This window comes from Delphinapterus leucas, chromosome 14, assembly GCF_059928025.1.
Source record: "Delphinapterus leucas isolate spDelLeu-1000000601 "Yukka" chromosome 14, BTC_Dleu_Yukka2, whole genome shotgun sequence".
Taxonomy (NCBI): Eukaryota; Metazoa; Chordata; class Mammalia; order Artiodactyla; family Monodontidae; genus Delphinapterus; species Delphinapterus leucas.
In genome coordinates this window covers 75,097,224-75,169,312 of record NC_143142.1, presented here as the reverse complement: position 1 = coordinate 75,169,312, position 72,089 = coordinate 75,097,224, and the positions used below count along the sequence as shown (strand labels likewise).

General features: G+C 36.5%; 1 pseudogene; it reads right to left on the bottom strand.

The window, feature by feature from the left end:
• Positions 1-28,833: 28,833 nt before the first annotated feature.
• Positions 28,834-51,502, bottom strand: LOC111180160 (glutamate decarboxylase 1-like; annotated as a pseudogene).
• Between the last annotated feature and the right edge of the window lie 20,587 nt (positions 51,503-72,089).

Genomic DNA, 72,089 nt, shown 5'->3' with positions numbered 1-72,089 from the left:
AAAGAAGGACACTACATAATGATCAAGGGATCAATCCAAGAAGAAGATATAACAATTGTAAATGTTTATGCACCCAACATAGGAGCACCTCAATACATAAGGCAAATACTAACAGCCATAAAAGGGGAAATCGACAGTAACACAATAATAGTAGGGGACTTTAACACCCCACTGTCACCAGTGGACAGACCATCCAAAATGAAAAAAAATAAGGAAACACAAGCTTTAAATGATACATTAAACAAGATGGACTTAATTGACATTTATAGGACATTCCATCCAAAAACAACAGTGTACACATTCTTCTCAAGTGCTCATGGAACATTCTCCAGGATAGATCATATCTTGGGTCACAAATCAAGCCTTGGTAAATTTTTAAAAATTGAAATCGTATCAAGTATCTTTTCCGACCACAACGCTATGAGACTAGATATCAATTACAGGAAAAAATCTGTAAGAAATACAAACACGTGGAGGCTAAACAATACACTGCTTAATACCCAAGAGAACACTGAAGAAATCAAAGAGGAAATCAAGAAATACCTAGAAACAAATGACAACGAAAACACAACAACCCATAACCTATGGGATGTAGCAAAAGCAGTTATAAGAGGGAAGTTTATGGCTATACAAACCTACCTTAAGAAACAAGAAACATCTCAAACAACCTAACCTTATACCTAAAGCAATTAGAGAAAGAAGAACAAAAAATCCCAAAGTTAGCAGAAGGAAAGAAATCATAAAGATCAGATCAGAAATAAATGAAAAAGAAATAAAGGAAACGATAGCAAAGATCAATAAAACTAAAAGCTGGTTCTTTGAGAAGATAAACAAAATTGATAAACCATTAGCCAGACATATCAAGAAAAAAGGGAGAAGACTCAAATCAATAGAATTACAAATGAAAAAGGAGAAGTAACAACTGACACTGCAGAAATACAAAGGATCATGAGAGATTACTACAAGCAACTGTATGCCAATAAAATAGACAATCTGGAAAAAACGGACAAATTCTTAGAAATGCACAACCTTCTGAGACTGAACCAGGAAGAAATAGAAACTATGAACAGACCAATCACAAGCACTGAAATTGATACTCTGATTAAAAATCTTCCAACAAACAAAAGCTCAGGACCAGATGGCTTCACAGGCGACTTCTATCAAACATTTAGAGAAGAGCTAACACCTGTCCTTCTCAAATTCTTCCAAAATATAGCAGAAAGAGGAAAACTCCCAAACTCATTCTACGAGGCCACCATCACTCTGATACCAGCCCAGACAAAGATGTCACAAAGAAAGAAAACTACAGGCCAATATCACTGGTGAGCATAGGTGCAAAAATCCTCAACAAAATACTAGCAAACAGAATCCAACAGCACATTAAGAGGATCATACACTATGATCAAGTAGAGTTTATCCCAGCAATGCATGGATTCTTCAGTATATCAAATCAATCAACATGATACACCATATTAACAAAGTGAAGGAGAAAAACTATATGATCATCTCAGTAGATGCAGAGAAAGCTTTTGACAAAATTCAACACCCATTTATGATAAAAACCCTGTAGAAAGTAGGCATAGAGGGAACTTTGCTCAACATAATAAAGGCCATATATGACAAACCCACAGCCAACATCATCCTCAATGGTGAAAAACTGAAACCATTTCCACTAAGATCAGGAACAAGACAAGGTTGCCCACTCTCACCGCTCTTATTCAACATAGTTTTGGAAGTTTTAGCCAGAGCAATCAGAGAAGAAAAAGAAACAAAAGAAATCCAAATTGGAAAAGAGGAAGTAAAGCTGCCACTGTCTGCAGATGACATGATACTATACATAGAGAATCTACCAGAAAACTGCTAGAGCTAATCAATGAATTTGGTAAAGTAGCAGGATACAAAATTAATGCACAGAAATCTCTTGCATTCCTATACACTAACGATGAAAAATCTGAAAGTGAAATTAATAAAACACTCCCATTTACCACTGCAACAGAAAGAATAAAATATCTAGGAATAAACCTACCTAAGGAGACAAAAGACCTGTATGCAGAAAATCATAAGACACTGATGAAAGAAATTAAAGATGATACAAATAGATGGAGAGATATACCATGTTCTTGGATTGGAAGAATCAACATTGTGAAAATGACTATACTACCCAAAGCAATCTCCAGATTCAATACAATCCCTATCAAACTACCACGGGCAGTTTTCACAGAACTAGGACAAAAAATTTCACAATTTGTATGGAAACACAAAAGACCCCGAATAGCCAAAGCAATCTTGTGAACGAAAAATGGAGCTGGAGGAATCAGGCTCCCTGACTTCAGACTATACTACAAAGCTACAGTAATCAAGACAGTATAGTACTGGCACAGAAACAGAAATATAGATCATGGAACAGGATAGAAAGGCCAGAGATAAACCCACACACATATGGTCACCTTATCTTTGATAAAGGAGGCAAGAATATACAGTGGAGAAAAGATAGCTTCTTCAATAAATGGTGCTGGGAAAACTGGACAGCTACACGTAAAAGAATGAAATTAGAACACTCCCTAACACCATACACAAAAATAAACTCAAAATGGATTAAAGACGTAAATGTAAGGCCAGACACTATCAATCTCTTAGAGGAAAATATAGGCAGAACACTCTATGACATAAATCACAGCAAGATCCTTTTTGACCCACCTCCTAGAGAAATGGTAATAAAAATAAACAAATGGGGCCTAATGAAACTTAAAAACTTTTGCACAGCAAAGGAAACCATAAACAAGATGAAAAGACAACCCTCAGAATGGGAGAAAATATTTGCAAATGAAGCAACTGACAAAGGATTAATCTCCAAAATTTACAAGCAGCTCATGCTGCTCAACATTAAGATAAGAAACAACCCAATCCAAAAATGGGCAGAAAACCTAAATAGACATTTGTCCAAAGAAGACATACAGATTGCCAACAAACACATGAAAGAATGCTCAACGTCATTAATCATTAGAGAAATGCAAATCAAGACTACAATGAGATATCATCTCACACTGGTCAGAATGGCCATCATCAAAAAATCTACAAACAATAAATGCTGGAGAGGGTGTGGAGAAATGGGAACCCTCTTGCACTGTTGGTGGGAATGTAAATTGATACAGCCACTATGGAGAACAGTATGGTTGTTCCTTAAAAAACTAAAAATAGAACTACCATATGACCCAGCAATCCCACTACTGGGCATATACCCTGAGAAAACCATAATTCAAAAAGAGTCATGTACCAAATTGTTCATTGCAGCTCTATTTACAATAGCCAGGACATGGAAGCAACCTAAGTGTCCATCAATAGATGAATGGATAAAGAAGACGTGGCACATGTATACAATGGAATATTACTCAGCCATAAAAAGGAATGAAACTGAGTTATTTGTAGCGAGGTTGATGGACCTAGAGAGTGTCATACAGAGTGAAGTAAGTCAGAAGGAGACTGTATGCTAACACATATATATGGAATCTTAAAAAAAAAAGAAAAGAAAAGAAAATTGTCAGAAGAACCTAGGGGCAAGACAGGAATAAAGATGCAGACCTACTGGAGAATGGACTTGAGGATACGGGGAGGGGGAAGGGTAAGCTGGGACAAAGTGAGAGAGTGGCATGGACATATATACACTACCAAATGTAAAATAGATAGCTAGTGGGAAGCAGCCGCATAGCACAGGGAGATCAGCTCGGTGCTTTGTGACCACCTAGAGGGGTGGGATAGGGAGGGTGGGAGGGAGGGAATGCAAGAGGGAAGAGATATGGGAACATATGTATATGTATAACTGATTCACTTTGTTATAAAGCAGAAACTAACACATTGTTGTAAAGCAATTATACTCCAGTAAAGATGTTAAAAAAAAAAGAACCTGCTGTATTAAAAATTAAATTAAATTAAAAAAAGTTAACCAGAGTGCTAACATTTTCTGCATAATTAAGAAAATTTTATAAAAGGCAAAATAAATTATAACATAATAAGCACTTTTGTTGGAAAAGAGTACCAAATTACATCCCTGATCACAAGAATTATTTATTGTAACCCAGGACGCCAAAACTATAAGTTAGGTTGTTCTCTTCTTTGTGTTACTATTACCTATTAATTATAAATGGTATGTGTGTGTGTGTATTTAAAACACACAGCTCAAAATGTGAAAGATTATTTGGTGCTTTTTGTCCTTGGATAATGTATAGGTAGAAAAGGAACTTAAAGCAATAGAATGCATTCTTTAATGTCAGTACAGCTTTCAGTGTGACTCAAACTTAATGATTTTTGAGGGGAGAAATAAATGGGTTGAGCTCCGTCAGATGTCTACTCAATTTCACACTGTAGATAGTATTTTAAGAGAAAATTTACTATGGAAGTTAGAAAAGTAATTACTCTGCAACTACAGAACGATTGTCTTTTTAAAGATGCATGTATAATTTGGCCTTGGCCTCAGAGAAAAGCTGTCACAATGTTGGGGGAAGATCCACTAGCACATAAATGCCCAAATTTAGAAGAAATGGGAAAAACAAACACTGAAGATGTAAACTTAATGAAGTATAAAATATTGTCATAGGGGATTTTTAAAACCCAAGGAATTTATGACATAAATTAGAAATCCAATCAATCCATCCTAGTCTTTCTTAGGTATCCCCAATTGATCAATACCCTTGATGGACTTTTTATTATTTTAAAAATATGTTCATTAATCAACCTTTTACTCCCTTTCATTACTGGCCTCATTCTCTCGCTACTTTGCCACGAGAGTTCCAAACTGTGAACCCAATTATTTGTTTTTAGAATAGTGTTTTCTGTCTCTCCTTAGTATAAGCTTTAGAAAGGAAAGGCCGTCTGTTTGCCTCTCAAACATCCATCCTTAATCTTCTTGGAGTCACTTACCTGTTACTATACATGTAGCACATGCTCTGCACTGGTCCAGGCACTGGGGAAACAAAAAGGAACCAAAGGGTCAGGTGCCTTTTCTAAAGGAACTTATGTTCAATTCTTTTAGTAAAACTATCCTTACCAAATTCTATACCAGTTCAGTTACCTTTATTTCTTTTTAAAACAAAACCAGGGTGTTTTTTGTTTTGTTTGGGTTTGTTTTTTTGTGGCCGCGCTGCGCGGCTTGCGGGATTTTAGTTCCCTGACCTGGGATTGAACCCAGGCCCCCGCGGTGAAAGTGTCAAGTCCTAAACACTGGACGCCACGGAATTCCCACAGTTATCTTTATTGTTTATTAGAGTTGACTGAGAATCATTCTTCTTTTACACTGCAGCTTCCAAAGACTGTAGCTTTCACCCTCTGAACACTATTTTTGTATATAATTTGAAGCTGCATGCATACATTTTCCTCTTGAGAATTTCCTGTGACTCAACCTTGATTTTTTTTTCCTTCCTTCAAAACAGCAAATTTTAGACAAATGAAATTGTTTATAATGCATTCGACAAAGTAAATGTATTGAAGATCTAATAGTACCATGCTCAATTCTCAGCAGCAAAGATAAGAAATGAACAAAATAGACAAATATCCTTGCCTTCAAAAACGTTAGATATAGTTTTATATATATATATATATATATATATATATATATATATATATATATATATACAATTTCAATTGCCATTTGGGTGACTATAGCTGGAGTAGGATGGTGTGTCTGTGTCTAGAAAATCTACCCTACTCATTAAGAAAGCATTGTCAATGTAGACTTGACCATGTCTGGAAAATACATTATATGTGATTTCAAATCACAAGACAGCAAAATAGAAAAGGCAAAATAAAAATCCTAACCAGAACCAAAATCTGCAATCACAGTGAACTGTTTAAAATGACTTTAAAATTTCTATATTTAACTGCAAATTGTGGGACATAATTGAAAAGTGAATGTGTGAAAATCCTAGAAGGTAGAAATCTACACTTTAGATTAATTGTATATCTCCCACTGCAATACTATCTCCAAAATATTTTGTCTATTCCTTCTTTACAACTCATATTGAATTGGCCAATCAGTCTGCCTGATTGCTATGCCTCAGGGCAAATCCATGACCGGTATTCCTGAGAGCTGTGGAAGAAAGGGCTTCTTTGGTCATAATCACTGAGAGATCCTGTGTGGCCTGAGTCACAGGTGGCTGTAAACTCGAATGCTCCCTCTCATCACTTCTTTACCATGACAGTGGTGGCTAGAGTGGAGAGCCTTCCGAAAGGGTCCTCTTGCCAGGTGATTATTTACTTTTGCTTGGAGGTAGGGGCCTTTTCTGATCTGGGGAGTGATGAAGAAGGGTTGGGGGTATTGAGACAGACTTGGGCTACTGCTTCTGGGCTTTCAGTTTTTAATATATGTGCCACCTTTTGCCTGAATGTATCCTTTCCATTTGAATTTTACCCCCCTCACCTTTTGCAAATAATTTTATTATCTGGATCCACAACTCTTGCTTTCTGTTATATAATACATAATCATTTAATTGATTTTCAATAACCAGGACTTGTATAATTTCCCCACATTCTTTCTGACTCTTCTTTAAAGCTCTGTGCACCAAATATCCTGACTTAGAGAAAGAAGAAATCTTTGTTACCTAGTTCAACCTTTTAATTTTATACACAAAGAAAAAAAGACACAGAGGTAAATACCTGCACAAAATGGGAACAAAGGCCACCCCAAGGAAGGGAAACTCCCAGGCTTATTCCTCCCGTCCCCACTGTACTGCCAGGCAGAGGAGCCTACGCAGTGGCTGCCAGAATTCCTTCATGAATGTTATTTTAGGGGTGAATGAAAAGAGCTTCAATTGTCAACAGGATAGAGAGGACTTTCATCTGCGTGAAGTATAAAGAGACTTGCCACAAAATTTAAAGGATACGTATATACTGTAGTTGTGTGTGTGTGTGTGTGTGTGTGTGTGTGTGTGTGTGTGTGGTCTTGACCCAGTTTTGAGATCAGTTCTCCTTCCTGAGCAGCAGATTAAGTCCACATCCCAAAGGACTTCCCTCATTGCCCCAGGGCTGGGTACCAGAAAACCAGGGAGAGCCCCTGCCCCCCAGAGCCTGCTGAAATTATTCAAATTAGCCCATCCTGCTTTCCTGCCCCTTTTTTCCCCCCCACAGAATCTACAGTGTAAGTGCCTATCCAGAGCTCACTTCCCTCCCTCTGCCTGGCAGTCCATCCCACTGTTTCCCTGAGTGGCCCTGGGCTCACCCACGGTAATGTGGTCAAACAACGTACATGTTGGTTTTTCAGTACTGCTTCATTTGAGAATGGTAAAAAGGAATATGAATATAAATGCGAACAAATGCGGCCAAACATATGTTTATTTAACTCTGTACAAAGGCTGTCAAAGTTTTACAAGAACTTTTTCTAGACTATTTGACAACCTGTGGGCTAATCATGCCATCTGGTGGACAAATTAAATAAATGCAAGGAAGGTTTCTTGGTACGTGTGAGTATGTGTGTTCTATTAGGAAAGGAGTAAAGGAATTGTAGTAAATTCTAGTACAATAAACTGACATATTCAATTGAACCTATAAAAAGATCAGTTTCTAGGAGTCATGGCATCCAAACTCATCCCAAATATATCTAACAAGTTCTACTAATTAGTACCAGACCCCTCACCTGTCATTTATACAGGGTAAATGTAAGCAAGTTGCCTAATTTCTCTGAGTCTCAGTTAATTTACATTCATAATATCAGTTAATTCTCAGAAGATAACATTACAAGGAGTATATTAGTATTCTCATATTTTTAAAAAGAGAAATCAAATTCTATGGCTTGAAAAAATTAGGCTAGTATAGCAGTTAATTCTTCCAGCTTATTAAGCCTTTGAATATTATTTCATTTATTAGAATTTTGGTTAAATGGCACACAAAAACCCATGGTCTTCGGTTTTCTTTGAAATTCTTATAAATAGAAAACGGTCTCTATTTCATTCTATTTTAAATACACGGAACTTCTATAAACAGAGACATCACCCAATGTGATAGGACCTCCATTTGGACATAAACTACAATAAGAAGCCAGTATGAAGGTCTCTAGGGAAAAGATGACATCTTGTGAAAAAGGAAGATAAAAGGAAGAATGGGGAGCTGCTATTTGCTTTGGCCTGAGCAAGGCTTTTGAGACCACTGGAGTAGGAGGAACCTGTATTGTGGACTCTTTCCTCTCTATCCCTCAGGGTGTGGATCTTGGTATATTTTGGCTAACAGTCTTCTATCAGATATGTCTTTTCCAAATATATTTTTCACAGTCTGTGGCTTGTCGTCTCATTCTTTTGAGCTGCAGAGTTTTTGTAAAAGTTCTTTATCAAGTTGAGGAAGTTCCCCTCTATTCGTAGTTTGCCAAGTGTTTCTTTCGTGAGTAAATGTTGATTTTTGTCAAATGCCTTTTCTGCATCTATTGATATGGTCATATGATTTTTCTTCTTTAGCCTGGTGATATGATGGATTACATTAATTGGTTTCCCAATGTTAAATCAACCAAATGCTCTAGAGCTTCAAAAATAAATCTATTTTGTGCTTCTGTAGATGAAAGAGCAGACTTAATCAGTAAGATGGAAAGATTAAATTTAAGAACATTGTGGATATTGCTAGTTAGATTGTATGTAGTCAGAGTGTAATTAAATCCAAGGTTAAAAGAATTTAAGATGAAATACCATAAATACATAAATTTAAATATTGCTGAATTTTACGTTGACTTGGCATTCCCATTTTGCTAATTATTTATACTTGAAAGTTAAAATATAAATGATTTAATTAACATAAATTGCATTTCTAAAAAACCAAAGATCGATTTAATTCATACATTTCCTTTTATGTTTAAAGTGCTTTTTTTTGGTATTTTTTACATGCAGAAATATACTCTGTATTTTCAACATGAAAATACATGCCTTTTCCCAACCTGCTCTTCATAGATAAGAAATTTATATAAATTATCTCTTTCTTGAAAAAAAACATTTTGTTCATATTTAGGAATCAACCTAAGGAAAACTTTGATCGGAATTACAATAATTTGTTTCAAAACTTAGATAGACAAGGATGAGATAAATGATACTTTTAACCAATCCAAGCGTATCCTTTGTATTTCATATTTTTCCATATCTTTTTTTCCCCAAATTTCCAATTGTATTTGTTCAAGAATTTTTCCTGAATTTCTACAAAATACAATGGCTCACATAATTCATTCCCAAGTGGACTCCTTCCTCAGGTAGCCCTTGGGAGTGACTGCGTTAGCCACAGTAACAGAAACACCGTAATTCTGAAATTCCTTCATTCATACAATTTCATATCTACTCTGCCCTTCTTCCTTTTTGTCATCATTGAAAACTGTTCCACCTCCAAAATCACTAATTCAAGAAACTGAGAATCACTAATTCTTTCTATTCATCCAGTCCATAGATACCTCTACTTCATCCTGTATCCTTTAGATGCCTGCTTTGCACACAGCACCGTCTATTCAGCTGAGATCCAATATCCGTGCTTTAAAAAAATCTTGACAATAGCCCTCTTTGCCCTTTTGTCTTTCTTTTGCATTCATAGCACAACTTTAACAATGGATGAGAACAACTATCCATTTTTTCTTTGAATGTAACTAGTAGTCTGCATTTCAGCGAAATTTTTTAGTTCTTCCTATTTGGGCATTTTCAATTCTGTGCTCCTCTGTAGAGACACCAGATTTCCTGATCCTGAGTCATCTTTATCTCTTTTCCATATTCCATCATGGTGTTATTTCCATTTTTTAAATTAATTCATGGTGAATACCTCACTCCTTTCTTTTAAACTATAAATTCAATTTTCAGCTGTATGTTACGAGCAGTGACAACTGTGTTACTTAATCCAGTTACTATTCCTTAGCCTACATCTTATATGATCTCTTAGGAGCTTTGAACACTTTTACTGCTCCCTTGTTCTAGATACACTTTTCTCTCTTAGCTTCAATGACACAACACTCTTCTGCTTTCCGCTATACCTCTCTAGCTATTTCTCATCCTCTGCTGGATCAGACCTTATCTGATCTTTCATGTTGGAGGTCATCAAGAATTCAGTTCAAAACTCATTTTTTTCCCTGCTCATTTTTATTTTGAAAATTTTCAAACCTACAGTAAAGAAAAAAGTACAGTACTATGAACACATGATACCCTTACCTAGAATGACCAATTTTTATAATTTTGCCATATTTCCTTGACCTTTCTATGTTTATACAGGTATATATTTTCCGGTAAAATTTTTGAAAATAAATTAAAGCCATTATGACATTTACTTGTAAATATTTCTGTATGCACATCTCAGTGGTGAGAAAACAACTCTCTGGAGTTGCTGCTTAGGCGTTTTACCTGCCGACAATTCTGCTCACACCCAAAATCTATACATTTAAATAAGGACCTGAGTTAGGACACCTGCCCCAAGTTCCCACTTTGCTCCTCCAGAGGCACGTTTTATTTTTTATTTATTTATTTTGCAGTACGCGGGCCTCTCACTGCTGTGGCCTCTCCCGTTGCGGAGCACAGGCTCCGGATGCGCAGGTTCAGCGGCCATGGCTCACGGACCCAGCCGCTCCGCGGCCTGTGGGATCTTCCCGGACCGGGGCACGAACCCGTGGGGACTCCCAACCACTGCGCCACCAGGGAAGCCCCAGAGGCACCTTTTAAAATAACCACTTAGAGTTAATGACCTCTCCCCCAACCACCTTAAAAGTGATAGGTACTTGCTACCCTGGCCTCTATTTCCTGCTCACTCATGACCTCGGTCAGAGCATTGTCCTTTCACTGGCTCATCGCACACCACTCCCCACCCCAAAACCATTTCTAGGACCTGTAACTAGGGAATCTTGTGGCTTTTCTTCCTCTGCACCTTCGTTCAGAATGACCCCAAGGTTTTCAACTTGACTTCTCCAAAGTGGGAGCTCAGATCCTGAGGGGCCTCCCTGCTTGTTTTCACATTCAGCAAATCATATCTGAATATTCTTAGTATAATAAATACATCAGCTACTGCCCCCCTACAACCTCTTAGTAATACAACATTTTCTTGCATACTGTAATACTGTTATCACACCTAAGAAAATTGACGTTAGTTCAATGATATCATGTAATATACAGGTCATATTTATATTGCCCTGCTTGTCCTCAAAATGCCTATTTTAGTTGGTTTCTTTTATTTCTTTAAGGATCCAATTAAGATTTGCACATTGCATTCGTTATTATGTTTCTAAATCTAGGTTGGAGAGTTTACACACAGTTACTGATTTATTTAGTCTTTCATGCCATTGAAAGACTGGATGTTCCTGAATTATCTTGAATCCCTCTGATCAAACAGAATTTTACCTAGATACTTTGGGGAATTCTTTTTGGTCCTAAATTAATGCTGAGTTGCTAAGAAATAACCACTGATATCTTTCTCAGGGAACCGGCTTGGATCTTTTTTTATTGCTCATGTTAACCACATATCTTGTTTTGAAAATAAGCCAGAGAGCTTGGAAGTCTGCTCTGGGTCTTACATCTCAACATCTCAGCCACTTGCTATCACAGTAGCTCCATTCCCCCAAACCTTACAAAATCCTTTGCCTGCTTAATTGACTCAAAGCAACATTTTTGGAGGCTGTTTCCTTGCCATGCAGCAGTAATCAAGAGAAGTCTTTCTTTCCTTCTAATCTCCTTCTTCATGTTGTTTTTACTTTTTTTTTAAGAGTCTAGGCTGTTTTACAGAATACTCAACATTCTGTTATTAAGTGGTATTTTCTTAGGAGTCTGCAAAACCTTCCCAAAGTGGGATGTTCCTTCAGCAGAATTTCTTATTGGGAGGAAGTTGATTAGTCTCCTATCCCCTCCTGAGAGAATGCGCACCGGAGTTAGACACTGGTTCCTAAATGTCGATTGCTGTGCTGCTGCTGTCTTATAGAATACTGTGATTATTTTCTCTTCATGTCCCAAACTCCACTAGCCGAATCTTTTGTTTGTATCAGATTTATACAGAAAATATTTTGGGTCAGAGTGAATAATTACATCGCAGATTAGAACAATTTTATATTGTATGTCATATATCGCTATTCCTATAAATTCATTGGCCAGTCTCCACTGTAAGGATTCTCAGTGGATATATTCTTCATTAGGCTCTAGCTTTCTGTTTAAGTTCCAGTTACCCTAACCCTTTAGACCCTTCCTTCTCTCTCTTTATTTTTCTCTTCTCTCCCTCTCCTCCTTTCTCACCTTCTAGAGGCATGAATAGAACACAACTCCCAAATCTCCTTTTGCTTTATTTCAGAGGAATATTTACCCTTTGTCTATCTATACCTAGCTTATCTAAGTTAAACATAATGGGGCTCCACCTTCAATAGTCAAACAGGGGTGCTAAGTTGTCTACAGAAGCAAGGAAGAAGTTCTCTTTCACCATCCATGTAAGTTAATGGTTGAAATTGGTTAGCTTTTAATTTACGTTTCCCTCTGGTGTACTTGTAGGTTAAATATATTCAAGAAATAAATTGGATGCAACAACACCCAAAGCAAATTGTGCTCTACCAAATAACTCACAAAAACAAACACTGATGAGCTTAAGGGAGCAGGGCCTGTGGGTTCAGGTTCAGAGCCCAGCTTGGAGACTGTGCTGGTGAAGATCACCTCTGCCAGCTCTTAGAGCCTTACAAGACGTGCTCTCTGCAGAACTGCTCTGAAGGACCCCTCAGCACGTTGCTGCCCTAAACGCATAGCTTCCTAGTTGACCTGGGGCGTCCTTCCCAACGAGAAAGTTGTTTCCCAACTAAGCAAAAATATAATGAAGCTTTGGAGATGAGCTGCAAGTGGTGAAGCAACTTCAAGTCAAATGGAAAATACATCTTGGGCTTCTCTGGTGGCGCAGTGGTTGGGAGTCCGCCTGCCGATGCAGGGGACGCGGGTTTGTGCCCTGGTCCGGGAAGATCCCACATGCCGCGGAGCGGCTGGGCCCGTGAGCCGTGGCCGCTGGGCCTGCGCGTCCGGAGCCTGTGCTCCGCAACGGGAGAGGCCCCAACAGTGAGAGGCCTGCGTACCACCAAAGAAAAAATACATCTCTTTGCTGCTATGTGATCAGCTTTTTCAATAATTAAATTTACATGAACTTAAAAAAACATAAAATTAAAAGATTCCATTAAAAATTTTTTTAAATAAATAATAAAAATGATATGTTTGCTAAGCTCTGACTTTGATAATTTAATCTTTGACATCCTAATACAAAATTCATATATGATTGCCTTGCTTTTTGCTGACATCTGCTGATACTTGCATACTTATTTGGCTATTTTGTTAAAAACTCCCTGGAAAAAAGACAGGTGTCCACTCTCAGGCCTGACAGTGTAACTGGTACTGTGCTTGCCCTCCAGCCAGTGGTAACTATACAACTGGACAACAACATGTGAAGCAACAGTTCCCGGGCATCAAACAAAGGCAGTGCAAGGCCAGGATCCTTGAAAGAAGAGAACCAGGAACAACGTGGATCACCTCTCACCCCTTCTCCCTGGAGTACTTGCCTGCTGCCGTGCCAGGATGAGGCGCCCCGGTGGACGGGTCTTGTTGGGCTGAGAAGGCACAGCTGAAGTTCTCGAGTGCTGAAGCAGTGGGACTCATTCGTAGGGCAATGCCAGAGAAGAGGCTGCTGTTCAGAAGAAGGTTCAGGAAGCCTGAGCGTGGGTTCACCGTGGGTCTCCTGGGCTGGGTGATGCGTGAATAGCTGGAGATTCCGTGAAGCTTAGCTGAGAGCAAGTGCCCTAGGGCTAACTGGTGATGAGAGCTGTAGTCCAGGCAGAGTGAAGAGGCCTTGCTGAGTGCCCCGGGCATTCAGTGGAGACTCTAGAAAGACCAAGCCTTCAGACTAAGGACAAAGCTCCAAAAGAAAGAACCAGTGCCCTAGGACTAAGCTAAAAACTGAAATAGATTTGCCATGATAAAGAATTAAACAAGCCTGACAAGATCAAGTATAACACCAGTAACCTAAGTGCCTGTCCAAACAAAACTCGGCACTCTTTCAATGAAGACGACAGTATCTAGTCTCCTTATGCCTTCAAGGACTTGAGGAATCCAAATTCACCTATGAGGATTTCGGTTTGGAATGAAAAATATTTGAACCAGAGCTGAGTTCACTGTCTCAGTTAAAGTGATAGAATCTGAAAAACACTAAGAGCCCATGATCTGCTCACCCAATCATCCTACCCGTGGTGGGGAATCTTAGGTCTTAGGTAACCCTCCGAGTGAAGCAGCCAGGGAGTGGTACATGCAAAATGCTTTGGCTTTGCTAGGCATGAGAGACAGCGATGATGTTCTGAGAGGTTCAGTAATGAAACGGGGAGGGAGAGTATGGAGATTCTGTGTTGGAGAGGACACAAAGGTGTGAGTTGGGTTACAAAGTGGAAAATGTAACTGCAAAGATTATTCTGAATTCTCATTGCCTTTTTCCAAATACATGAATGGTGTGGGTATAATGAGTGAATGGTGGTGTCCTCCTCACCCTTTTTACTATTGTCTAGTTCTGCCCGGCACCCAGTTGTAACTGACCAGGCTAAAGGACAACTTTGAGAATTGCCTGGAGGGCAGCAAGAGATCACTACTCTTGTTAAGAAAATGATTGAAGCAGGAGTATTGTTTCTACTAAATCCCCTCCTAACAGGCCTGTCTGATCAGCATGGAAAGCAGACACTCTAAGGTTAAGAGTATAGAGAATTATGTAAGGTGATGTCTTTGATTGCTCTTGCTGTATGGAATGTGGAAAGACTGAACAGGAGAGAGAGACCAGCAGGGACTGTATGCCTTCACAGACATGGCTAAGGCCTTCTTTTCAAAGGAAAACTGGAGCCCAGCCAGTCTCACTTTGCATTCTTTTGGATGGAACCCAGTATACATTTACTGTTTTCCCACTGGGATATTTGAATTCGTGGGCATTTGTCATAATTAGATGAGGAAGGACTTGGAAATGATAAACATTAAGAGCCAGTTAATGCATTCATTGATGATATTATCATAATTGCCTCCTCGGAGGATTAAGCAGGAGGGGTTAGGAACTGTATCACCTACTTGACAAATACAGGCTGGCTGATAAATGCAGCTGAAATTCAAAACACATTGAAATTCCTGGGAATTACATGGGTTAGAGCAGCCAGGGACATTACCATCTGGTGATTAAAGGCACACATCTATTCTAGTGGCTTTATTTTACAAACGAGAACACTGATCCTTGGAAAGTTAAGTTATAGAGATGATTAAAGGCTAAAAGGGACTAAAATTCCAGTTTTCTGACTTTCAGTTTACGTTTCTCTACACTAAAAACGATTTTTTCATTTGTTTAAATATGAAATATTTCATTTGTTTAAATATGAAATATTTCAATCGTATAGAAGATCATTTAACGAATATCCATTCATTCGTATAGAAGATTATTTAACGAATATCCATTCATTCGTATAGAAGATTATTTAACGCATATCCATCATTCACACAAACAAACCTTAATTTTGTTTTTTCTATTTGCCTAAGATGAAAGAAATGTGACTTGCCATCTTTTCTATGTACTCTGCAGCAGTGTTAATTACAGTCACCCTGTCGTACATTACACCCCAGTGCTTATAACTGGAAGTTTGTACATTTTACCACCTTCCTCCGATAGTTAACACTGCTGCATGATATATAGGAAAGTTATTAAGAGCGTAAATCCTGAGTTCTCATCAAAAGGAGAAAATTTTTCTTCCTTTTCTTCGTTTTTTTTTTATCATATCTATATGAGATGATGGATGTTAGCTGAACCTTCTGTGGTAATCGGTTCACAGTGTATGTAAATCAAACCATCATGCTGTACACCTTAAAGAGGGATGTATGCCAATTATTTCTCAATATAACTGGGAAAAAAAGAAATGTAAATTTCCATGTTTTGTTGAAATGCTATTCTATTTCCTGTCTCAAGAAGGAAGTTATGCTTCCTGAAATTGGTGTGTATCTTGCTCACCCACATTGTTACTTTTCTATCACATGTATATGAATTCTCACTTTCAGTTCCAGTCATACAGTACGTTATTGATCTACTCCTCTGCCAGTACCCGTGTCTGAACTACTTGAGTTTTGCAGGAAGTTTTGATATTCTGTAAGGCAAGTTCTCCTTCCCAGTACTTATGCTTCAAAATGACTTGGCTATTTGTGGTTCCTTATTCTGTTATAAGAAGTTTGAGATCAGGTTGTGAATTCTTGAAATAAACACAAAACACCTGCTGAGAATTTGATCAAAATTGCTTTGAATGTAAAGATTAATTAAAAGAGTATTCTATTTTAAGATATTGAGTCTTCTTTTAGATGGGCATACACTGCTAAATATGATTTCTTTTTTAATGTTTTATTTATTTAGTTTTGGCTGTGTTGGGTCTTCATTGCTGCGCGCGGGCTTTCTCTAGTTGCGGTGAGGGGGGCTACTCTTCGTTGCGGTGCGCGGGCTTCTCATTGCAGTGGCTTCTCTTGTTGTTGAGCACAGTCTCTAGGCGCGTGGGCTTCAGTAGTTGTGGCACACGGGCTCAGTAGTTGTGGCTCTTGGGCTCTAGAGCGCAGGCTCAGTAGTTGTGGCACACAGGCTTAGTTGCTCCGTGGCATGTGGCCTCTTCCTGGACCAGGGATCGAACCCGTGTCCCCTGCCTTGGCAGGCGGATTCTTAACCACTGTGCCACCAGGGAAGTCCCTTCTATGATTTGATGGTGTTTTATTTAGAATATACACCTCAGTGTTCACAAGGGTTTTGGTATAAAATGTAACTTTATTATACTATTCTGTTTTGGTCTTATTAAAAGTTAGAATACATATATAAAATGGATTGAGGGGTCTCTCTCTTATTCTGTGATAAAGTTGGTATTATCTGTTCCTTGAGGGTGTATAAAACCCATCTATAAAATTACCAAGACCTGTTGTATGTCTTTATTATAGGGCAGCAAAGTTACTGAGTCAGTTCATTTAATGTTTTCATTTTCTTCTATTGTTCTACTTCTTCTTAAGAAAATTATGGTAGTATGTCCTTCAAAATTACTAGCATTAGTTTTTGCTTTGAATTTTATTATTTTAAAAATCTCTATAGAATCTGTATTTAAAGCCCTGTTTCCTCTTAAGTGTTAACTTGTACTTCTATCTTTTTATTGATCATTTTGCCAAAGGTTTGTTTTACTTATTTAGAATATCTTGAGGATACATCATTTGACGAGAGAATTTCTTTTTTTTTTTAATATTATGCTTATATCAGCAACATAGAAGTCAAGAATTTTTGGAGGTCAAAATTTTTATATAAACATTTCTTTTATCAAAGCCTGACATATTATTAGAGGTTTGACCTTTAGATACAGACAGATGACATACCTTCCAGACTTCTCCAATTTAGATTTATTCTTTATACCTTGAAAATAGAAGGATGTTTTCCAACAAGCTCCTCTAACTGTATTTAGTTGAAATCAAAGACTGGATTAACTCTTCTTTTGTTGCATGCCTTGTCTACCCAGAGGGAGAGAAAAACCAATCCTGAGACATCCTTACCTGGTGAATAAGTTATAGAGAAGAGGAAGAGTTGTTGCCACTTTCTTATTCTTTCCCTGCCCTTAAGAACATCAATCTCTTTTATTTTAAGTAGTTGGTTTTAAGTTGTCTCAGTTTAGTTGATACACATTAGATTATAAAGAAATAAAATAGGTCATCTATAATCCCTGTAACTGAACTAGAAGTCATTTACATCAGACCTTTAACTATCCTTAAAATAATTTTTTTACTTATATTCTGTAGTTTTACAAATTGCATGATTCTTTTTTATTTGGGGAGAGATGTGATTAAAATAAATTCAGCTACTTCCATTCCAGAATGAATAATTGCTTCTCTCAATATCAAAAGGCCTTGTTCAACAATCTCATATTTTTCTACTTAGAATATCTATCCAAATAACATATATCATACTATTAATATATTAAGTGCTCAGATAATGAGCTCTTTGGGTCAATTGTATACTTTATTTCGGCTCAAAGTAAATATATGATCTTTCATCAGATGTTGTGGTAGAGCAAAACATTGTGTACAATAAATGTGAACATTCATTCTTTCAAAAAACTAGCCAATTTATTGATGGCTGTTCAGGGGATAGAGCTCAGTGAGGTCAGACTTTTCTATTTTAACTTTACTGGCTGATAAGCCATTGATTCAACTGTAACTTTTTTCAGAATCACTGGGGATACTTTAAAAAGATATATTCCGATCACAATCTCAGAAATTCTGATTTAATTTGTCTGGGCGGGTCCATGCATTTGTATTTTTTTCAAAAGATCCTTTGGAGACCCACTGAAATGGGCCAACATATGGGGTCATGACCCAGAGTTTAAGAACTACTAGACAAAACAAGCTTCAAACACCCAAAGCACTGAGTTCCAGCCAAGTGATCTTTCTCTAGTAGAACACTGTAGAAGACTGCTTAATGACTGAGAAGAATGCCATTAAGACCTTGGCAAGATAATGTGTGAATAGTAATTGAATAATGTCACTGTGTTTTTAAAATTCTGCTTTTGCTTCCTCATGATACGCCCACCTAAAATCTTGGGATTCAGGATACTATGACCTGCTTAGGGACATATATAATAACGAAAGAATTAACTTTTGTTTTATATAATTGCTCCTGATTTTATGTCATTTTTATATGTGTGTGGTTTATGTGGTATATGCTCTTTGTATTAAATTATTCAGTACCATTTCCCTCTCAGTACCATTTCTCTACTGTAAACAGGGAATGAGAAATGACACCTGTTATAGAGTACAACAGTTCTAAATTCCCTCATCCTATAGCTATCAAAACCTTGAAGCATTACATTTGTAGAGCTAAGTGCATGATACTCATTGATATACTAGGCATCACTGCACACCCATTATTTGCCAGGAATAGAATCATCCCTGGCCCAGAAGAGGTTACTGTCCAGCAAGAGAGCCAGTTTGCCAAGCATGTCATTGCAACTAATGTACTATCCAAGTCAGTAAACACACGTTAATTGTATTGTTGACACTCATGTCACTGGCCCTGGTTACAAAATGGTAGTCCCATAAGTAGTCCCTATCCTTGTAGAGATAATTGTCTAACTGAATATAAGTATCTATTATTGAAGGAGGCATTATTAGTTCAGAAAGAATTTCTTATGAGTGAGGATATATATGTAAAGACAGAGTTAAGATTTATAACTCAGTTGATTGTGTCCACAGGCCAGTTGGGCAAGAACTTTCTCTTCTGCTGTAGATGAACAAGCAACAGGAAAACCAGCAAACTGGTAATAAGTGTATATTGGGCACAACAGTAGAGTTGTCAGTGGACAATATTGTGGAAATATATGTAGGTGGAAGAAGCAATAGCCTATGAGGACCACTGGATCAAGAGAAAACAGTTTACCAGGGTTTGATATAAAAATTGATGGGATGGTTCAGAAGACAGCTTGTACAAAAAGAAAACTCAGATTGAATCTATGGAGCAATGTGCTGCGCTGTCATTTTTTATCAGCCACATCATCCTATCAAACATATAATTGAGTTTCTAAAGAGCCATAGTTAATAGTTTCTCTATCTCCACATCTCTGTTGCCATGGCAACAAATGTGGAAGACCCACTGAGTGATCAGTCACCTGAAATGAAGGAAAGTCTGATATGAACTTCTGTTTTCCTTTGCTTGAGAAGAACCAGACAGAAGCCCATTAAATGGGATCCTATTAAATACTGATTTCTCCCAAATTTCTGTGACTCACTCTTATTTTCAGACTTCAGATCATCTGTCAAAGTAGATGTTCAGATTTTCTGCCAAAGTAGAATTTTTTCATGTGGCTCTAGTTGTAAAATATAGGCTCTTTTAATTATATTTGTAAAATCTTTCTCTCCTTGATTTATGTCTAATGAACGTATTCAAGTCAATTATTTGTCTCCATATATCTTATCATTAGTGATTCTACTATGAAGGAATACCTATCAATAGATCATTGCAAATTTCATTTTTTAGCAATAGACGCAATTATAGACATCTTTGCCCCAAACACAATGGAAACGGCACCTAAAATCGATATTACTTCCTGGATGAATCCATCATGAACCTTTGGATTCTAACATTTTTTTGCATTATGAAATTTCTGCCAATGGAACGAAGTAAAAATAAAGTCCATCCACGTTATAAGCTACAATAATTAACACATCTGGTAAAACGATTATAACAAACATGGTGAATCCCCAAATTTTAGTAGTATAGTAACAGGATAATATTTTGAAATATTTTGAAAATATTTTGAAATATTTACTGGTGCATGGTATTTTGTAACTCCTACTTGTCTCAAATCAACTCTCTAACCATTGAATCAAATCATTGTATTACTTCAGAGGAAGTGCAACTGAGAACAAAGTAATCATTACTTTGCTTTAATTTTCCAAATTGTTGTTTTTTATTTTAGAAATTACAAACAGTAAAACTTACTTTTTGTGGTGTACAGTTCTGTGGGTTTTCACAAAGGCATAGAGTAACATATCCACCACTACAGTCATGACACAAAATAGTTTCATCACCTCCCAAATCCCTTGCCCTTTTATAGACAATCCCTCCCCCTGACTTGCAGCCCCTGGGAATCACTCATCTGATCTGTCTCCAATAATTTTGCCTTTTCCTACAATCCGTGCATAATTTCTTTCACTTATCAGAATGCATTTGAGAGTCATCTCTGTTGTTACGGGAGTCAAAATTTTATCCTTCTTACTGAGAGTATACGATGGAATATATGCCACAGTTGGTTTATCTATTTACTGGCTGAAGGACATTTAGGTTGTATCTTGCTTTCGGTGATAAGAAATAAAGCTACTATAAACAAACATTTGCATGCAGGATTTATACAAACATGAGTTTCTATTCCTCTTAGACAAATAACTAGAAGTGGAATTTGCTGAGATTTATAGGAAGTCTATCTCTAACTTTATAAGAAAAGGTCAAATTGTTTTCTGCTATGGCTGCACTGTTTTGCATTCCCACCACCAAGGTAGGAGAGTTCGAGCTGGTCTACATTCTTGCCAGCAATTGGTATTGCCAATTTTTTTTCTTCATTCTAATAAGTATGCAGTGATATCTCATTGTGGTTTTAACGGGCATTTTACTAATGAATAATTACGTTGAGCATATTTTCATGCACTTATTTGCCATCCATATATCTTCTTTGATGAAGTGCCTGTTCAGTTCTTTTGCTTATTCTTTAATATCAGGTTGTTTCTTTTCTTATGGCTGAGTTTTGAAAGTTCTTATGTAATCTGCAAACAAGCCTTTTGTCAGAAACATGATTTTCTCCCAGTTTATAGCTTGTCTTCTCTTTCTTTTAACTGTTTTCATGGACCTAAAGTTTTTAGTTTTGATAAAGCTCCAATTTTTCTTTTATGAATTTTGCTAAAAACTTTTTGACTGACCCAACAAGTTTTTCTTCTATATTTTCTATGTATAAGTTGTGAGCTATGGGTCAAGATTTGTGTGTGTGTGTGGCACCACTTACTTAAAAGATATCATTTCTCAATCAATTTATCTTTGGATCTTTGTCAAAAATCGATTTCCCATATTTATGTGGGTTTATTTCTGTACTGTCTATTCTGTTCCAATAATCTATGTATATCCTTTCACCAATACCACACTGTCTTGATTACTGTAGTTTTATACTAGGTCTTGTAATTGGGTTGCATGAGATCAGTCAAGATACTTTTGATTGGCAATAATTATGCACTTCAGAGAAGCCTGGGAGACTCAGGGTATAGAATTTACAGTATTGACCCAAAAGTCTGCAACAAAGTGTGTTTCTGTTCTTAGGAAACAGAAACAACTTAAATTTCTCTGATTTTCATAACAAGTTCTAAATGTCACAAATAAGTAGTAACATTTAGCCAGGTCTCACAAAACTATCATTACTTGCATGTGATCTCATTTGGTATGTGCATTATTGTGAGGACTTGTGAATGTATAAATCAATCACCAAATAATCCAGCTCCTTTTGGTCCCTAACATATACCAGGTCCTAGACTGACCCCTGCCTCACAATATTCAATTAAGAAAGTCTCTGCCTTTAATGGCCTTGGAGTTAGGGGGTGAAAGGTAAGCATAAAATTTAGAGCAACATGATGCAAAATTGCTCTTCTAACTTAAGGGGAAAAACACCACAGAAATGTTCTTTGCTTTAAAAGTCAAGGTAAAAGTAGAAACCAAATTTAATAAAGCTGTAAAACCACTCTATATAGTTGGCATTTTCATATTTTTGTCACCTAACTTCCTGGAGGCATTTAACTTTTCAATACAGTCATTGTAACAAAAACGCAGCACTGTTGAATGATCATAATAAATCATCTGTTCAAAGGAAAAATTTTAATTTATAACACCGTTAACGAATGCATTTGCTGTAATTATACATGGATCGATCCATAGCATTTGAGAGGGGCTGAGTAATGTTGATTTTCAGAGTTATCCATAAATCACTGAAATGAAGTGCATATACTAAATTGTTGAACGAAGTTGTACTTTTAATTATGCCAATTATTCCCTGAGCTATGTGATCTGGGCAAAGGGAATTAACTTAAACTATGAATTATGTCATACCTCTAGCTCTTGGCTAAATTAGAGATAATTTGCATATGTATGGCTTCACTTCTATTTCTATTTACGTTGAAATGATTTGACAAATGGAAATGGGGAGCTGATACTTAGAAATACTGTGTTTACTACCTGTGGAAAATTAAATGTGCCATAAAATATTCCCAAGGGACCACAGTGGTAAGATACTCTCAGACGGGGCTGCAGAGTTGCCGAGAGAAAATCTGAAATCATGGGTCAGCTCCAAGTACAAGTTCCAAATGTATGCGAGGTCTCTGTAGCCAAGATTATTTGGTCTGCCTGGGAAACCTCAGCAAACATAACATTTATCGTTTTGATCCAAATGTGTTGCTTGCTGTCTCAAAAATTTCCGACTCTCATAAATTTCTCTATATATCTCTTTATACTGGTCAACATGGAGAGTAGGAGCCACAAAAATAACCTTTATCCTTGCTGTATTTCAGCCTGGTAGACACTGAGCTCCAGGGGCATGCTATATATAGGACACAGACAGGAAAACTGACCGACCGTGGATCAGGGATAATTCATGGATAAAATTTATATAAAACTTCTTTTCCTGATAAAGGTATGACTCTTCCTTCTAGATTAATGTTACATTTTCTGATAAAGTCTGGTCATTTTATCAGAAAGGTGGTGTTCTTTGCACTTAGGAAATAAAATTATGAAACCAGAGTATAACTGAAAAACGTTTCAATTCTTTTCATTATGTCAGATTATTTGAAATACTTTTTACTTAAATAATAGATGCATAATCTTTATATCATTCTCCTTTAAATAGTTTCAGATCATACCTTTCTTGTTACTGCCCCCATAAACATCTACACACACTTTAGGCGCAACTATTGTCTATTTGTTCTGTATTGTGCCTCTGACACAAGCCTTTGCACATGGAAAGGCAGAATGACAAACTAGAAGGAAAATGAGTTTTGAACACTGAGTTCAGAAACTTATCTCAAAAAAGCAATTTTAAAACTTGTGTTTGTAGTATTAATAATATTAACATGTATCTAGGGTCTATATTTAAGACTTCAGGCACTGTTTAAAGAACTTAATATAAACGAACTAATTCATTTACCTGTGAGGAATTCTTATTACTTATTATAGAGATGGGGAAAGTGACTACAGGAAGACCAGGGAACTTGCTAGTAAGGGGCAGTTTGCCTGGTTCCAGCATCTGTGCTCTTTAAGCTGTTTGTCATGCTTTTTATTTTCACAAAGTTTATGACTATGCCTTCTTTAGAAAACAGAATCAGCTAAAATAAAATATGCCAAAGTGATTTCAAGCTAGAAAATGGCTATCAAAAATTAGATTATTACTAGCTAGTATCTCATTTTCAACAAATGCTTTCATAGGATTTTCATAGTGCAGTTTACCAGTGATTTAAACTTAGGAGGTTATAGAACCCAATTAGACTATTTGTAATCAAAGTAAAAATAGCAAAAATATTCATAGCCTTTCAAGGACCATAGGCTCATAAAGTACTGCTAGAATTTATTAACCAAAGCTATTTTAATTATTTTATAATTTAAAACATGGTAAGGATTGCAACTAGATGTACCAAAGATGCTTCTTTAAGAAATTTTAAAGTTATTCTGAACAGGATATTTCAGAGTATTGAGAGGAATCTTGGAGACGGTAAGACTGTTTGAATATCCAACGAACTGTAGAACCGAAGGCACAACAGTGTCTTTTTTGTTTTGTTTTTTGTTTCTCATTTTTATTTATGGCTGTGTTGGGTCTTCATTGTTGCACACGGGCTTTCTCTAGTTGCGGCGAGCGGGGGCTACCCTTCGTTGCGGTGCGCGGGCTTCTCATTGTGGTGGCTTCTCTTGTTGTGGAGCACAGGCTCTAGGTGTGTGGGCTTCAGTAGTTGTGGCCGTGGGCTCAGTAGTTGTGGCTCACAGGCTCTAGAGCGCAGGCTCAGTAGTTGTGGTGCACGGGCTTAGGGGCTCTGTGGCATGTGGGATTTTCCCGGACCAGGGCTCGAACCCATGTCCCCTGCATTGGCAGGTAGATTCTTAACCACTGCGCCACCAGGGAAGTCCCACAACAGTGTTCTTTATAAATGGCTCATTAGTTTGAGAGTATACTGGTATGGTTTAGTGGGATATCTATTATTCCTATAGATAGCTTAAATAATGTATCAGCATAGCCACTATCATCACTTTATCAAGAAAGTGTCTTGCAAAGTTGTTGTTTTTTTAATTTTTTCTATGTGAAAAGACATTCTGTGTAGGAGTGAAGATCAGAAAGATTTAATGCCCATTCATTCTTATATTTGTGAAAGGAAAACTATAATGGGGACCTAGACATAAGAAATCTCACAAGAGATGGGGAAAATTCCAATATTCATGTAAAAATATTTATTGAATTTTTACCCACATTCCATGGGGGGTCTAGATTAGGAAAAAACAGGTATATTTAGATGGACAATTTAGATGGAAAGGGTTGGATACCGTTCGAAATATAGCAAACAAAAGGTGACAGTGGGGCATAGCCTCTGGGTGGAGCCAGTATTCCTCATCTCCTGGTGAAGGCTGGGCAAGCAGCCCAGGGGAAGAGCAAGGGGCTGATTGGGCAGAATAAACATTAAAAGTTGTGTCCTAGATGGAGGACTAATGTGAAAGCCAGACATTAGAGGGAAAAAAAAAAAAACAAACAAGCAAAAAAAAAGCCTGACTCTTCATTCAAAAGTAATTAAGGGGGCTTCCCTGGTGGCGCAGTGGTTGAGAGTCCGCCTGCTGATGCAGGGGGCGTGGGTTCGTGCCCCGGTCCGGGAAGATCCCACGTGCCGCGGAGCGGCTGGGCCCGTGAGCCATGGCCGCTGAGCCTGAGCGTCCGGGGCCTGTGCTCCGCGGCGGGAGAGGCCACAGCAGTGAGAGGCCCGCGTAACACACACACAAAAAAAGTAATTAAGGGACCAACTGAGCTCAAATGCCAAACAAAAAACTGAAGACCCCAAGAATATAAAGCAATTATGATTCAGCAAAAGAGAGATTGTTTAGAGTCAATCCTGTGCCACTGTGACTTTTCTCCGTTCCAGACCCACTTCTGTAGGGCTGCACTGGAAACAGTGAAGGAATTAGGCCAGGGTCTTCAAGCATTTCTTCTCAGTCTCCTGGGTCAGATAATCATTGAGCTAATACAAAGGATCTGAATTGTCAAATCAGACTCAGAGATCTTGTTCAGTATGAAGATTTACTAAGAATTTCTAGGATACAAGTAATTGCGAAGCACAAAGTAGAGAGAGGCATGGGATTGTCAAAGTTGCCCAGGTCCTTTCTTGCTGGTTCAGACTACATTAACATATGAAGTCTCTAGGTAATGTATGATGCTACATTAATTACATGGAGGGGAGCTTTTTCAGTCATGAAACATCTCTTCTTTATATTCAGGTAGCTATGTAACTCGTGTGATATTTTCCAGAGAGCTAAGCCCTGTAAATCCATACATTTCATCTTGCTTTCTATATGCAAGTTAAATAAAACAATGACATTGTGCTAATATGGGTCTCCCTTTTGGATTCTTGAGCTACTGAGATCTAAGCTGTTTCTCAAGCTAGAAACTTCAGGCTCTGTGGACTTTTATCTTCTCAATGCACTTTGGCAAATTTACTGCCGAAACTTAATTCCCTATTACCTTGCACTGCTAAATTCTTATCTCCTCTTGGATTATTGCAATGGCCTCTAAGGCCTGCTCTTCCTCCAATCAGTCCTTGAAACTGCCATCAAAATCAATGTCTTTTCCCCCCTCATCAATACAAGTTTTATTTCATTACCCCCATTGCATTCACTTTAGTTGTTTTCACAATGTCAAAATGCTAAATTTAAGGACCTATAATTCTCTAGCTACTTGAAGCAGACTCCGTAATTTTATACTCTACTCCAGCAATATCAAACTGTTTATTTAAAGTATTTATGATTCTCCACCTAACTCTGATTATCATTGCTCCACGTTATCTGCCTGGTAAGAATCTAAATATTTCAGAACCCCTTTTGGATGTTGTTATATGTTTCAAGTGTCCTCTATATGTTATGCACAATTCTATACTAGCACTTTGAATTGAAAATAAAATTTAAAAACACATTATTTTCACTTTTTGGTCTACCCTGTTCTACGCTAAGTTCAGGAGACACAGTCTCTCTGGAAGTCATCTCTGTTGGTTAAACCAGTGCTATTTATTATATGTCATATATTTGGAAAAAGTTCAAAAGAAAAAGATAAAGTTAGTAATATCCCTTTAAGAATTTTATGTTAAACTAAGTCTCTTAACAGCAAGAAAGGAGCCCATTTTATAGAATTCCTGTAAGTTATGGAAAGAAAACTCACACATTATTTCATGTAATACAAGGTTTGTGTTAGAACCTTGGTTGAGAGAACACAGCAAAGGGAACAGTGTTCTGTGGCTAAAATAATTTTGACTGGCCATGAAATAAAAAATAATCCAAGTTCAAGGGTGGGGGGATGACACAGGTTAATGAGTATTATCCTTTCTTTAATTTAAATGTCACAGTTTTTCAACAATGTGTAAAATAGGTATCCAAATAATTGAAAATGCTGTATACCTCAAAATAGAACAATTCTTATTAGGTTCCTTGTTGTTAACAAGACACTATTGAATAAAGCAGACTGTAGATTTCTCAAAACTCTACAACATATACTTGCTTAATTCACAGAACTGATATTGGAAGAAAGCACTGTTTTAACTAATTTATATAACCTATGCAATATATATTAAAGTATTCTTATGATTTAGTATATTCTTATTTCAAAGTGTTCATTAAGAAATAAAACCAATACCTAAAATTGTGGCTATAGGGACAAAGAAACTTGAGGCATATTTTTTGAAAAGGAAATGTTTAATCTGTGCGTGATAAACTTTATGTAATGATAAGCAGTTATGAATAATGCATAGGGAAGAAACAGATTTATGTTTCTAAGCCTGACAAACCAGATCGCATTTGGAACAAACCCTCCCGTATAGAGCAGTAATTCTTATTAAAGGATACATTGCACTAAGATAATTAAACTGCTCTTCCCTGTATTTCACAAAGACACAAACTATCAAAGTCTGTAGCATAATCAATTTTATGTTTCCTCTGAGAAAAACTTTGGACATGAAATGTCTTATTTATATGGTAGAAGAACAATTGAAAAGAATCTCTATCCCAATTCATGTGTCTTTATTTCTAAAATATAAAAGTTTTCAGACATTTAACTTGAATGGATGCAACAGAGCTTGAAAAACAGAAGGGTACCATCTCCTCTGTAATGAAGAACCATGACAATATTTGATTGCACCCTGAATGATTAATAAAGATAAAACCAATGTTATGGAACTTTACTTTTACCTAGTCTAGCTACTGGGTTGGCCAAGAAGTTCGTTGAGTTTTTTTCCATAAAATGGCTCTAGTAGTGCTTAGTTGTCTTTAACTTCATTCAAAACAATTTTGTTAGATTGTACTGTGACAGGTGTCGTATCAGTGTGCATTTTTAAAAAAACATCAAAATTGGTGAATTTTTGTGTAGCCATTTTAATATTGAATATAGAAGAAAAAAAGCAACATTTTCAGCATATTATGCTTTATTATTTCAAGAAAGGTAAAAACGCAACCGAAACACAAAAGATTTGTTTAGTGTATGGAGAAGGTGCTGTGACGGATCAAATGTGTCAAAAGTGGTTTGTGAATTTTCGTGCTGGAGATTTTAATATTTTAAATCTCTGGCTTTATTTGACATAATAAATTAATTATGCAAAACTAACGATTATGCACTGAGCCTATACACAGCCAAGACTACAGAGCTCTTATTGGGTCTGCCTTCCTGTTTGTCTATTGGTGGGAAATAATTGTTAATGGGCTACAAAGAAGGAGTTATATATATACTATATTAAATCCTATTCCTCTCTGTATTTTTCTCTAAATTCAATTCTATATTTCCATTTATTTTTCTCATCATGTAATAATTTTTAAGGTCTCAGCTCTCTTTGAAGTTACAAAATTATTTGATTTTTTCCTATATTGAGAAAATATCTTTTAATTTTTTTCAGCTTTATTGTATTATAATTGACAATTAAAATTGTAAGGTATTTAAAGCATGCATAATGATGATTTGATATATGTACACATTGTGAAAGAATAAAACTAACACATACAGAGTGATTCAAAGTTTTAAAAAATATTTAACACAATTACTTTATTTTATTCTAACAACATCCCTGCAGTATAGGCACAATTATTATTCCTATTTCAGAGAAGAGGAAAGAGATCTGCATAACTCAAGTGATTTGACAAATGGCTCGACTGGTAGTAGTGTACGTGAATTGCATCAAGGCATTTAGCAGGTTCTTTGTCATACACACTTGAGAAAAATCCTGGCTAGCGTCAAATTTGGGTTTTATTACTTATCAGCAGCATGCTGTTAGACACATTATTTAAATTCTTTAAATCTTCATCTTCTCATTCATGAAATGGGGATAATAAATCACTTTAAATCGTAATATTGAGAGAAATAAACGAAACCATGCAAGTTAAGATTCTTAGCATACCGTAAGTGCTCAATGTTAACTCTATTATCTCAAAAAAGGAGCTGAAAAATACTAATTTTATCATCACTGTGGAGCTACCTGATTCCATTTTGTGAACTATGGCCAATATACTTTGGGGGATTATTAAAAGGTTGCCACTGTTGTTGACCTTCAGAGACATTAAAAATGGCATTGCAGAAAAAAATGAATTAAATCATTGCATAGAAGCTTGGTAGAAGCCACAGTTCCTTCTAAATAAAAATGCAGGGACCAAAAGGCAAATATGTCAGCCCTTGTCATTCTCTTCCCTGACTCTCTGCTCCAAAATACAGAACGTTTTGTTCATCTGATTTATTGAAATAGAGAAACATCACAAGTATTTTATTTTTTACAGAAACAGAACACTACCATATGTTACTGAAAATGATTTCACCTCGGGAAGGCTTTATGCAACTAATTCAAGCATGTAAATATATGTTAACTTACCAAATGTTCACAATGGAACTTCTTTCTTTACAAGAGGTAGGATTTTTGTCTTATTTACTGACGTATTCTAACACACCAAGAAAAGTCCCTGACAGTTAATGGATTTTCAATAATCTTTCATTGAATTAATGAAAACAACAAATACATAAAATTGAATCTATTATCTATCTATCTATCAATCTTCAATGACCCACTGTTCTTTATTCATCTTGTATAACATAGGATAAAAAAAATCAAACGTTCTGAAGAAAGAATATCATTTATAATATTCCTTTCTTATTATCTTCAGCAGTAAATCTTTAAAGTTGGTGTTTAGTTTTGGTATTCAAAATCACATTGCAGTATCATAAATCTTTCCCAAGTCTTTCAATTTCATCAATAACATAGTCAACATCAGTTTGTCTTGTGGCAGGATTAGAAAGACCATTCGAAAAAAATTTACTTTGTCCCCATAAGGCTGGTAGTTTAGCATGGCTGTGCCTTCCTCTATCATTTGTGCTTTAATCTTTGGAGCAATCTGTGTATAAATGCAAATATCATTAAAAGGAAATTTTACAAGTAAATACTGTTCCACATCCTAGATGGCTACATAACTATCATTAGCTTGAAGTAAATTGCAGGCAATTTAAAACTGTCAGGGATAATTTTTAAGAAGCAGCTTAGTACAGAGAAAAGGCAGCACGTTCTATATTCATACTGTAGCTCTTGTTACTCCATGATTCACGATTACCAAACTCACAAAATAATGCAAGTGTGCTAGAATACATTAAAGAAGGTTGTGTGACATTTTATTTATGTGGCCATTCAAGTAGAAGTATCTGGGAGAGGTAAAATGAAATAGAAAATGGAAAAGCAGTAGTATCTTTTGGTATTCTAACTTCCGCTCTTTGAATCATTACAAATCTTGAGTTTTTCTACAAGGTCACTGTTTTGCAGCAAAACATAGTTTCTTTGTAAATTTTACAGAGACAAATTCTATCTGTTTAATTGTCTTGCACAGCTCCTAAAACAATACCATGCACGTGACATTAGATCACATTACGCCCTTGGGTTATTATTATAAGACAAAGTGGTACTGAGACTGGGAAAGGAAGAGGAGGGCATTCTATAACTATTCAATGTGTTCCTCTTCCCGAAACTTCTACTCCTGCACAGTTTACCTTTAAAATGCTACAGATGCTCTCCATTACTTAACTTTCCCATAAGTTTTTATATATGGCAGGGCATATACATACATACATATATATATATATATATATATTTTGCTTATATAGTCATTATATGGTCAGACATTTCATTTAATGTCCTTCTTTAATATTTTAATTAATCAACATGACCATAAAATAAAAGGTATTAGTTATTGCCTGCAATATTGTTAAAAACTGCTTTATATTTCCCCTTTGCCCTCCATCCAGGAGCATGCGCAGATCTCTGAGAGGGACGGCTCTCTAGTGAGTGAGTGTGTGTATCTCCAGGAAATAGCTCGCTCTCTGTAAACGTGTACTCCACTCTCAGCTGGTAGTAATTACCCTAGTAAAAGGTAACACTTACGTGTTAAGAAAAAAAATTAAGAGCTTCGCTCAGTACTTGCCTCAAACCACAAAATATTTAAACAAGGGGTATTATTAAAAAGCAAAACAAAACCAAAAAAATTCTCTATTTTCTCTTAAGACTTATAAGCCCAGTGAAATTTTCTGATGACATAAAAAGTTGATGCCCTTAAACACTGATATCAGATAGTTTGTGTTCAACTTCTCCTAGGGCGGATCACATTGCCTAAGATAAGTAGTTGTGATGTTGGTCAACTCAAAAGTGGTGGTGACACTATTATAAAATGTATGTATATATAATGCATGCTTAAGATAGGTTAAAAACTTACAGTAAATGTATAGCTAAATAACACGTAATAGTGGCAATTCTCTATTTTAATATACATTCTTAGGGTAAAGATTAAATCTTCTCATTGCTATGACATTTATTTGGATTTTTTTCAGTAGTGATCACTGATCTGTAATAAAATCTCTCCTAGATTCTTGCTCAGATGACCTTATGATAAATATTTCAAATGTGATAATTCTTCTCCAAGTACATCTTCTATTGCTCATAAAAATTGTAATTATTTCTATTCTTATCTTCTCCCCACTAAGCCTTCTAGCTTAGAACTCAGATTCTGTCTTATTCATTTTATACCTCTAAATCCTCTGGAACATATGGCAAGCATTAACTGATGAATGAATTAACCAAAGGGTAAAAAACTCAGTAAATTGAATATTAGCATTCAAAAAATATTTTTCAATTATATAAAGGATGACTAGATTAATTTGCAAAATGACTGGTGGGTTGAGATTTCACTTGGTTCCATACAAATATTTTTTAAAAATGTCTTAAGACCACATTACCGCCTTCCACGAACCAATCAAACTAACCCAGACACATTATTTAAAAGGCAATATTAAAATGATAAATACCACACCATACACACAAACTTACCTTTTGCAGTTCTTGATCTCTTCCAAACTTTTTGGGATATGTTTAAGTCCAGAAGCAGACATTGGTGAACTCAGGCTAAATCAAAAATTAAAATTTTAGGGCTTCCCTGGTGGCGCAGTGGTTGAGAGTCCACCTGCCGATGCAGGGGACACGGGTTCATGCCCCAGTCCGGGAAGATCCCACGTGCCGCGGAGCGGCTGGGCCCGTGAGCCATGGCCGCTGAGCCTGCGCGTCCGGAGCCTGTGCTCCGCAACGGGAGAGGCCACAACGGTGAGAGGCCTGTGTACTGCAAAAAAAAAAAAAAATTAAAATTTTACAAGTATTCTTAAAGTTTTACCTAATTCTTTAGTAATTTTATAAGTATCCTTAAAGCCCTACCTAATTCCTTAATTATCCCAGAAGTATTTAATTTAACTTTTAATATATTTTAAAATAGTTTTTGAGGATCTAATACATGTATCGGGCACCAAATACAGAGATAAAGGAAATGGTGTCCTCACAGAGTGCCCAGTCTTCAGCCATCCATCCCATGCCCATTCCTCAAAATATATTAAATATTTTAATGACAGTGCCAATTTTATATTTGAGTAAGGTCATTCAGGACAATCAGTTAGGGGAGAGAACAATTGAGGGGAGGAGAATATTAGTTAATAGAATGTTATAGTAATTCAGGAGAGAATGGAGAGGACTTCACTGAAGCAGTGGCCACAGGTACAGATAGAAGAGTTTAAATTTCCCTAATCTTCAAAAGATAGAATTGATCTTTGCTAGGTTTTCAAGATGAATTCAAGGTTCTGGCTTCAGTGACTAGATGTCTTTTATGTAGATAAAGGGGTATAAGAGAACTTTACTTAAATCAATTTATGAAAGCTCATTCCAGAGAGGCAGATAAATGATCAGAGAATGTACAGTATTAAAAACAAACAAATTTCTTTACTTCTAGTTTCCACTTAAGACTGAGCGAGACTAACCAAAAATAGAAATAATACAATCAGAGGGAGACAATGTAGAAAAAAGACCAAGCACCTTTGTTTCCTAATAGTTACTCTTACTAGCATGACTTAAAGCATGCCATTGGGTTGGCTGACTGGGCCTTGCAGAGGAAGATGGATAGAATACTAGCAAAACTCTCCATTTTTTCATTAATATCTACTTAGTACTTTAATAATGATTAACCAAGGATTATCATATAATTTAAAGCCCACTTTTTCTTATGTCATCTACTATCCAGAAACCCAACTGCATTCTCTAACATACAAGAAAAAAACTAGGAACAATTAAATTACTCTTAATTCAGTGCCATCAAAATCAGAAAAGCAATTATAACCAGAGTTTCATCTTAAAAATTTAGTATAATCATCAAATTAATCTTTTGGACCCTCGGCCTGTAAGAAAGAGAACTCAAATGGAAAAGTTTTTAAAACCGAAATGTTTTGCATTTAGATAAAATATTTAAAATAATTTTTACATACAACTTTTAAATTATCTCAAAGTATTGGATAGGTAACATATTCAAGTAAAAAAATACTCAGCAAAGGGCTTCCCTGGTGGCGCAGTGGTTGAGAGTCCGCCTGCCGATGCAGGGGACACAGGTTCGTGCCCCGGTCCGGGGAGATCCCACATGCCGCGGAGCGGCTGGGCCCGTGAGCCATGGCCGCTGAGCCTGCGCGTCCGGAGCCTGTGCTCTGCAACGGGAGAGGCCACAACAGTGAGAGGCCCGTGTACCGAAAAAAAAAAAAAAAAAAAAAAAAACTCAGCAAAGAAAGTATAGATACTTTAAACTCTCTCTCACAAAAAAAGCCCACTAATAGAGTCCTTACCTTTGCATCAAATACTAGCTTAAAGTTATCTTTTCTCTTTAAAACTTTATAAAAGTATTTTGCAAGTTCCATATATCTGTTGATCTATGCCTCAAAGCCATAGGTTCCCTGTAGTTAAAAAAAATCAAAAGCTTCATTCAAGTAAGTACCTTTAAATTACACTGAAGAAGTTCCTGAAATGTATTAAATTTATTTAAATGTACTTATTTAAATAAATGTGATTATTATCTTACTAACAGTAGGTATTATATATTCTCACTGCATTCTTATTTCTATCCCCTCAACCTGCTTTTACTCCCTACTGTCTGTGGAACTTGAGGCAAGTTACTCAGCCTTTCTAAGTTTGGTTGCCTAGATCTACAAATGTTTGATAAATATTTTGACATGAATTTTTTATCTGTCTAGTATGCAGAGCAAATTTTTAAAAATTATATATAATGTAGTGAGGAATAAGAAATATGACAAATAAAGCCCTTGGCATACTGGCTGGCATAGTGCATCTTAAAACTGACAATTGTTGAGCTTCAGCAGTATATCAGGTATGTAGTTTAGCGCTTTGTACTCTTAGTGTAATTTACTCTTAGAAGAATCCTATAAAGTGGATAATGGAGGCACAGAAAAATCGACCAATCTGTCTCCACTCACCGTCTTTCCCTTGGTGATTTCCACTTGTCTCATGGCTCTAAGCAGTATATACAGGTTGATGACTCTCCCACTTTCATTTCCGTCTGAGACCTCATCTCTGAACCTCAGTCTCCTGCTTCACATAACTAATAAACATCTCAAAATCAATGTCCAAAAGTGAACTCCTGACCTGTCTGCACCAACTTGTTTCTCCCAGTCTTCCCAATCTCAGTAATACATCAATTTTATCCTTTAGTTGCTAAGGCCCAAAACATCAAAGTTTTCTTATCCTTGACCCTCTTCTTTTTCTCACTCCCCACATCTAATATTTTGGAAAATTCCACAGGATTTACCTTTAAAACGTAATTAGAATCTAATATATCTTAACCTATTCACCGCCACTATGCTGGCCCAATCACTGTCCACTGCATTACTGAAATTGCTTCCTAACTGGTCTCTTTGCTTCTGTCCATACGTTCCATGTATGTCCATGCTGAGGGTATGTGTTCATAGTTAACTCTAGGCTTGTGTAGTGTAAGGCCTTGACAACCATATGAGGTGGTACTTCAGTGTCTTCTCAATACTTAAGCCTTTGTGATCAGAGCTGGCTTCATGAGCATACAACCTGTGCAGTCACACAGGGCCCATATTCAGAAGGGCTTCAGGCTTAACTTAATGCTCTGCTGTCGCTGTCCTGAAATTCTTTCAAATTTTATTTTGGACTTGTGTTTTGAAAGTGAAGTCCAGTGGGACAATGGATTATGCCTATGAGCTAAGGAGATACAGGCAACATATATGTCTGCCACTCCTTGCCTCCCCAGGCACACATAGCCTTTGCATTGCACAATGAGCATGGAATTCCACTGGTCCTACCATATGTGGCAACTCAGTGACAATGCAAATAGCACGAGGTAAGGATGCTACACCTACAACTAAGTAAGCGGGGATGCCCGGAGCCCCCAAGAGGCTGCACCTTCTGTTTAAATCAGAACTTGTTTTCAACAGAGACCGAAGGCAATGGAGTTCTAAGAAAGAGTAATGACGGAGGAACCCTTTCATTTTCTTTCTTACATTATTTCTTCATATGACCAGCTCATTCCATGTTAGCCACATTGATCTCCTTGTTGTGTCTTAGATGCAACAGGTGTGCTTCAGTCTCAAAGATTTTAAATTGAGATTCCCTCTTGCTACACAGCTAAATATTAGCGTGATCTCCTCTCCACTTTCTTCAGATTTTTGCACAAGTGTAACCTTCTTATTTACAATTACCATACTATTTAAAATTATAAATAACCCTAGCACGCAACTTTTTATCCTTTTTCAAAGCCTTATTTTTCTCCACAAGAAATATATATGAATCAAAATGTGTAAAAAGCTTTGATTGTATGAACATTTGGTCAGATGCTCCCAACTTTCACAATTTTGAACAAATATTGGTTTGGAGAAGGCATTACTAGTCTTTGAAATGCTTAAGAATGGACATGATTAAATAGCAGTGGACTAATATTTTAAGCTAACCACTTTATCATTTGATATTTTTCTTTGAGGGCATTCTGGTTCAGGGAGAAGCTGTAAGTAATCAGAGGAAGAAAAAATTGCAGAAAAGTTAATAGAAATTATTGATGAAGAATATTCCTACTCTGAATTCTGAAGAAATGGGGCTAAATATCATTGAAATACTTGGCATAGAGTTTATTACTCTTCAGCAATTTTCCACATAGAGCTTTTGGTGGCATTCAATGCACACTAAATTGGCAATGAAAAAATCAGGATATGCATCCTCCTTGTGAATGTATCTTTACGTTTCTTGAAAAAAATCTACAAAGATTGAATAGTAAAGACAATGGCACTTCTATTCTGAATTTAATGAAGTACCTGTGTGAAAGACAGTGGGAAGGAGCCAGTCAGACTGGGAGAGCTTTCAGACTGTGCATAAGTCTGACCCTAAGTGAAGGAAACAGGTGGGGAAAGGTGGGGAAGAAGCGTCCTGGAGTATGATGAAATCTAAGTAAAATTCAGAAAGGCCCTTGGGAACTCTTCACACCAACTCAGCTATCAAGAGAGTCTCCTGTCTCTCAGGAATGGGAATGCCTTAGAATCCCTGCTGTGCTCAATCACTGATTGACTGGGAGAAAACTCTGGAAAGCACAGCCTCAGGGCAAATGCAATTATGAATTTAAGAGAAGCAGATGGGCTCTTGGACAATTAAGCTCCCTATAGCACTCTCCTGGCCAAACACAGTCATTTTATGAATATAAAACCAGTCCAACCCATGTAGAAAATCCAACCAAAAAGAAGCTTTTGCATTCGATTTGCTTCTGCATAATAATCGATGTTTGTAGAATCTTACATTACTATATGATTTTCTTCTTACTTACTTTTGTAACCTATCACAGTATTTTATGGAACTAATTTTATTTTTAAGAAATATGAATTTCATTAAAGATGGCTCCTCTTTCTACTATCAATGAAGTATTCATTCTGTAATTATAGCAAATGAGAAAAACTATTAAATTTTTCATTTATATCTCTGGACTTCATTCTTAATGCCCATTATTTTGTCAAGAGTACTGATGGAGATTCACATAGCAAATGTTTAAATATTTACTAGTTATAAATCATGCTACAAACTTGCAAGTCAACTCCTCCCATTCAAGCCCATCATGGGTGTTTACCTGAACCTGATTTCTTGTGTATAAAAATGTTCTATAATATAAAAGAATTCCCATTTCACGGTATGCTGAAATTTTTTTCCTATTCCCAGGAATGGCCCTACTTATATAGCGTCTGTTTATGCACCATTTTTATGAAGTAGTCTCCGTATGCAAAAGATGATGAGCCTGCTTTTCATCACTACCCAGTGTGAGTTTTGGCATTCCCATGGTGCTATGAATTGTATTAAGAAAGACAATATGAATTTGTGGAAAACAATATATTTTGGATTTAGGTGAGTTGTCACCTTTGCTCCTTAGATGTAGTTCTCTTCATCCACTAGCAAGTTAATTTCTTTACCTATTTAACAGATATAAGCAGCACAACTGTTGGGAAACATAAGCTAAATAACATACGTAAAGCTTTCTAGCCTAATACATGTTCAATGAATGGTAGATCCATTACTATTGAATGAATGTATTCATTATTTCAATGCCTCATTATCAAAAGAATTTAAGGTGAGTTACCAATGTCGATACACTATTCAAAGTGGTTTTTTTAATGCTTGTTTTGAACTAGGTGATTATAAGGTTAGGAAAAAGCAGTTGATGAAAGAGATAAATTTAGAAGAGAAAATGCTGCCAATATATTATATACTAACCAATATATTATTGCCAATATATTATAGACTAACCAAAGTAGGATCATGAATTTGCCTCTGTGATTCATGTTAAAGAACATATTTTTCTATTAGTGTTTTGTACTAGGGATTCCATATCTACCAAATAAAAATCTAACCAGCTCTAACTGCCTCTGATACTGACATCTGAGAGAGTCCCTTAGGGTCCACAGGGTGGGTAATGTAATGTAGAGGACCAGGTCCCCAGTATATTAAAGATGTTGTTAGTTCATGGCAAAGCTTTCATCTGAACAGAACCTAATGCCCATCTTCCTATAGAGTACTGGGAAGAAGGTGATAGGAATAGCTTCCTAAAAGCATGTCAATTATTTAAATTAAATTTTAAATAAGGGGCAGTTAAAAATTATAAATAAGGGGCAGAATGAGGGTGTAGACATGTCCTGCTGTTGTCATAGTGTTTGGAGAGACAATATATGCTGCTCTTGGACTTACCTGGTGGCGCAGTGGTTGAGAGTCTGCCTGCCGATGCAGGGGACACGGGGTCGTGCCCCAGTCTGGGAGGATCCCACATTCCACAGAGCGGCTGGGCCCGTGAGCCATGGCGGCTGAGCCTGTGCGTCCGGAGCCTGTCAAAATACAGATTTTTTAATAATAAGTAGTTTAGTCCATATATAGAAGATAATGCAACATTTCATTGGGGTCTGGGGCTGTATGTCATAATCAAATACATTAACATTTCTATAGTGAAGTATGAATATCTACATTAAGTGGGTACATAGAGTCAATATGAGCCTCACAACAGGTCAGGATTGGTTTTGTCACCTGATGAACTACAAAAAAATTAATTGTTCAGAACGTCTTTAAATTTTAAAATTGTAAATAAGGGACTGTAAACCTATAATTCTTCAATTCTTGCTTAATTGGTGATAATTTATAAGGGAATAAAGAAGGAATTGTAACAGATAAGTTGGAGAGTATAGCAGAGGTTAGAGATCATAAAGCTCATACATGTTAGAGCAAAGATTTGAAAATGAATAAGATCAACACTCAGGTCCATCTTCCCTGCTAAATGACACTGGTCATATATGAAGTACTACCTAAAAGCTGAAAGATATTTAGGCGAAACAATTCCAATCAGAGATGATGAAAACTTGCACTATGACAGAGAAGGCAGGTTCAAAGAAATAAGAAGAGTTGAATATCTTAATTAGATTTTTTAAAGAGCAATTCAAACTTGCCCTAAGAAAGCAGTTAGTATTTGAATGGGAAAAAATAATTGCAATATTTTAACTTAAATAAAAGGACTATATCATAAAATAAAAAGATCAAAGGGGAAGGATCAGTTTTCTTCAACAGGGCAAATGGTGCTGCACTACGTTAATTCAATGAGGCCACAATTATTTTGGTTTTGAACATTCACAATGAAGCTAATCATTACCAAGACGTCATTATGTCCCTACTTGAAAATAGAAATTATTTACTTTTTCCCCAGTCAGGATAGCAGAGCACTGAAGGGGGATACCCATGAGTTTATGTGGATTCCAGGTCACAGAGTTGGCCCTAGGTGACAAAACAGCCCCAGTTAGTGCTCACCGTCTAATGAAAGAAAACAGAAGCCTAAATAGGTTCTTTCTCTTGCACAAGCAATGGCCTGGGTCTCACCTTTCAATGCCACTGAGTTTATAGGAGTGGTTTCTGGACAGCAACAATCCACCTCCGCAAGCTGCCTGTAACAGATACAAAGGATTTGTGTTCCTATTTCTTTTTTTTTTTGCGCTACGCGGGCCTCTCACTGTTGTGGCCTCTCCCGTTGCGGAGCACAGGCTCCGAACGCGCAGGCTCAGTGGCCATGGCCCGCGGGCCCAGCCGCTCCGCGGCACGTGGGATCCTCCCGGACCGGGGCACGAACCCGTGTCCCCTGCATCGGCAGAAGGACTCTCAACCACTGCGCCACCAGGGAAGCCCTCTATTTCTTTTTACATAGCACTGAATGCTTTTTCCTATGTTCATTTTATTTCAAAAGTTGATGAAGATTTAATTGTTATTCAAGATAATTATAAACTTGGCTATAATTATCCTACTTAGAAGAACAATGCATTTAAAAATTTCCTCCTATGAGTTTTCATTGTCTATTCATGACATAGTAAAGTTTTTTTTCTAATTAATTCAAAGAGATACCTTCTGTGTAATTTCCAGAGACAGAAATTTTTAAAAGTTGGAATCAGATTTGGCAATACTACAGAAAAATTAAAATATCTACCATGTTATATAACTTTAAATTTGTCCAACTCTAGTCAAAGCCAAAGACATTTTTGCCCAAAGTCACTGTACCAAACTAATAGCATCAAAACTTTTGATTTCCATAATAGCTATTAATTAAGAAACGTATATTAGAGTAATGGGCTAAGTCCTTTTGATTTAAAATTGTTTTAACTATTTCTTTAAACTGATTTTCTAAATTGTTGGTTGAATATTAATAGAGGTTTAGACTTTTTTTAAACACTAGATACATTTGTAGCTCATTCCATGATAGTGTATTAAGTGTAATTTAAGATAATTTATGCAAATAAGACTATTCTTTCTTGATATTTATTCTTTATAAAAATTAGGGTTACAGAAATTTTTGTCTTGCCTGCCATGTCAATTAAGAAATTTTAAGGACTATTCATAGGATACATCTTTTTAAAAAGGTGAATCATGATCCAGACTCAAGGATGTGACTTACATCCACACGCATCCAGAGTTTGTGCATCTCACAAATACCTGTGATGTCGTGGAGTGGGTCGCAGGCCCCGAACACTGTGCTTGCTGCCAGCTGTGGCAGTGACACAAAAAGGAGTTTGGCCCTGGTGATGACAAAAGCTGCATCATTCTTACAATCCCATGAAGTCCACTCCTATGCTAATATTGTTACTTAACCGTTACACTTCTGGACATCAGGAAGCTGGATAACTTTGACTAAGTACTTAAAAATTTCAAATACTCAAAGGTACCTACAGTAATGGAAAAAGTAGCTTAACCATAAGATGAACTAATACCACTACCTCTGAGTCTCATTTATTGTTATTTCTCTCTGAATTTATTTTCAGAAAATCATACCACAACAATAGAGCTGACCAAACCCCTTTTTTAGTAAATATCCTGGTAACTTTTCTTTTGATAGTTAACAGAAACAAAATTATCAGGAAATACTACAATGTTAATTATTTCACTTCAGTTTTAGAAGAAATTTCCTACATTTAGGGATTATTTTATTTCCTTTAGCAATTATCTTATCAATTGTTTGTTTTCCACTAACAAAAACAGGTGAAGAGGGCTTCCCTGGTGGCGCAGTGGTTGGGAGTCCGCCTGCCGATGCAGGGGACATGGGTTCGTGCCCCGGTCTGGGAAGATCCCACATGCCGCGGAGCGGCTGGGCCTGTGAGCCATGGCCGCTGAGCCTGCACGTCCAGAGCCTGTGCTCCGCAATGGGAGAGGCCACAACAGTGAGAGGCCCGCAAACCGCAAAAAAAAAAAATAGGTGAAGAAAATTAAGATGCATTTGTGTGTTAAATATGGAACTTCAGAACATACCTTCCTTTTAGTTTGTAATATATTTTTCTCTAACTCAGCTGGAATCATCTTTCCCCTTAAAAATGCAAATACACATTGATTTCTTATCAGTGAATAAACAAACCAATTCTACCAATTAGAAGAATACGTAATATTCAAGATTAAAAAATTAGTTTTTATTGTCTCCCAAAGGTATTTATAGGTGTAAAAACAACTATTAAGTAAATGTTTAATTCTCTAAAACCAATGTTAAATATCATGTTATTTGAGTTAAAGAATGCTTAGTTTACTATTCAATCATCTTAAAATCAGCATTACTTACAAATCAGAAGATTCTGATTTTTCTAAGAAAGATACAGATGATTCTTTTCTTTCTTTCTTTCTTTCTTCTTTCTTTCTTTCATCTACCTAATTTAGAAAAATCAAGTATCCAAATTGGGGGAGTGGGGGAAGAACATGACACAAATTCAGGTGGCCTCACATTTCTTCACAGAGAATTTCTGGGGAAAAAAAACCCAAAAGCCAATATTTTCCTACTCCATCCAGTTTTCAGACTAAAATCCTGTCTATTGATGATTCAGAAGAAACATTTCTCTTAAAGTCAGGAACAAGATAAAGATGCTCACTACCATCAATATTATAGTATTTTTTTCTGAAGAAATACCTATTAGCTAGCTAGATGATTATAATGATGATGATAGATAGATAAAAAGAAGAGGAGAAAAAAACCCTAATTTGAGTACATATGGTTGTATACCTGGAATTCCTAACATTGTTTATTGAAAAACTCTTGAAAATGATAAGAATGTTGAGCAAATGGGTGGTTACAACAATTAGGTTCCTATTTTTTAAAACTAATTGTTCTGAATAAACATAGAACATATCCTATTCATAGCAGTAAAAAAGATACAAAGCATCTGGGGGAGGGATTCTCAGGAAATGTTCAGGATTTATATAAAGAAAACCAAACGACTTGAGATAAGTATTGAATTATAAACATAAAACATATTTGCAAAATATTTTATATTCATATATTTTATATTTCAAAACTTTTCAATATATAAATATTTTTTTACAAGCCAATAAATAATAAACCACCAATAAAATATGGGCAAAAAACATGAACAGACAGATCATGGTAATACACAATTGGCTGGTCCATATATTGGCTATACATTGTCCCAAATAACTAAACGTCATCTTTGTCTATCAGAATTTTCAAGTATAGAAGTATTGATAATATTCAGGTTTCACAAGGTAGATAAGAGTATCAATTAACTGAAAAATGTTTGAAGGGCAAATAAAAATCTTTATGAAATTGTAAGTGCAGACATTCTTTGAACCAATAATTCAACTTCTAGAGATTCACATGAGAAATATTAAAACACAGACACTCAAATATATTTATATAATTATATTCATTTAAGCATTGTTCTTAAATACTAAAATCTAGGTGAAAACCCTTTTAAATAAGATATGTGAAATTATGTTACAGTTATAAAATGGAAAACTCCGAAGTAATTAAAAAAGAATACGGAAGGTCTGTATAAATTCATGGGCTAAGATTCCTACGATATATTCTAAAGCCAAAAAAAATAAAAGAATAAGTTGCAGATTATAACACAGAATTTGATATGCATAAATGTATAAATACATTTGATATGCATCAAAATGATCTCCCAGAATATATGTATTTGTAATGTAGTTTATTTATGAAAAGTAGGATTCAAGACAAATGGAAATATATTTTCACTCTGTAGATTTCTAACGCAGTCGAATTTTTCATCTCTAAACAAAACATTATATTGCTAACTGGATCTACTTAAAACAAGGAACGGATATGTGACAGTCTCACTGATTTAGGACTATACTTAGTAAAGAAGTCTTAACAGTAGGATAGGATACCTTGGTGCTTGTTTCATAATTACTTCTAGTTAAAATTATTGAAACTAACATGGGAGAGTATTCTTGCTAAAAATTGGGATAATAGAAAAATGGGATTTTAATCTTCATACCAAGCATGATGATAAAAAATTTTGAGAATGTATTAAGGACATACCTTTCATCACATTTTGCTTCAATTACATTATCAGTTCCCATACCAAGGATTGCTGCAGCTTTTTTTACTGACTATTGACCCTTGGGCAAAAATGAAAACAAGAAAGGTATTAATTCTCCCGCCTTAAATCATCACTTACACTAGTGCATCACTCACACTAGGGCTTACACGCATAGCTTTGCATGGGTTTGTGCATGGATATATATATATATATATATATACACACACACACATATGCAAGTAGAGTTCTCAAGGCATAGTTCCAGACCCTTATCATTACATTTGTTGAGATGAAGAAGGTTGTAGTACCTCTTTCTAGGAGGCACTATCACAGAACACGACTCTTTAAATGCAGGAGTTTGAATATTCTCTGTATACACATGAATCGTGTCATTTATAAATTTAGTGACAGTATCCTCCAGGTAAATCCTTACATGTTATGGACAGGTTTAAATCTTGAATTTCCAATTTTTTTTAAAGAGTGAGGCCTGAAGAAATGAATCAATTCTTATTCTGCTTGCAGTTTTTAATTTTGACTTTGACATCAACTTTGATTTCTTGCCTTCTAGGTGACTACTATCTCCTTGAATCATTTGCATACTGTAAACAGTATCAGTAAGATGGAGGTGACAGCTCAAAGATAAACTTGGCCTGGGTTATTTTTAGCTGCCCGGAAAAGACCAGATATATGAGAGAAACAAGTAGAGAAATTTAAAACCCTAACCATATTTTCATTTCAATGGAGAATGCATAGATGAAATAGGAAATGTTCTTTTTTAATCTGTATTGTGGAATTTCAGCTTATTTGCTCATTATATTTAAAAAGTATATGTGAAATGATGAAAATGACATTTGTAAACAAGCATCTTCAATTGTATTAAGTTTTATAGTAAACTACATTAAATATGCAGCAGTGGTCTCTAATTTGATAATATACATTTATAATAATGCCAGTTTGAGTTTGGCAAAGGAAAGACATTGCAAACATGGGGACATTTTAAAGAAAACCCTGTGTTTCCAAGTACTTTTAGATAGAATTCTCAAGCTGGGACTACAATTACACTTTAAGATTATAAATGTTACCGTGGTAGAAAAGAAAAAAGTGATCGGATTTATTAGAGGGATGAATTGATTTTTTAAAAATATGTATTGTTACTAGGCACAGGGTTGGAACATTAAAACTAAAGGAGACCTCAGTGGATATATTGTCAGTATCAGAAACAATTGGCTGAGGACCTATAAAATAAAGCTTTCTTGTCAACCGACTCTTACAGTCCTAACTGGAAAAAGAAAACATTAAACACATTCGCGTTCTTCTAATTCAACTTTAAAGTGAACCATTATATCTTTGAATTTTCTGTCTTGCTTTTTTTATGGTATAGGTAACAAAATGTTTTATATTTATAATCACATTTTTTCTGTTAGCTTCTCCTATGTTGAAATAAAATTTTAATACTGACTTACCTGTATTGCTAATCTATAGAGCCTATACCAACTGGAAAGTTGTTTTTCCCCTTTCCAATATTAATCCATAGATCCAGACAGATTACTGAATATATTTAATGGAAAAATGAAGCTAATATTCTCAGTCTTTCAATTACTTTATCAGTGTATCTTAGAAGACTCTTAAAAGTTGGAAAAATCTAAACTTTATACTTACTTGTTCAGAAACAAACAATACAATGCATGGAAGTGCTGTCATGCCTTTTGTTTTTATCTCTGGATATTGCCTATAACGAGCTACTAATATACCATAGAGGTTTGATATACTCCCACCTATGGAAGAGAAATTGTGACTGTTAATCTAGTTTCCAAAATCAGAAATGTTGATTGAAATCATGACAGTTTGAGAGTTTTCTGAAACTAAAATTGTGCCAAATCACTGATGTCATTTTTAAAATAGCCTTCCTTGAAAGTGTTAAGAGAAAGCTCAAACAACACAATTCACAACTTTAAGATTTCTAAAAACTTTCTTTATAATTATAACCAACACAATGGCTTATGAACATTTATCTCTGGAAAACGGTCATATTAGTTGAAATACATTTTGAGTGTCTCCTGATATTTCTTTTCGCTCATAAACATTTTTCTTACCAGGTGAAAATATCCCGTCTGCTTCTGTTTCTCTCCAGCCAATAATTTCACACGTTTTCTTAAGAAGAATTGTCTCCATGACAGTAAATACTGGAGCTATTTCATAGGTAAACCTATAATATAGAAATTCTACTGTGAATTATATTACATGGAAGAGGATAAATAAAATCATGTGCTAGATAAGAGTCTACACATTTCTGTATGCTATAATAGACTGTGCAAGAAATGGTTAAGTTTTATATGTTCTGAATGGTCCCTTCCAGATCTAGAGTGCGTTAGTTCTACAAAGGAAGTATCAAGGTTTCCATGGTTTTGTGAGGTAGCTGGGAATTTCATTTTCCACCAAAAGGAATCTGAAAGTAGCTCCATCCCCTCAGCACACACACAACACTGTTTGGGACAGAAAATGTCCAGTTATCAAGAAAATATTTACACATTTCCTAGGGGACAAGTTAGAAAGACAGATATCTAGAGCTACAGACAATATCTTGCAGAACCTGAAAGAGCCTTTTCTAAAAACTGATTGATAAACGTTTTTCACCTAAAGACTGTACTGTGAGCAAACACACCCCAAAAAAAGGCTAAATACGGTTATGTTTTCAATAACAGCTTGAAGCAAGCAGACGTTACAGGAACCACATGGGCCCCATGGAAAAGAATTCAGAGAGCACTGTTACGGGGACTCTCCTCTGAGTCTCCCTGTGAAATTAGCTCCAGAGAAAGAAGCTGGGACTTAAAAGAAGGCTCTAAGCTTTTCTCTATATGTATCCTATGCAATAAACAGTGATTGATGTATGTGCAATGAGCTCTGAAATCAAAAAATGGGTTCAGTTATTCTCAAGAAATCCTTTTATTTGTTCTTAAAAAAATTGTAAAGACCTCTCTAAGTGTAATTATATATGATGCCGGTATCAGGGACCACGTATGTGCCACTTCAGATGTCCTCAGCTTTCTCTGTCTCTAAGGCCTTTGGATGTTATTCAGGCCCAGCCACCACTGTGACCACTTTCACTCAGGCTCACCCACAACCCAATGGAGAGTCGCCTCCCACCCACACTTGCAGTCTCTGACCTTCAGCCCCAGGGTCTTCCTTTTGCCCTTAGTATCACAAGTCATGGAATCAGCTGGTAATCCCAAGAATGCCCAGTTATTATGTGTGGAGAACTTAACATCCCATTGTGCAGTCCTTTGGCTGTAAGAGACCTGGTTGAGAATAAATTTGTTCCCCTTGCTCCCTCCAGAGGGACTGATCTTAGAAGCAGTCACTTACAGGGGGCCATATATCCCAGGAGATCATGCACTCACTTCTGCTTATACTAAGTGGTAGCCAGGTCTAAAATGCCCCTCCTGTTACCCTCTGCCCTGTCCTGACTCCCTTCATTTCCCCCAATCCTGCTCCTCTGCAGGGCATGCCCTAATAAAGTGTTAATCTATAAACTGGCCCCAGGCTCTGCACAAAAACACAGATTAAGAAAATCCATTACCTATTAGAATTAGGCTTCTAGTTCCAAGAAGAACAAAGTTTACATAGCAAGCCTACGGGATGTCCATTTCAATGAGGCTCATTTCTGCCAGTGTTCTGTCAATTTCAGCTTCTACGGACATTACATTTTTGATCCTATTTCAATTCCATGGAGTAGACATTATTATTTTCAGACAACGGAGACCCATTAAATGGTAGAATTAGGACTTAAATTTGGTTCTTGTTAATTCCATCTCGCATGCTTTTCCATTATCTCAGATTATGGTAGGAGATATCCATGGAGATATCCAATGGAGATATCCATTCATTAAAATGAGAAAAATTCAAAGGTAAAGAACCCTCTCTTAAATCCTTTGTCTTTGCATCTTCCATGTATTCTTTCCGCTATTTCTCTGTTTAAACCAAGAATCTATATTTTCTTCACACAAAAAATGATTGTTTCATAATAATGGGATTCCAAATAATGAAGCAAGATTTATAAAATGATTTTTGTGTAATAATTTATATAACATATAAAGTGCACCATATAGTCTCAAAAGATATAGGTTTTTTAAAGTATTACTCTATGCATGTTTAAATAAAGGGCCATAATCAAGCAATAAAAATTAAAACTAGCAGTAAACTGTGCAGGTTACTTTTACATGCATTTCACATCTATAAATCCCTGTGCATCATTAAAATCCCAATGACAACTAAACAGTTAAAATAAACCACAGTTTTCCCACATAGCAAAGCAGTCACTTCTCATAAATGTTTAGTTCTCGGTTTTAAAGTTTAAATTTCTACCACCTATCTCTTTTGATAGCTAGTTAAATTATATTAACATCTGACACAGACTGATCCTTTCAATTTCATATCTAATCATTTCCCTATCCCTTTAACCTTGAAATATATTGCCCTAAAATTAATTTTACTTCAAAACGTTGCAGCAGTGTATCTAATTTTCTTATAACTGTAAGTTTTGCTGTGGCAAAGTTCAAAATTTGTAAGGAATCACATTGGAGTTCAATTTAACTTTCCCTTAATAGTTTACTTTCTTCACCTTCAAGCAGATTGAAGTTCTAATTTATATGCAGGAAACTTTTCACATACTTGTCTGTGTCTTTTTTCGACTACGTGCTCTGGGCTGTTTTGGGTAGTGTTGAAACGATTCCAGTCCTGGAGCTGGGCTCCCCATCTGCACACTAATAACTCAGACTAAAAAACTGAACTCTACTTACCAGGAAATTCATATCCTGAGATTTTCTAGAGAGAGACTGTCCAGAGGACCAGTCAAAATGTCACTCAGGGAACAGGAACCATCTTCTTTGCATTTCTCTCGGGGTATCAACTATTTGTTTCTGATACAGCAAACATCCTATCCAGCAAAATGTAACTTCCGCAACTGACATCTTCACTCTTGCTTATGTGTCTAATAGTCTCACATTCCTTAGACCCAGAAGGATACTGACATGTTGGTATTTGCAGTGGCTGTCAGCCATTCCCCTGCAAGTCCAATCACATCTAGCCCACTGGAGAGCTGGTTAAAATAGCATGGATGTCCTAGAAAAAAAGACAAAATTGCAAATGGGTCAAAGTAAAAACACAAGGCTAAAAAGTAGTTAAATTTTATAGCAGTTTCTCAGTGAACAGGTATTATGGATCAAGCACACTTTACTTATTTCATTCAGTAAATATTCCTGAGCAATTATCATATGCAGGGACAATGCTGGGTATTGGGATCCAGTGGGCATACAAGGTGGACATAGCTGCTACCATGGAGATCTCACTGACTGGTGGAAGAAAAAGACAATAATCAAGTAATGACACAAATGTGTTTAATTACAGTAAAAATCACGACAAAGGAAAGGATCAGGATGTTATAAGACCATTCCTAGGGCATCCAATCTCCAGAGAAGACTTCTTGGAGGAGGTGATCTCTCAGGGACAATTTGGTTGGTTTCCGAACAGTGGAGGAGGATTATTATGAGCACAAGGAACAGCTATGAGAAGGCACTGAATTGAGAAGGGGCTTGAATGCCAATGCCAGAGTGAGGAGCCCACCTAAAGCAGACCAAGGATGCGGTGTGTAAAGCTACCTCAGTGAATGGGGGATCAACCACCTCAAAGATAAAACAATTTTCCCTCTGAAGTTCCTTATCCATTTTTTGATTAAAACATCAAGTCCCTAGAGATTATCATACTAAGCAAAGTAACTCAAAGAAAGGCAAATACCAAATGCTATCACCTATACGTGGAATCTAAAATATGACACAAATGAACCTATCTATGAAACAGAAACAGGCTCACAGACACGGAGAACAGACTTGTGGTTGCCAAGGGGGAGGGGGGTGGGGGGAGGGATGGAGTGGGAGTTTGGGCTTAGCAGGTGCAAACTATTATATATAGAATGGATGAACAACAAGGACCTATTGTATAGCACCGAAAACTATATCCAATATCCTGTAATAAACCATAATGGAAAATAATTTTTTAAAAGCACCAAAAAAAGATAAATAATTTCAACTAGGTTCTGAAGAACCTAGGGGCAGGACAGGAATAAAGACGCAGATGTAGAGAATGGACTTGAGGACACGGGGAGGGGGTAGGGTAAGCTGGGACGAAGTGAGAGAGTGGCATGGACATATATACACTACCAAATGCAAAACAGATAGCTAGTGGGAAGCAACCACATAGCACAGGGAGATCAGCTCGGTGCTTTGTGACCACTTAGAGGGGTGGGATAGGGAGGGTGGGATAGGGAGGGTGGGAGGGAGACGCAAGAGGGAGGAGAAATGGGGATAAATGTATATGTATAGTTATTCACTTTGTTGTACAGCAGAAACTAACACACCATTGTAAAGCAATTATACTCCAATAAAGATGTGAAAAAATAAAAAAACACCAAAAATAGATAATTTCAACTATGAAAAAAACCAGGTCCCTCTTATAATGATGTTTTGAAATTTTGTATTAAGAAAGGATCACCAGACATTACTTGTCAAACTGAACAATCTATATTCAGCTCAGTTTAAATTAATCTTCCCCTCCTTAGCTCCAAAATGGATTGTTCTTTGCACTGGTTTTACACTATATCTTAAAGATGATGTGCATGATAGCTCTTTTTGAATCTCTTCTTTGCCTCTAGAGCCTGTTCAAATATCGTTTGCTCCTGGAAGTATCATTGCTTTAAGAGATTAAGAATCAAGTTACAACGATATTAATTTATTCAGAAAACACTTTCTAAAATGTAGGCTGTATATATAAATTATACATATATCTAATTTTAGCACTCTATGTTTTATTGATGTATGGAGACAATAAATTAAGCATCAATAATGAATATTATCAAATAAAACAAAAAAATGAAAAAGGTAAATAAAAATTTTATGTTATTTGCCATTGAGATATAACTCTCCAAATCAAAATCATTTTTTTTTACTTTTCTCTGTTAATTAATAAGCAATTCATATATGACAATACCAATTTAAAATAAACCAGACAAATGTTTTAAATAAAAATGAATAAAATTGGAGTATTTTTCAACACAAATGTAAACTCAAAGCTATTCATTCAGTTCAGTTCAGGCACACAAATTTGAAAATCACCTGTTTTAACACCATATTTTAAGGTATCTGTGCAATAACCAAGCAACTGCTCCAGAGACTCGGGATGGTCAGACAGCTATTAAGTCAAACCCATCCAAGCCTTCAAGAAGTTGATGAGGATGATGAAAAGTCCAATATTTTACTCTTAACATCAAAAGTTTTCTCGATGTAGTGCAGAAGAATATTTACCACTTGTAGCAGAAAACATTTTGTTAAATCTTTGCCATCCTTGGATGGCAACAAATCTAGAGGAAAAAAAAGAGAGATAAACAGCAGGGTCAGTAACTAAAGAGCCAAAGAAAATCACCATGAGACTGAGTTTTGATCATTAAATATTAAAGATATTAAAAGGCCATGTCAAATAGCAAATGAAGCAGCATTTGTCCAAATCCAACAAATAATCTTCATTCAAAGTCCCACTGGGTAACAGTTTTCACCAAAAAACAGACGATTTTAGATTAACATCATTGGACAGAAGAATTGTTCCTTCAAGTTCTCCTAGATGGACCTTATTGTCAAAAACTGAGCTGGTAAGTGTACTTTTAAAAGTAAGTTGAAGAATCAGATCTTAAGGAAATCATAATTGCTTCAATAAATATATAGATGACATAGAATTTGGTAAAAAGAAAACAAATAACATTTGTTAATGGCATCCATACCTGAAGCATAAGCATTTGATAAATTAGTCATTAAATTCTCAGTGTGAGCTTCTTTTTTTGCATCTTTGTCAGCTGATTGAAATGGATGAACAGATTTTTTTCTCATCTGTTTCCTATCTATGTTGAGAAAGTTATTTGTGATTATTAAAACATGCTGATAATAGGTATTTACTGCTTTTATCTGTAATCAAATGTATGCCTCCAAAAAATTCATAACATTTGAAATTTTTATTTACACATGATCTCTGGTATCCAGATAGGTGTAAACTGGAGAGAAGCATTAGTTCTACTGAAGTTTTGTAAGGCTCTTTAGTTTCATAACAGTTTAGTGTAGAGGATTAGTAATTTAGTAATTAAGACCTATCATGTTTAACTATAAATAACAATGCCTACTATATAAGATCCTGAAGTGCCTTGCATACATATTAGCATTTAACTATAAATTGTACTACATACTAAGAGTCCTAAGTGCTGTACACACATTTTAATCCTTATAAAGACATTTTTCCCAGTATGCACATAAACATTTAAAGAAGTTAAATAATAATAATTAACACTTGTTGAGCACATACTATGGCCCAGGAACTGTTCTAAGTATCTCACATGTATTATTCAATCCTTATAGCATAGGCTTATGATGTACGTAACTATTATTATTAACAAAGATAGCTTTATATATGGTGGAACTAGAATTTATAGACAGGCATTTGAATCGAAACGCCATTAAGTTATCTATCCTCTTTAAAAATTAATATTTGAAAATAGTAAGTCTTGAGGTCTTCTTCAATAAAAGTATTTAACCAGATATCCAATCAAGTAAGTAATTCGTTGTTAAGCATCATTTTATGTTCTGGGCAATGTATGGGAAAAAAGAAAGTACAAACTATAATGTATAAAATCAACTTGTTTACCTATAGCTATATAGAAAAAAACACAAAGTAATCAGAAAATGATGTATGGCTAAATTTTGTAGTTTGGATTTTATAAGCTTAGTAGTATTGTTTCCAGCTCTAATGGATCTTTCTTAAAGTAAAATAAGCTATTTCCCTATATAATCCAGACTACATTTGTTAAAACTGTAGCAAGGTTAATTTGGTTTAATTTTTAAGCATTGCTACAACAATTATCAATTGATAAAACATAAGCATTTTAAATGTTTATGTATGACAGATAAAAGTGTTCTATAATAGCTTTTTCCATAAATAAAAACCTGATACATCAAAAAAACTGTGCATAAGAGAGCAGAAATTACAGAAATGTGAGATGATTTGCAAAGAATGCAGTGTACTTAAAAACAAATTTCCATATTACATGTTGACCCAGTAAACATATATTAGGTTAATGCTTTGTACAATTTTTTTTCTAGAGGAAAATTGCTTTCTTCGAGTTTCACTGCTATAGACAATGAGAAATAATTGATAATAAGTAAATTTTAAAGTACTAAAGCTTTAAAAGCATTACTTTTTAAAAATAATTAGTGGAAACAAAAATCACAAGGAAAAGTAAAAAGCTTCTGTACATGAAACAGTATTACGGAACGTTTATAAGGAAATTATGTAGAAACCAAAAAATTTGATATTATTGGCATAAGAATTATATTCCACTAATAGCTCAACTACACATTGGATCTACAACCTAAAACTAAATTAAATTAACCTTTAATAACAAAATGCTTGTTTTAAATGCATAAGTAAGATAATGATTGCTAATATGCTTCTGTCAAAATATGTTAATAGGGCTTCCCTGGTGGCACAGTGGTTGAGAGTCCGCCTGCCAATGCAGGGGACACGGGTTCGTGCCCCGGTCCGGGAAGATCCCACATGCCGCGGAGCGGCTGGGCCTGTGAGCCATGGCCGCTGAGCCTGCGCGTCCGGTGCCTGTGCTCCGCAGCGGGAGGGGCCGCAGCGGTGAGAGGCCCGCGTAACGCAAAAAACAAAAAAAAACAAAAAAAAAACAATCTGCAAGTATAAAATTAATTTGATTCTTGACTGTGTTATTGTCTGGACACCCTCCTCTAATTTCCCCATGAGAGTGATGTTCTCAATTTATTCACCTCTTTATCTCTGGTTCCCAAGATGTGGTGGTATATATTAAGTAGCTAATAATGATCTGGAATAAATCAATTATTTTTTTGTTTTTTCTTAAAAACATTTACATTCCTGAAATTCTTCTTCAGGACTCAAAATGCTTACCTATGAAATAGCACCTTTAATCACAAAGTAAAATTCTACATCTAATGGAAACTCTGTTGATACATATAAACTAGGCCACAGTGACAGTGCACCAAGTTCAGAAGTAACTGAATTGGTCCTGCTTAACAAACCTCTTCATCACACATCAAAATCCTTAAAAATCAAATTGAATAAGAACATTTGTTAATAAAAATGGAGTCCCTCAAATGAAACTGCTGTTACTTTTATTAGGAGAAATCAGTTAGAAAAGCATGCTGTTTCTAAATATATCAAGTTATTAAGTCAAGATTACTAATGACAGTTTAACAGCTGGCAACTTGAGAGTTGTTTGATCTCAAAGACAAACATTTTAGAATAGGAGCCAGTTTTCTGGAAATCTAGTTTCAAGCAGTGACAACCTTTAGAGATCACATTTTTTAAAAAAGAAATTCTAAAATTACTGATAATTCAAATATGGCTTTGAAAATATCATAAATAATGTGAATATAATATATGATTTAATATTTTTGCAGCAACCTATGCCTGACATCTATCTTCTTAGAAGATCAGAAGATATTGCTGATTTAGAAGTAGAAAATATTGAGAATTATGTACTTTAGATTAAAGAGTATATGAGTAAACTTTTCTTGTTATACTTATTTTATTTTGAGGATACACTCATAAATTTGAGGGCAGTTTCGTCTTCTTGATCATTCTGTGTTTTTCAAACACTGGAATTCTGTACAGAGAATGGGATGTAGAGGGCACTGTTGGACTTAAAAACAGAGGTAGAGAGCCTGTGCAGGATGAAATTCAAGGAATTAACTCAGCAGGATCCGTTTCTCTCACTTTGTTTACCAGACTAGAAAACAAGTTTTTTTTAAATATTTGATAGTCCAAAATGCTACTTTTTCCTCTTACAGTGTATTAAGAAAATCAGATTGTTGTATTGTTCATACAGGAATTTTCTTACAATACAACAAAATCATTAATAAAATTATTTTAAAAATCAGGTAGAGAGCTTTATAATGTCAGGTGGTACATATTTTTCAGCTCTGGGGAAGATATGTATTGTCTTGGAGAGGTCAAATTTAAGGAAAAGCAATATGCTTTAGATGTGATTAATCCAGGACTCCCACAATAAGAGAAATTATTTCTTTATCCACACTCAGTAATCCTCAGCTTGTTTTTAACACTCATTTTTTGATGCAGGTGTTAGAAATCTAATTGCCTCTTTTGATTGAGATGAGTGTATTTTTTATCCCATTTCTTCTCCTTACATCAAAAATGCTGCCAAGTCATTAACAGTCATGAAAAATTCCACCCTAATCCCCAAGTCTTTTGGTACCTATGACCTACAAATTCTCTCCTGAAAGGAAATCTACTCATTTTCTTTCTTTCTCTCACAGGGACATTCTATCACCTATCACAGTTATTTGTGAGCATGTGTCACCCTCTTACTAGACTCCTGAGAGCCACAGTCATGAAGCCACAGTCTAGAGAACCCAGAACCAAGGTCAGCAAGCTGTGCTTCACAGACTTAGGTGAGAGGCCTCCCAACAAAAGGCCCAGGCAAGGCCCTACTTGGGGAAATGGAACAGAGTTTGTACAACTTCCATTTTCAGCATCCTTTACCCTCCACCTGTGATCACGTCCTCATGCCTCTCCCACCAGGCGAGAGGCCTCTATCTCACTCTGGTATTTCACCTGGGCTGGTCCTCACTAGGTAAGGTAAATATATGATTTTCTACCTAAAGCCTTTGAGAATAGAGAGGGCACTACTAAAATACAAATGTCTGAAAGTTACGTTAATAATTTAAATGTCATTTAACAGAGTAACACTTAACCTGAGATTCACACATGAGCTAAAGAGAAGTTATTGGCCCATATCACAGGGCCTCAATTACGCCCCATGCACATACATACTGACTTCCTGAGGGAGATATATTTCCATGATATGATAGCAGATAGAAGCAAATGAGCTTTGTGTTTAGTTTTCTGTTAATTGAGAAGAAAAACAATACAGAAATGAGTGCAGACACTCTCTCCAAAGAAAAAGTCTTCAAATCCTCTCACCACTAATTCATAGGAAGGAGGTAGGAGAACCCACTTCCTGTAACCTTGGAGGTACAGTGTCTCTACCTGCTAGAAAAACAGTGCAATCAGAGATTTTACTGCCAACACATCCACAGCAACCCTGTTCTGTGAGGACAGGAACTCTTGTTCCCAACTTGGAAGATGGTTCAAGAAACAGTGGTTTGGGCTTCCCTGGTGGCGCAGTGGTTGAGAATCTGCCTGCTGATGCAGGGGACATGGGTTCGAGCCCTGGTCTGGGAAGATCCCACATGCTGCGGAACAACTAGGCCCGTGAGCCACAACTACTGAGCCTGCGCGTCTGGAGCCTGTGCTCCGCAACAGAGGCCGCAACAGTGAGAGGCCCGCGCACCGCGATGAAGAGTGGCCCCCACCTGCCGCAACTAGAGAAAGCCCTCGCACGGAGACGAAGACCCAACACAGCAAAAATAAATAAATAAATTAAATTTCTTAAAAAAAAGGCAAAATTCCTTAAAAAAAAAAAACACAGTAGTTTATGGTGTGAATTTGGGTAAGTTAGAAAACCTTGTTAACCTCATAGAGATTAATACCTTCTTTAAAGATCATTCTGAAGATCAAATGAAATAATATTTCCACACTCATTGTCCCATTCATTCAATAAAAAACTAATGAGTAATTACTAAGTGCTATTCACCATTCTAAGTGCTAGGGATATTGTCGTTTTTGTTTTTGTTTTTTTAATCCCTTGGTATTAGTATATCAGCTATTGAGTTACTAATGAAGAGTATTCATTCTGTAAATAGCAGTGATAACTATTTATAACTGCAAATTTACTTCCCTATAGTGCTTACATATGCATCCTAAAGACAAACACTTTTTCTAGGATGTACAAAGTATAAACTGATAATCTTGATTTCATAAACTCAGGGCCAGAGATTTAGTAAAGGGGTAAATTTGAAATTAAATCTTATATGAAAGAGAAGATAAATATTATTCTGGATATGGCCATTTTAAAGATACTTGGTTTTCCAGTATTTTAGGAGCATCTTAAGACGATAAGAACATATTATTAATCAATTCATTTAGTTTTCAACTGCTTCCTCAGAGCTAAAAAAAAAAAAAAAGCCCTTCCTTGAATTACGTATATATGCTAAACTAACCAAAATATGCCCTGTGCTTACACACTTCTTGATAGTTCCAAAACCATGTGATATTTTTTACTTTCAAAAGAAGCCTTTCATATATTTATTTTTAATTATGAAAGATTTCAAAGACAAAGTACAGAGAACAACAAAACAATGTGCTCACTATCCAGATTTTAACATTGTTTTGCCATGTTGACCTCAGGATTTTATATGTATACGTTTGCTATAAAATGTATATACATAAATAATATTGTATTTTATTATATGCAGATTTTTAAATATATAAAAATAAAGTTTATATAAAGTGTTACAGAAAAGATTAAAAGTCTCTCCTCCATCTCTCCCCACACCCTTCTCCTCATGAGGAAGCCATGTACATCCTTCTCTCTATAATTTATAAATTTATAACATATTTCCCTACCTGTAAACAACAAATACAATTCCTCAATGTATTTGTAAAATTCACACCATAATATAATTATTATTTACCTTCTTTGTAAACTCAACATTAGGTTTTAAGATTTATCAATTCTGATTGAAAGAAATTAAATTCATTTCTATTGTATAAGTGCACCATAGTAAGGTGTTCCTTGTACCTATTGATATACATTTATTTGTTAGTTTGTTCATTTGTTTTTGCTTTTTCAGACAAGGCTATAATGACTATACTAGGATGCTCACCTACACATACGTTCAGGTCTTTTAAATAGGTTTTAATTCTGTAAGTAGAATGGCAGGATCAAAACACAGGCACAGCTCAGCTTTACTAGAAATTGCCTGTTGCTCCCCGCAAACAGTGCAAACACTTAGATTCCTACAAGCCTTGCATGAGAGAATTTGTTTCCCCATATTCTAGCTAAGACTTGGTATTATCAGAGTTTTAAGTTCTGCCAATCATGTAAAACGGTATTTCACTGTTGTTATAATTTACATTCTCCTGATAAATAATGAGACTTTTCGTATGTCTGTTGGCTCTTGGGGTTCCCTTGCAGTGAACTGCCTGATTTTTATCCATTTCATAATTGACTTGCCTTTCTCTTGTTAGTTTATCTATACTTCTCTGAGTTTTAAACTTTTGCTTTTTACATTTCAGACTTTAAGTGTTCTCCATGCTGTGAGCAGGGATCTGATTTAAGTTTTTAATCATATATATAGCTGAGTAGTGAACACCACTTTTTAAAAACATTCATCCTTTTACTAGTCCATTATTTTTTGTAGTGCTATCTCTATTATATTAAAACTTCCTTTATATATTCATAGGTAGTTTTTAGCCTTTATTCTTGTTAATGTGAAGTTTACTGCTTGTTCTTTGTCAAGATTGTTTTGGCTCTTTTAGGTTGCCTGTCTTTTCATGTGAATTTTAGGATCTGAGTATTAATTTCCACAGCAACAAAAAAATCCAACTGGCATTTTTATAGGGATTTCATTAAATGTGTTGGTAAATTTGGGAGTATTGCTTTATTAACAATATTAGGTCTTCCAATCCATGAACATGCAATAACTTTTCACTTACTTAGGTCTATTTCAATTTCTTTCAACAGGGTTTTGTAGTTTTCAATGCGAAATTTTGCACTTACTGTTAAATTTATTTCCAGGTATTTTATTCCTTTTGATACCATTGTAAATTTAATCATTTTCTCAACTTTATTTTTGGATTGTTCATTGCTGTTTTATAGAAATACAGTTGATTTTTTTTAATATTGATCTTGTATCATGCCACTTTGCTGAACTCTTTTATTAGTTCTAACAGACTTTTGAGGGTAGATTCATTGGTATTTTCTATACACAAGATCATGTCATGTCATCTACAGGTAGAGATAGTCTTTCTTCTTTCCAATCTGTATGCCTTTTGTTTGTTTTTTTCTTGCCCTGACTAGACCCTTCCAGTATATTGTTGAGCAGAAGTAGGACAGTGAAACTCCTCGTCTTATTCCTAATATAGGTGGGAAAACATCCAGTCTTTCACCGTTAAGTATGATATTAGCTGTGGTTTCTGTGGGTTTGTTTGTTTGTTTTTTCATCTATGACATTCATCAGTTTGAGAAAGGTCTCTTCTATGCCTAGTTTGCTGGGTGTTTTTATTATGAAAGGTGTTGGATTTTTTTCAGATGATTTTCTGTAGCTTTTGAGATAATCATGTATTTTTTCCCTTTTATTCTGTTAACAAAATGTATGACATTGATTGATAGTGTGAATTCGTAAGTGACTCAGGAGTCACATTTTTTTGAGTTTTCAATTTTAAAAGCCATTCCCCTCCCCAGTGTCAGCCTGTACCTGGGGCAAATTACAAGCTTCTTTCAACTTTCCTAGGCTGGTGAGAAGGTTTTTTTCCAGTTTCATTTTCACAGAAGAGGAAGCACCACAAAGTCCTGGCCTTATGGTTTTATTTAGGATTTTCGGAACTAAGACTTAATAAGTCCAAAGCCCCATGTGGAGTCAGAACCTCTGCTCCAAATTTTCTAGGCTTTACATCTCGTCCCGTTGCCTCTTCTTCCCACTTTCAGGGTTTGCAAAATCATCAGCTCTAGTCTCTTGACCTGGCATTGAGGGTCTTATCTATTTCCAGCACTCAAAAATGTTTTTTCTTTATAACTCAGCTGTATATTTTAAGTGTTTTTATATTTCATTCATCATTTTATTATTTGTAATGGACAGGATCCATTTGGTTCTGTCCTATGTTTTGCTGGAGACATTGATATTTATTCTTTCACATTCTAGTGAATATATGCAACAGTAATAAAAACTAAATCATTGATTCTTTAAATAACAGTATTATTAATAAATAACAATTAGTTATTAGCAAATAACTATTAGTTAATAGTAAAAATCATACAATGTAATGTATATGATCTCCACCTTATATTTTAGAATTCTCTCTTTTTTTATTAGAAGCCAAGAAACACAATTCAGTAGAGAAAAATGCAAATTTGAATACTTTTCTATGACTAAAATGGACAATGTGTGAGGATTTATTTTTTCATCCAAAAATAAACTATTCCACTAAATTGATACAAAATAATCATTATATTTGAATATATGCCTATGATATAAGTATGATATTCAAGGGCAAGAAGGTAGAGGAACAATGAAAAGATTCCCCGAATATTGATAGAAATGTCACCGGAGCGCTACCGAAGTTTACCTGGTAGTTACACACACCCCAGACATTGTCATGCTTGTTTACATCACATCTTGGCCTTCTCTGTTTGTAAGGTTCTCTAGAGGAAAGGAAAGCAAAGCATGAAATCTTGCCACCTCCTGGGACTCTTTCAGGATCTTCCCTGGGCATTTACCAGGTGTAGGCCAGCTAAAGACCACAGAGAAATAAAAGGTAGCTCTTCCTCATGAATAGTTGGAGTTCTCTTGACAGTAAATTACATTAACTGTTGACACTGCTCTTTCTACAGTAAAGTCATGGAAGTTCATTATAAGTGCACTTTTAATAGAAGAAGCGTTGAACAATGCCTGGCACACAGTAGGAACTCAATTTCCTATCTTTATTCTTCCTAGTTATATCGTAGTAATTATCATAATATGCTAAGAACTTGTGCATCAATCAGTGTAGAAAGGAGACATGCCCTGTGGCGACTGGCTAAGGTTCATTGCCACAGGGATAATGTGGATACATTTTTTTCATGATATTACGGATGCACATGCACTGTGTCTCATTTCCCATCACTACTTGGAGGAGCATATCTTTCACATGCCCTAGGCTTTCAATTAGCCTTCAAAACAATCTTGTAAGAGTGGTGCCAGTTTTCCTCCTCTTTAAAGATGAGGCTCAAAGAAGATGGGGATATTCTCGTAAGTAAGGGGTGGAGCTTGGATTAAAATCCTAGTTTGCTTAACTCCAAAGCACTATATTAAAGGGGAACATATTATTAAAGGGGAACATATTTCTAATGTCCTTGTCCAGCAGTGATGTCACGGGAAAGAAATGGTTGTATGCATAAAGATGAGTGGCCAGGGTTCTGACATGTATGACCCATTCATTCTTTTAAGCCATTGTGAATGCCTGGACTGTTTACCTTTAAGGGAGGTGCACCCTGCTCAAGTTTAAAGAAACTGACAACTCTGTGGGAGTGTCATTAATAACAAAAATGCTTTGCCTCTCTAAACTTTACAATTATTTTTACAAGGAAAACAGTTTGATATTTACAGGACCTACAAACCCATGAAGTGAGTGAATGGGACTATGCTAAGATTCTAATCATTTTATCTCTATGGCTAATGGCTTATATGAGTATATATATTCATAAATGGGGCATATCACCCTTCGGTAATGCACTTGGGTAAAGCAGTAGGATGAGAAGTAGCAGAAACTATTTCATCACCCTAATGTGGTGAAACTGATGGTACTAAGATTGAATTTCAGAGAACACAAGTGATGACAGCTCACAAAAACAAATTCAAAGGCAATAAATATATAGCATTTACACGATTCCAGGAAACGGGGTGTATGAGTTAATAGCACAGAGCATGAGGGTGATGTTCTATCCCGAAAACATGCCCATTGCTGACTGCCTGCTGACATTTCCATCTATAGCTAATAATCTTGATTTCTGAAACAACGTATGCTAGATAACATTATTTGAACTGTATTCTTTATTTCTGGGTGCGTGAGTTATTGGTTGCTTTACGTCAGTGACAGACTGGCCTTTAGTTTGTTTCAGTTGAAGGACATAGTGGAAACCTCATGAATACAATCAGTTTGCTTATGTTCTATTAACTTACAAGAATCTTCAGTTCAATCAAAGGGCAATATCTGAATATTGAAAAAAGGGAAATTGATGTTTTCCTTTGTTAGAGACATTTGTGTCATTGATGCGTTTCATCCTATGAATCAGCTTTCTGACTCGCAGTAATCTGATCTGAAAATAGAAAAATGGGCAATTGTGAATCTTATTCTTGATGATGTAATTATTTTCTACTTTCTGACTTTGGACAAAGAAACTTCCGAATTCATGATGGCAAGTCACCAACCACTTTTCTCTTATAAGCACTAATTTTTTCCTACTACAGGTTTTCCTTCTTTTAGTTACCTGAATTCTACACACTAACACTTGATGGCTTTGGATTCCAGAAGGATAAATATAAAAGCATGTTTGTATACGTCAAGATTTTCTCTTTTAGTTCTTGTGAGAGAACTAAAAATCTTGTGACTGAAAAACGTGTTGGCTTCTCAGAAAATGTATAGACTAAAGTTTAGAAAATATAAATATGGCTGATAATTTCAAAATAGGAATGAGAAAAGATTTTGTTCATCTGGACAGATATTTTATTTTCCTCCATTTACTGCTCATTAGGATTTCTTATATACATTTGAGGTTTATTTGAACAAATTTAAACTTCAGTGTCTTTCCTGCTGCTTGTTTCAAATTCATACATTTCTCTATGAAATATTGGTGATAATCAGGGCTCATATTCAACCAGTTCTGAAATATCATACGGGTTATGAAAATACTGAAATAATAGTAGAAGCCCTACCCCTATAAGATCATCCACTATACAGCCCCACCCTTCTGCCAGGGACCTTGAATATATTTGGGGTTGGAAATACTGGGAGGTTAAAATTGAAATAATATGAAATATTATGCCAACTGAAATAATAAGAAATGGAAGCTGATTGAAATTTGAAGGGTAGTAGAGAGTAAACTTCAACAGTTAATTAGTTCAAAATATATTTCGTGATAATTTATGTTCTATTTTTGTATCTAACTTTAAAAAGACAAATACTGCATGGTCTCACTTTAGATATGGAATCTAAAATACAGTAGTCTCCCTTACCCACAGAGGATACTTTCCAAGACCCCCAGTGGATGCCTGAAATCATGAATAGTATCGAACCCTATATATATTATGTTTTTCCCTATACATACATACCTATGATAAAATTTAATTTACAAATTAGGCACAATAAGAGAATATCCATATTGCCAGCATCACTACTCTTGCTTTTGGGGGCCAATACTAAGTAAAATAAGGTTTACTTGAACAGAAGAACTGTGATACTGCAACAGTCAATCTGATAACGAGACGGCTACCAAGTGACTATCGGGTGGTGGCATGCACAGCCTGGAGACACTGGACAAAGGGGAGATTCACAGCACAGGACAAAGCAGGTTGGTGCGAGATTTCACCACACTACTCAGAATGGCATGCATTATAAAACTTATTCCTGGAATCTTCCATTTAATATTTTCAGATCACAGTTCATTGAGAGTAATTGAAACTGCGGATAGAGAGACCTCAGATAAGGGGGGACTGGTGTAGTCAAACTCATACAAACAGAGACTAGAATAGTGGTTGCAAGGGACTTGGAGGAAGGGGAAATAGGGTGACGCTGGTCAAAGGGCACAAAGTTTCAGTTATGGAAGATAAGTTCTTGCCATCTAATGTACAGCCTGGTGACTATCGTTAATGATACTATATTGCATAGTTGAAATTTGCTAAGAGGGTAACTGTTAAGTCTTGAATCACACACAAAAAGGACATGGTGAGGGACCTTCAAGATGGTGGAGTAGGACGCGGAGATCACCTTCCTCCCCACAAATACATCAGAAATACATCTACATGTGGAACTTCTCCTATAGAACACCTACTGAACGCTGGCAGAAGACCTCAGACCTCCCGAAAAGCAAGAAACTCCCCACGTACCTGGGTAGGGCAAACGAAAAAAGAAAAAACAGAGACAAAAGAATAGGGACTGGACATGCACCAGTGGGAGGGAGCTGTGAAGCAGGAAAGGTTTCCACACCCTAGAAGCCCCTTCGCGGGCGGAGACTGCGGGCGGTGGAGGGGGGAAAGCTTCGGAGCCACGGAGGAGAGCACAGCAACAGGGATGCGGGGGGCAAAGCGGAGAGATTCCTGCACAGAGGATCGGGGCCGACAGGCACTCACCAGGCCGAGAGGCTTGTCTGCTCACCCGCCGGGGCGGGCGGGGTGGGAGCTGAGGCTCGGGCTTCGGTCGGAGCACAGGGAGAGGACTGGGGTTGTCGGCGTGAACACAGCCTGAAGGGGTTAGTGCACCACAGCTGGCCGGGAGGGAGTCCGGGAAAAAGTCTGGACCTGCCGAAGAGGCAAGAGACCATTGTATCAGGGTGCGGGAGGAGAGGGGATTCAGAGCACCGCCTAAACGAGCGGATATCCCCCTGGAGTGGACCCCTGAGAGTCAGAGAAGGGAAGCTGGTGGCCCAGCCTCCCAGGGACAGGTCTCAGGGTCACGTTTGACTCACAGATCCTGCTGCTGGGCTCTGCATGGAGTTGTTGGTTTGGGGCACGGGCCAAACTCCAGGTGGTCTGGCCCTGGAATGAAGAGTAGATTACAACTTCAAAATGGGGCATACAGCAATGACCGAAACATGCCAAGTTCCTGCTGTCATGTAGCTTTTATTCTAGCTGAGGAAGACAGACAATAAATAAATAACGAACTATGTCAGGTGATGGCAAGTTAGAAAGTTTTGGTGAGATAAGGAGGATTGTGGTGGAGGGAGGGTGGTGCTCTTTTACACAGGGTGTCAAGACAGCCTTTTCTAATGAGATGACAGTACAGCAAAATGAAGTGAGAAAGTGAGTGATATGACTACTTGGAAGGGGTGGGGTGAAGGAATCCTAGGAGAGCAAATAGCAAAAGTCCTGATGTCCGGGCTTCCTTAAGGTGTTCAAGGATCCTCAAAGGAGACCAGGGTGAGTGGGGAGGGTGGAGCCACGGGGACAGTAGGAGATGAGGTCAACAGGAGGCTAGATTGCATAGAAGCTTACAGGCCGTTGTAAGGATTTGTCCTCTACCTTCATCAAGATAGATGGAGCCATGGGGGGAGGCATCAGAGTAGAGAAGTTAGATGAACTGACTTAGGTTTTAAAAGGATCATACCGATTGCTGCGTTAAGAAAAGAGCATAAGATGGCAAGGGCAGAAGCAAAAACAGAAGTTGGGATTCTGTTGCAGTAATCCAAGAGAGATGATGTGCTCAGACTCAAATGGTCAGAGAGGATGGTATGAGAAGGTGTCAGATTAGGGAAACATTTTCAAGGGAGAACCAATAGGAGTTCCTCCTGGATTCAATACAAGATGTAAGAGAAAGTGGGGAGTCAGAATTCCTTTTTTTTTTAAAGCTGGAACTACAGATGAATTGGAGTTTCCACTAATTGAGGTGGGAAAGATTGCATGAGAACAAGGTGTGGGATATGTGCACATGGGGGTGAGTGGGATGATGAAAGTTCAAATCAAGGGTTCAGTTTTAGAAATGTTGAATTTGACTTATCTATAGATACCCAAATAGGAAGGGAGACATATTAGTCTGGAGTTAAGTGAGAAGTTGAGGAGGAAGGGGCTACTTTGAATATATATATATATATATATATATATATATATATATATATTCATACAAAATGAAATATATATAGTCTCATATGATATTTAATTTTATGTATACATGTGTCATATATATAATTAAATATATGGGTGAGATCACCTAAGAGTAATTGTGGTCAGAGAAGAGAAGAGAAATGTGTACTAATCCTTGTAGAATTACACAGTTTAAAACACAGGAAGGGCTTCCCTGGTGGCGCAGTGGTTGAGAGTCCGCCTGCCGATGCAGGGGACACGAGTTCGTGGCCCGGTCCAGGAGGATCCCACATGCCGTGGAGCGGCTGGGCCCGTGAGCCATGGCCGCTGAGCCTGCGCGTCCGGAGCCTGTGCTCCGCAACGGGAGAGGCCACAACGGTGAGAGGCCCGTGTACCGGAAAAAAAAAAAAAAAAACACAGGAAGATGAGGAGAATCCAGTAATAGCGACTGAGAGGGGCACGCAGTCAGTGCAACAGTAGGAAACCCCCCAAAAGAGTGGTGTACAGTAGGTCAAATGAAGAAAGTGTTTCAAATAAAAGGGAATGATTCAGGTATCAAATACTGCTGAGAAAATGCGGTGAGGACTGAGAACTGACCATGGGGTAGGGGGCGATCAATGGTGACCTTGGCCAGAACGGCTATGGTGACAAAAGCCTGATTAAAGAGGGTCCCAGAGAATAGAGAAGAGGCAATAATGAGGTGACAATTTGAAAAAGTTTTGCTATAAAGAGTGGCAGAGAAGTGGAATGGTAGCTGTAAAGTGATTTACAATCAATGAGCAATTACGGCATTTTGAAATCCTGATAGAAAAAGAAAACAGCTACAAAATAGATTCGAGAGGAGTTGGCCTTGGACAACAGCACACATGGTTTATCCCTTGAAACATGAGGCAAGGTGGAGTGTATAGATACAGATGCTTGTAAGGAGGGCGGATTTGGAGGAGGGAGCAGGTAGAAGTTATTTTCCAAATGCTTTCAATTTCTAGGGAACAAAGAAGGTTATCAGCAAAGAATGAGGGGAAAGGAAAGAGGAGCTATTGAAAGTTTGATGAGAGAGAGAGAGGGTATGAATAGTTTATAGGAAAGTGGGCGAGTGAATTGACTGGGAAACTCAAGTAGGATTGCAGGACTTATTTGAGGGAGAGATTCTGAATTTAAAGTGAGAACAATCATAATTAATAGAGATGTATTTTGTCCAATACAGGACTTAGAGTGTTTCTCATTATACTTAACTTTTACCACCCTGTATAGCCAACTCCACCACAAAGAGATAAATTACCACTCCGTGTATTACAATAATTTTATGATAAGAATTTCTAAATGGAATTATATGCAAACTGTCTTGAAACTTGATTTTTTTAACTTAAAAATATACAATGAGCATTTTTATGTCAACAATATACACTTATGTCATACTTTAAATGCCCAATATTTCCTTGAATTATTCCATTTTATATTATTTAAGCATTAATTAAGTCAACTTTTCAGAAATGAATTTATTCTATAAAATAGTAATTTAAAAAGTGATGATGGCTTTTATTATGGTGTCCTTGAACGGATATGAATGTTTATGACTTTCTTTACCTCCTAATACTGCATTAATCTGAAAAAAAATAGTAACTTAGCAAGCACCCTATATGCAAAGCATAGTTTGTTTCATTGTGACAGTAAAATCTGTTGAATTATCACAAAAAAATGTTAAAAGCCCAAGGAAGTAAACAATAGTTGTATTAGAAAAATGTTTATTTTCTTGGTCTTTATAAAGTTATAACTTATAACTTGACCATTTTCAAAATCAAACTAACTTAAAGAGTCTCTAACCTCAGATTTTGTTTCAGATGCCTCCCAGGTGATCTTGGGGATTGAAATTCTAATAAGGGAGAAAACCATCTAGCAATGATGATCAGCCCTGCTGGGTTTCATGCTAGGTTATTGCTTCACAGCAGGCTAAGATCATCCTCATAATACAAGATAATCAGACTAAGTTTTTCATGGAGAGGAGTATCACAGTTAAAATTTCTATGAAAATAAATATTTTTATTTATTATATATAAAATAATATATAATTATATAATATAAAATAATTATATAAAAATTATATAATATAAAATAATATTAAGTACCATTTGTAAAAGCCTTAAAAAAAGCCTGCATTTTATCTTATTTATCTCACAGGGTAACCTTATGATATATTTAGATATGTATCATGAGATACCTAGAACTCAGAGAGATCAAGTAGAACTTGTAAAGGCACAGAGTAAATAGAGAAGGCGGAATTCACATGCGTCCGTTCAACTGCAAAGCTCATACTCTGTTCCTGTGCTGGTGCCTTGGAACAAAGGTGTCTATTCCTAGTCCTGCCTTGACTTCCTGAGGCAAGCTCAGCAGGAATACAGAGCAGCAATGGAATTCTAACGTGCCTCGGAGAGAGTCAAGTCCTTCCCTTGAAAAGCACGAGTTTTGTTCTTTTGAATTGTTCTGAAAGCAAAATATGTGTACATTTTTCACTAGTCAGTCCGAAGTCGGATAGGCCGATTAGAATCTAATGTGAAACACTCTGAATGACCTTAATACTTATAATACCACCTGACTGTTGTTCACCTGGAAAGTCTTAATAAATACTCAAACTGCTCACTGAACGCTGCTTCCGCCTTCCTCTCAGAGCAGGAAGTTGCGAGTCGTATTGATCAGAATAATGGTCTGTATTTCCAAAACTTTTCATTGCCCTTGAAAATTAAAACTTAGCTCTTTTCCTTAGCTTTAAATTTTATAGAAAGAATTCTGTAAAACACTTGAGGTCGAGGATTACTTTTTCTAGAGCTTAAATAATGAGGAAAATTATTATTGACTCATTATATTATTGCATTAATAGCATTATTAAATTATTCAATAATGATAAGAAATCATGGTGATAAATCTTAAATCAATTACATCCAGTTAAGAATCCCAATGCACCAATAATAATGAGCTAGTATTAAGGAAACACATACAATTAAATCTCAACATTTTATCAAGAATGGCCAGTTTTTAAAACTGCTTCTTATGAGAATTTATTTAATCACATCTAGTTTTTTCCCTTGTTGGGCTTCCTCTCTAGATCAATAAAAGATAAAAAGAATATTAAACAAGACTAGTTCCTCATACAAGCCCCTTTAAAACCATCTACTCTGAAGTCAAGGCTGAGTAGAATTCAGCCACCAGGGATAGAAGATACGAAGGTTATTACTACATCCAACCAGGACCATTTAGTGAAATCTTTCAGTAATGGTAATTATGCAGAAAAAGAAAGAAAATTGGTTCCCCACAATGACTGCCAGTACCAATGAATTTATTAGGAAGCAAAGCAGGCAATCACCTATGTGACGTTACTTCAAATGACATCCAATTCAAGATCTATTCATGCCTGCAAGGTTTAATTAGAGCCTTTCCTCCAAGCAACCAGTTAATACAGTTGCCCTTCCTAACATGGGCTCCAGTTAAATTCCTGAATGAGAAACCTGAGCCAGGAGGAAAGATAATTTTTTTTAAATGGGTGGGCATTGGGGGCAGGGGGAAGAAGAATTCCAGAAGAAAAACCAAAGCCAGGTGTTCATTAAAGGCAGAGTGGAAGATCCAAGGAACGAATTCGAAGATGAGGGCCAGGTAGTCAGCAGAAGCAGATATACACCTCAAGCACATAGACTTCAAAACTGGAGTAAGCCTCAATTCAGGAAGGAAACCTCTTATATTCACTCTTACAGAACAGGAACCACAGGAACCAGGCTTTTCGTTTATTTTAAACCACGCCTGAGAGCCAGACTTCTGACACATAGATTCGGAAGCCTGAGATGAAAAAACTACAAGGTACCTTAGAGATCACAGTTTAACTAATGAGTTTGACAAATGAAAGCACTCATGGCCAGAGAAACGAGTGAAGTCGCTTAAGTTGACACAGTGAATAGCGGACTTAGTACGCGAGTCCAGATGTAGATGTTCAAGACCTCACTCTCCGTACACCATAGCACATAAATGGAAGATGCTGACCCAAGAAAATTCAAGTTCTGATGAGCATAAAGAATGGAATGACATTTGGATGAAAGACAAACATCTGATTAAAGCTAGCCCTTCTAGGGGGCCAAAGTAAACCAGAGAAATAGCGTGAAAACACAGGGAAAACAGTTGAAGAAGATGAACGGGTCAAAGGGGCCCAGAGATGGGACACAGAGGAAAGCTAAAAGTTACTTCTTCCTCTGCTTTGTCGAGATTGGACCTATCTCCAATAGCTTAGCTATCGTCTAAACTCCACAGCAAAAATAATGCTGAGTTCTTGTCACTCTTGTAGTTAGGATCACTTGTCTATGAGAATAAAGGGATGACACAGCAGACAAGGAAAATATCAGAAGAAACATGTTGCCTGTTTTGTCCAGGCCCATGTTTGTCAGTTGTGTCTTTTGGGCGCAGGATGCCAAAAACTATTTTTATTTCCCTTCACCTCACCTCTGTTCAAAGGGAAAAAGGAATGTTTCCTATCCAACTGAGGCCACTTTGCAATTCACCTGTATTAGGTGGAATGTGGAATAAAATGTTCATTCCTTGATAATGTCTTGCATCATCATGTGGCATAAGGCCTAAAATTAAGGCTCAATATCGAGTGCTACCTTGATATCTGGTGAAATTGAGAGGGCACTGAATGGCCCAACTGCTCCTTACTTGCTCCTGAGGATAAGGTCCCCTAGCTAAACAACCCTCCTTATCAGAGGGACCTAGAGCAGTTCCTGCTTAATCCAAGAGTACTGTAGTGGGTTTCAGTTTGCTGCTAGCTGGGAATTATTCAAACAAGCCAATCACATCCTCGAGTGGGAACCAGGGGTCACCTCACCTTTTTGATGGTCCAGAGCCCATCTCCTCCAGCCCCTTGTTGATTGCTCTATTCCCAAGTGCAGCCCAATGTGGTCCTGCCCGGCTGGGGTGTCCTCCTCCCCCAGGCTGTGAGTGTTTGTGATTAATAAACTGCTGTGATCTCATCCATCCAGTGTCTGGTGTCACGTGTTCAGCCATCCCCATAACTCTAGTGGAGGAATCCCTCCCTCACTGACGGGATAAATAGGCAGTGATTAAAACATCCTATGTTTACCAACTCTCCAAACATCCCAAATCACTTCGGTCGATCTCCTTCTAGTCAGAAAATCCAGTAAGTCCATCATTTGCAAGAGGCTCTCATGAGCACTGATGGAGAGGACGCTTCCACTGCTCAATCCTTCCTATGCTACTAACTCACCCCTGTACTGCACACTTTGGGGAAACTGACCACCACCCAGACAGGTAACAGCTTTTCATATTTAGCGAATATGATGTTTGACTTAACTTCCCAAACATATCTGCTTCCTTTAAAATCTCTGTTTGTATTCATTTTTTTTCAATTGTTTTACCCTAACTATGTCCAATTTTTCCCATCTCCGTTATATCATGAAGGGCCAAGTGAGTAATAGTACTATGTTAATAGTATGACTTTGTACAGAAAATTTTGAAACCACATAGCTGAGTCATGCTGATAAGATAAATAATTCATCATCCAACAAATATTTATTAAATGTCTTCTACAGACATTTATGTTTATTTATGTTTCCCCATTGATTCACTTGATCAGAGAGATCCTCTACATATGCACCTACTTTAGAGCTGGTCTTATACTAATACACTGTGTTATTTGTTCATCAGTGCCCTATTTTTAATTCTTTAAAGATTAAAGGTTGTCTCAACACAAAATTGGCCCACTTTGAACGATTAAATTGGTTCTCCCTTTTGAGAAGGACAATTAAAAAACCAGGTTAGATTCAATTGATTATGTGTCTCATGTACTCAAAGTTGTCCTATTTTCATTCCAAGGGCATTTTAAAACTTAAGATCAAAAGCCAAAAGAAGATTAATTTTGTTTATTTTAAAGAAACTTGACATCAGATGGTTTTCAGGAATAGAAATTCTATTTCTCCAAAGTGCTAAAAAAAAAAAAAAAAGTCAAACAATAAACATCATTCAGTGAAGGACTGGCCTGCTCAGTATCACATAGACATTGCAGAATTACCGTTTTAAAAAACACAGCAGATCCTTCTCAACCCATTATTGCTATTGTTCAGAGCATTATTCTAGGGGCATCTACAACAGCTTAGGCATTTTCATTTACATTTTCCAAAGACAGCAGTAATGAAAGGGTTCAATTCAGGTGTTTATTTTTGCGCTATGAGTTGATCAAAGAGTTTTTAAGTCACTGCAAGGGTTCAAGTCCCAGCCTGCTATTTATTTGTTAGCTTCTGTAAAGGTCAACTTCCTTATCATTAAGTTAGTGGAATTATAATATATCTATGTCATCGGGTATTAAAGATAGAATATGCAGTCAGCCCTCTATCACCGAGGTTCTGCATCCTTGGATTCAACCAACCATAAATCAAAAATATTCTAAAAAACATTCCATAAAATTCTAAAAAGCAAAATTTAAATTTGCTGTGTACCAGCAACTATTTCCACAGTTTTGACATTGTATTTACAACTATTTCCATAGTTTTACAGAAAGACTATGTATTAGGAAACGGTAGAAGCAGTGGGTTCTAAGCAGAGTGATCACAGAATCTTTTTTTTTTTTTTTAGGACAGATTTCTGTGCTCTACCCTGTACTTAATAGATCAGAATTTCTAAAGGCCAGGACCTTCATACTTGTGGTTATGGAAAGAACCCCAGGTGAACAGATTGACCAGACAGGTTTGAGACTCACGCAAGGTGCACAGCATCCATCTAATTATCTAGGCCCATTATCTTCAAAACTTATTTGTTTGTATGTTTGTTTAGCAATGCACTTTTTTGTAGTTATGTTTATACAGAAACAATATGCTAGTCAGATTGAAGAGGACGTCTTCTGGTTAAAAAATAATTTGTGATCTAGAACATCAAAAGCTCCCATCTCTTCCTTACTCCTTAGTGAATTCTGAAGTCCTGCAGTCCCTCAGGGTCCATGGAACACATGTGTAAATACAAAACCCACAACTCTCTAGATATACAGTTTCACCTTTGAATTAACTAAAACTGCCAGAAGTCTACGTGTGTGCAACTCCTAAGCG